The 72089-nt window shown below is 41.4% G+C and overlaps 3 protein-coding genes and 1 pseudogene across 6 annotated transcripts in view; 3 read left to right on the forward strand and 1 right to left on the reverse strand.

The window, feature by feature from the left end:
* The window catches only part of LOC120567949 (perforin-1-like), a 16406-nt gene extending 1143 nt beyond the window's left edge, over positions 1–15263 (forward strand). For 2 of the 4 annotated variants that reach the window (XM_039815086.1, XM_039815062.1), the window contains exons 2-10: positions 6021–6307; positions 6407–6486; positions 7711–7756; positions 8029–8171; positions 8266–8401; positions 9374–9454; positions 11547–12040; positions 12137–12230; positions 14361–15263. In XM_039815086.1, coding sequence (XP_039671020.1) covers positions 6038–6307; positions 6407–6486; positions 7711–7756; positions 8029–8171; positions 8266–8401; positions 9374–9454; positions 11547–12040; positions 12137–12230; positions 14361–14573 — 1557 coding nt within the window. In that variant the 5' untranslated portion in view covers positions 6021–6037 and the 3' untranslated portion in view covers positions 14574–15263. Of the gene's footprint in view, positions 1–5466; positions 5652–6020; positions 6308–6406; positions 6487–7710; positions 7757–8028; positions 8172–8265; positions 8402–9373; positions 9455–11546; positions 12041–12136; positions 12231–14360 lie in introns of those variants that run through there. The other 2 variants (XM_039815077.1, XM_039815071.1) reach the window with 2 other exon arrangements.
* A 2906-nt stretch (positions 15264–18169) lies between these two features.
* On the forward strand, positions 18170–35372 carry si:ch211-14k19.8 (flocculation protein FLO11). Its single transcript, XM_039815570.1, has 11 exons — positions 18170–18662; positions 19340–19726; positions 20128–22173; positions 22274–22362; positions 22510–22568; positions 23045–23208; positions 25030–25195; positions 25738–25929; positions 27440–27661; positions 34717–34876; positions 34982–35372. Exons 1-11 carry the CDS (start codon positions 18620–18622, stop codon positions 35054–35056), a joined length of 3603 nt encoding a protein of 1200 aa, XP_039671504.1. The 5' UTR covers positions 18170–18619; the 3' UTR covers positions 35057–35372.
* A 4762-nt stretch (positions 35373–40134) lies between these two features.
* Positions 40135–42413, forward strand: LOC120568226 (actin, muscle). The gene is made up of 5 exons (XM_039815595.1): positions 40135–40291; positions 40627–40873; positions 40975–41166; positions 41334–41515; positions 41762–42413. Exons 1-5 carry the CDS (start codon positions 40175–40177, stop codon positions 41903–41905), a joined length of 882 nt encoding a protein of 293 aa, XP_039671529.1. The 5' UTR covers positions 40135–40174; the 3' UTR covers positions 41906–42413.
* A 3035-nt stretch (positions 42414–45448) lies between these two features.
* LOC120568218 lies at positions 45449–49486 on the reverse strand (annotated as a pseudogene).
* Positions 49487–72089: the final 22603 nt, after the last annotated feature.

The raw sequence follows: 72089 nt of genomic DNA on the forward strand, positions 1-72089 counted from the left end.
GGAATGCAACACAGTAGGTAGGATTGTGAAGATCCAGGACTTAGCCAAAAAATTTGAACATCAACAACTTAGGTAGGTAGCTACAGACATGCATCACTGTGACTTGTAGTTACATTTTTCGAGAGGTGCACATCAGGCTAGCCGTAGGTATGCCGTCGATTTTACGCATGACTATAAAATGTCCTTAAGTTAGTGGGTAAAGCTCAAGAGGCCTGCTCCTCTTTGTCTGTGGAGGACGGACTCACTCATGATAAAGTTAAAGGTGCCATTTTGCAGGCGTATGAGTTATAGCGCCTGAGGCCTACAGACGGCGTTTCTGCGGTCTAAAGGCCCGGACACATAGAGCCGATAATCGGCCGTTGGACAGTCTGGCGAGGTCAGTGACTCGAGTCTGTTCAGTGTGTTCCGTGCCGTCGTCCGTCCGAGGGGCAGTCGGCCTTCATTTTGGCCGATTCAACATGTATAATCGGCGGGGCGGGCACTGCCGGCAGTCGGACTCAAATGACCCATCTGATTAGTAGAGTACTAATCCGGAAATGGGGAGCGGGATGAGGTGACTAGAGTCTCTCAAAGTCTGACAAAACTCTTTTAAACTGACTTTTGTTGAGCTGAAATGAAGACCGATTCAGCAACTGCACGGCCTATTTCTCGCTTAAAATGTTTTCAGAAACACGTTTCAGTGAACTATTTTAGTACAATATGAGATCGTATTCTGAACGGCCGCCATGAAAGTCTGTCTTTGAATTTCCGGAGAAAAAAGCCCCATGTGACATGTTCGTCCAATCAGCTGCAAAAATTTTTGGGCAACAATACAGATTAGCGCCGCTTGCTGTTATGGAGACGTATTACATCTCGTCTCTTCAGTGTGTTCTGAGGCATTTTTTTGACCAACTCGGCGAGACTGATCAGTCCAACTGCCTTTTCTGCCGACAGTTGGCTGTCTGGTTGGTGTGTACATTCATATATTGACTTTGCGCGGGAGAAAGGGATCCTTTTTGACAGGTGGTGTGCAGCGTGTAAGGCTGTCGATCTGTCTTCTTCGCGTGACCTGATGTTGTTGGAGGAGTTTAAAAACTGCGTACCTGAGCATACTGTGTATTTAAACGAGCAGTTTACACTCACACATAAGGCTGTTTTTAATAAACGTGATACTTCTCCACGGGAAGCTACCCAAAAATCAGATCTTCCGGTGCGTTACGACAGCGCTCCCTTACGTCCTAGGTCTGATAAACTATGCTTCTTCTGCCGTAAGTCCGGTCACTTGGTGGCTAATTGTGACGCTTGGAGGCGGAAGCAGCAGGGGTCGTTTCAGAAATCGCCTAAGGGTGTAGGATTGATTAAAACTTCTCCCAGAAGGACTTGCCTTCATACTTTTCTTATTAGATCTAAGTGCTGCTTTCAACACTATTGACCATACCATCCTGTTACAGAGATTAGAACATTTAGTTGGCATTAAAGGAATCACTGTTATCACTGTTTCACTGTTATGCGGATGATACACAATTATACCTATCAATCAAGCCAGACGAAACCAGTCAGTTAGCTAAACTTCAAGCAAGCATTAAAGATATAAAATCCTGGATGATCTACAATTTTCTGATGTTAAACTGAAACAAAACTGAAGTTATTGTGCTGGGCGCCAAACACATCCAGACTTCATTATCTAAAGATATAGCTACCCTGGATTGCATCTCCTTAAAGGTGCAGTAGGTAAGACTTATAAAACTAAATTTCTGTCATATTTGCTGCAACTGACCCTATGTTCCAGTAGAACTACATGAAGCAGGTAATAAAAAAAAAAAATCTGGCTCCTCTGGCACCATCCACCACCGCACCTGTAGTGCAATTTGCAAAAATCCCCAGCTCCCTGTTCAGATGCACCAATCAGGGCCAGGGGGGGGTGTCTAACTGCGTGTCAATCACTCATTCATGCACACGCATTCGTTCTCCCTTGTGGGGGGAGGGGCTTAGGAGACCGTTTTGGGCTTTAGCAGAAAGGAGGGAGGGACTGAGATGTTGTTGATGTTCAAATTTTTTGGCTAAATCCTGGATCTTCACAATCCTACCTACAGCACCTTTAACCTGTCTCTCTTAGTTATGCTGTTATAGTTCTAGACTGCCGGGGGACTTCCTTCCTTCCTTTGACACACTGAGCTGCTCTCTCCTCTCTCTTTCCATTTGTTTCCATTTGTATGCATCCTTGTCCCAGAAGTGCTTGTTACTAACTTAGCTCTGGGGAGTTTACTCCCCGGAGTCCTTATGTTTTTTTTTTCGCCCAGCATATTTCCTTGGATTAGGATGGCACCAAGATCTTGGTTGCAGCTGTCGCCGTGGTCCTGCTGTACTCCCTGCTACGCCCTGCTATGCTCTGCAGTGTCCCGCTGCGTCCTGCTGAACCCTGCTGAGTCCTGCTACGTCCAGCTATGCTCTGCCGTGCCACGCTACATCCTGTAACGCCCTGCAGTGCCCTGCTATGACATGAACTACTACAACTACCATTTGTAGTCACTGTTCCATTATCTTTATTGTGACTATTACGCCACTGTTCATCACACCCCAAACCGGCACTGTCAGACACCGCCTACCAAGAGTCTGGATCTGCCGAAGATTCTTCCTAAAAGGGAGTTTTTCCTCGCCACTAGATGCTAAATGCTTGCTCTTGGGGGAATTACTAGAATTGTTGGGGCTTTGTAAACTATAGAGTGTGGTCTAGACTGTAAAGCAGTGAATGTCAACTGGCGGCCCGCGGGCCACATGCGGCCCGCCAAAGCTTTTAGTCTGGCCCGCAGAATAATCATGAATTCACAAAATGTAAAGAGAAAAAAATGCGTTCTGTTATTTATCATTTCAAGCATTTAGAGCAAAAACCCAGCCCCCTGTATTTGCATCTCTATTCACATGCCGGGATTCTGTACAGCGATGCCCGAGCTCCACTCACACAGCTGAGCCGGGATGTGTTTGAGTTAAAACACGCAGCACCTGACTGGGAACGATACAGAGAGAGTTACCAACGCTGCTGGGGCAAATTAACTCACACTAGTCTCTTTTCTGTACCGTGAGTAAAAAGTCACTACTTGTGCACTCACCTGTGTAGACCTTCTGCATAAACATGTAGAAAGCGATATTTAAATCTGCTCTGTCTGCTCAGTCCACCGCGCTGTTTTACGCAAACACAGCTCTACTCTGCAAATATTGAATTTTTACAAACAAGCTAAAACAAAAGCTGTCGGTTTTTAGTCTAACTGTTTATCTTAGTTTGCCGGGAATCTGGAAATTTGGACAAAGTCTTGTGAACCTCACTGCTGGCTGAACAAACCAAACTCCGCTGGAGCAGTAAATCTATGGAGGTATTATAAGTGGCTACTTAATATGCATGTGAATGACGCGATATGTTAGAGTTCTTCATTCTTGATGATGATGATTCTGGTTGTATTATTTTGCAACAGCATCTTTCATTGCAAATGAGGCATACATGACGAGTACATAGCCTGCTTATCAGTCATTCATCATTAAAGCTGGGCTTTTGGCTTTTCCACATCAACTTTTCCCTTCAGCCTCTTTGACAGTGTTTACCTGACAACAGCCATTTCTTTCTGCAAGCATTTTCCACCAATCAGGACGCTGCATTCTACAATAATGTTTCCATAATCACAGACTTTAACCATCACTCCTCAGTGAACTGCCTCCTAGTCTGAGATCATTTTCTAGTTAAAGAGCCAGTTATCATTATGGAGTTTCCATGTTTTTTAGGAGTTTTCTCACACTAATACATGTACAAAATATAGCATTAATTCAGTAAGAAAGTGAACATTTCAAACAAGAATAGGCTTATTAGGTATAAATTAATTTTATTTCAAAGTCCGGCCCCCAGAGTGTCTGCTTAGAAAAATTCTGGCCCTTGAAAAAATGTAGTTGATGACCCCTGCTGTAAAGTGTCTCGAGATAACTCTTGTTATGATTTGATACTATAAATAAAATTGAATAAAATTTCAAAGCTTGATCTACTCAAAGGATACTGGCAGGTTCCTTTGACACAGCGAGCTTCTGAAATATCAGCCTTTGTCACGCCTGGTGCGTTTATGCAGTACACCGTGAACGCGCCTGCCACTTTTCAGTTCCTAATGCAGCGTATATTAGGAGATGTACCTAACTGCAGTGTGTACCTTGACGATGTGGTGGTCTACTCCAGTGAGTGGGGGAGTCACATGTCCAGTCTGGAAACTGTATTCCAGCGGCTGGCGGACGCTTCTCTTACCCTTAACTTGGCCATGTGTGAGTTTGGTAGGCTACTGTTACCTACCTTGGTAAGCAGGTTGGCCAGGGATCAATGCAATGCATCAGTGCAATCAGCGCTTGATGCGCTGGGCACTCCTGGCCCAGGGTTACAACCTCTGCATTAAACATAAGAAGGGAGCCGACAACATTGTGGCTGACGCGCTGTCCCGTGGGTGAGACTAGTTTGAGGAACAACGTGAGATTCTGGTTAGACTGGTGGGTCAGTAATAATGATGTGGAACTGATGAACCTTCTTAGAGATGTAATAATTTGTGATGACGTGCATATAGAGGAGGGGTTTCCTCTTATGGGAGGGGGTGTTACGTGCTGTGTTTTGTTTTGTTTTGCTGTGTTGTCTGCCTGTGTGTGTGATTCTCTTCAGGTGTGTGTGCTGGTGATGTTAGGGAAGGTGTTAACTTGTTGTGCCAAGCCAGAGTGAAAGTGAAGCTTCAGTGGAACATAAACTTTATGTTTGAGTCAGATGAGCTTTTAATAACATAAACCAACAAAACTACAGAGCAACACCATGTTCAACCAACATGTAACCAAATGCAAAGTCTGTTTATGCAGAATCCACAAAGGGCAGACACCTTTACCAGAGTCCCAGATCACATGGTTAAAAAGTGGGCGAGACAGCAAAAGAAATGCGAGGCGAAGAGTCAATGACGCCAAACAATTCTTGTTGCAAATTAGTCTGAGTCTTTGCCCTAGCACAGCCCTCTGGACCAATTAGATGTGAATGGGCAAAGATGAGGAAGTTGGTTGATCCAAAGCTGGCAGGGAGACAGGCTGAAGAAAGAACGCAGCTGTGCATTACAAGATAGAGTGTCATCATTGCTGCACAACAAACTCATAAGGCTGGAACTGATTTGGGCCAAGTTTAGACATTTTGCAGAATCAACTAGAAAGACAAATGATCATATTGTATCAGCCACTATAGAATAAGACTGAGGAGGTTGAGAAACTGGCTCTATCAATGTGACCACACGCTTTGACAAAGGTTCACAAGTTTGTACTCGTTTACCTTCTGTCGAAAGAGTAGCTCCTCTTTCGAGGTTCCTCTGCAAAGTTTGATGGGGTCTGGCAGCCCTTTTTATCTTATTTGAATCTTCATTGGCCAGTATAATATAATCAGTACTATTATTATGTTTATTATTCCCCCCCCCCTTTTTTTTGCTGTAGGGATGTGTATGTTATGTGTATAAATATGTAGATCTAGAATTAATGTTAAATGTGGTTCTGTGTAATGGTGATTGTTGCAAAAAGGGAAAAATCAATAAAAATATTTGTTTAAGAAAGAGTAGCTCCTCTGCCAACCAGCAGAACTATTTTCTGCTTTTTGCAGATCACAACATTGGTCATTGGATCGTGCCTTGGTGAGTTTGACAATTACATTTTAGTGGCTTGAATCACAGAGTAGTACTGTTTTCCTGTACAGTACAATTGCTGGTGACTCTACAATCGCTAGCCCATTGCCCCGTTGCACCTCATTTACAACATTTATCCTTTTGTCTCCGTGTGCGGTGGTTTGCGGCCTGATTAAACAAGGTTGTTTATTAAACTGCTTCTGTCGTGCCCCTCCCTAAATGGAGCCATTGTTAGAAGAGAAGTATTTTTTTCCTTTTGTCTGCAAATCAATACGACTGAGGTTAGAGACAGTTGCTATATGCCAATATATTGCTTTTTAAGCTCCCAAATATGTATTTGTCCTTATCCACTCTTTGTCTTTCTCTGAATTATTTCAGTCTCTTTGACTGCAGCCATGCTCACCTTTTCAACCCCATCCCTTCTCTACCTGAGTCTCCTGCTCTTTCTGTCGCACCACTCGCCTGTTCTCTCCTGTTGGATTGAGAACTCCAGCCAGTGTCAGTCCGCTCCCTTTGTACCAGGCCACGACCTGGTGGGGGAGGGCTTTGACATGGTCACCCTGCAGCGTAAAGCAGCCTACGTGGTTGACGTGAAGACTTTCCTCACCCCAGCTGGCACCTGTACTCTCTGCAGGAACCCTCTTCAAGACAACAGCCTGCAGAAAGTAATTAATTAATTGATTAATTAATTAAGTAAACAATACATCTACAGCAACTTTAACATTTGTGCATGTTAAACATGGTGTACCCACCTTCATTTTCAGCTTCCAGTCTCTGCAGTGGATTGGCGCGCATTCAGCCACTGCAATTTTCATCTCTACGACAGTATGCACGACTCTGTTAGGTAATATACCGCATTATACTGTATTACTGAATGCATCATATCCACCATGACAGGTCAGTCAATTCCTGTGAAATATGCACCAGACTTTACTAAAGCTAAAAGCAAAATAACTTCTTTCGTAATATCTTGAACGTCACAGACTTGGACACCAATTATCTCTTCCATTCGGGGTCTCTCCATAAAGTCTGACATAGATGTTAGGTTTAAGGTTGCTTTTACACCTAGGCCTACCTCGTTTGGTGCAAACCCTGGAGCGTTTGGTCGGATAGTCCGGTTAGTTTGTGGCGGTGTGAAAGCTCATCTGAACTCTGGTGCGGATCAAACAAACAATCTTTGGTCCACCTAAAAGCGGGGGTCTCGGTTCGCTTCCAAGCGAACTAGAGTTCGGTTTACTTTAGGTAAGAACGCAATCCGACCCAAGTACAGGAAGTGAACCAAGAACAGCGCATATACTAGCCTGCAATTTCAACCTTGCACACAATTTACGGACTTATATATGATTTAAGGGATGATAAGTTTTGGATCCATAAGCTGTTCTGACCACACATCGCTGGTCGTCTGTGTGACATCATCAGTCTGTGTGACATCATCTTCTCTCTCTCTCTCTCTCTCCTTCACCTGCTGTCTGTCAGCTGCTCACATTGTTCAACTACTTTTAAAATTTTAGAAACACTGAAGCAGAACCAGAAAACCCAAGACTTTGTTATAAATTTGGTGTTGCTCCATTATTTGTGAGACCAGGAAGTGTCGGCGAGTTTCGGAGATTCTGTCCAATAACGAAGTGACCGTTTCGACCATAGATATGGTTTCGACCATTTGACGTGTGTTTGGTGCATTTGACAAAGCAAACCGAACCAAATAAAATAAATGCAACAATGTTGCAACTTCACCCCCGATTCACAGTCCACCAAACTATAGGTGTGAAAGCCTCCTTATTTTGTACCTGTTATGTTTGTACCTGTTTGTACCAGTCATGCAAGAACATATGATTTCAGTATGATGTGACAGCTCAAATCTGTTTTTTTTGTTCACGAGTCACATCACAAGTCCAAAAGTTATCTGTCTCATTCGTAGCTTGTCTGTGTGTAGGAACACACACAATATTCTAAAACTGGGTGTCTATACCCTTAATAACATTTGAGCCTTAAAAAAAAAGAAGCTACAAATTAACTTAGAAATGAAAAAGTTTTAATGGTTATTCTTTCCTGTAAATTGTGTCCACAGCTCACTGATTAATGCTTACACATCCCAGGAAATTAACAACTGGAAGGTGGGAAACTTCTCACAGCTAATTGTTGACATTAAATTATCATTTCTGAATAGTATTATTATAACTAATAGATGTGTACTACAGAAGAGGATTAGGGTCACATGAAAAAATCTCAGAATTCTGACTTTAAACTCAGAACTCAAATACATTTTTCACGTGGCCCTAATCCTCTTCCGTATGTGTAGACATATGATTCTTTTTTTATTTTACCTCCTTTTTGGTGATTATGGGTAAACATCAAGCAGTTCATGAGCTTTTATTTTTTTTTTCAGGTTGGCCTAAATATAGATAGGTTTGTGAGTGCCGGCCTGGAGGTTGGGGGAACGCGCTCCGCTGCGTATGCCTTTGCTACAGCGAGGACCAGAGAGGACCGCTACTTCTTCAGCACTCACAGGGTCACCTGCAGCCATTATAGGTAGGGTGTGAAGACCATGCATCCCCACTGAAGTTTGGATTTTTCAGTTGTTTTAAGTTTTAGGATAATTTATTTTTTGTCTCTTTGTGTCTAGTTACCGTGTGTCCCGCAAACCGCCCCTCAGCTCCGAGTTCAGTAAGGATTTGGCCAGGCTGCCGGAGTTCGTCATCTTGTCCTTTCCTCAGTACATTGAGCTCATACAAACCTATGGCACACACTACATCCACCAGGTTAAAATTCATACACACAGACCATTTTAATTTCCATTAATAATGTCCTTAAAGTGATGGTTCACTTGTTTGTTTACTTAACACCCCCCCAGAAGCTTTTTTCACCTAGGTCGAACATTGGGAGAGTTAGCATAGAGTAGCGTCATCAGCTGAATAGCTTAGCGCAGGGCTAATGGACCCACATTTGTATCTCGTAAATGACCCCACTAATAATGCCCGAAATGATACCAAACGTCTACAAGTAGTACAAATAGGTTATGCTCTCATAAAACGATGGATTGGAAAGTTTGTAAGTACACCAGAAGTTTATGAACACTTGCCTGCTCTCTTCAGCTCTCTGTTGCTTGCTCTGAGTGCTTAGGGCCGTCTACAAATTACTACACCGAAAAGAGATACAAAAAAAATATGTATTAATTTAATGATTAAATAAGGTAATGTCTCCAAACTTACCTCAGTTATTACTTGTCTCCTGCTAGTTATACTACAGCACTTAGTTAAAAAAAAAAAAAAAGTTAAATAAAAAAATATTTTTGTTGCATCTCTTTTCGGTGTTGTAATTTGTAGACGGCCCTAAGCACTCGTCTTACAGCAGCAACAACAACAGCAGAGAGCAGAAGCCAGCAGGCAAGTGTTATTTACATAAACTTCTGGTGTACTTACAAACTTTCCAATCCATTGTTTTACCTATTTGTACTAGTGTAGACGTTTGGTATCATTTTGGGCATTATTAGTGGGGTCATTTACGAGATACAAACGTGGGTCCATTAGCCCCTGCGCTAAGCTATTCAGCTGATAACGCTACTCTACGCTAACTCGCCCAGTGTTAGACCCAGCTGAAAAAAGCTTCTGGGGGGGTGTTTGGCTCGAGGTCATGTTGCAAAGGTGAAATTACTCCGAACCATCACTTTAATTCACAAATAAAAAAAAGAATGCCATATTTCTTTGTCTTAACAACATTGTACTTCATTTCAGGTTTCCCTAGGGGGCCGACTCAGGCGAGTCACAGCTGTACGTACCTGTTTGTCCTCACTGAATGGGCTCTCCTCAAACCAGGTACATGTAGCAAACATACCTTTTACAGTGTACGCAGTAAGCAAAATGGATAGTTGTACAGACACTGCACATGCACACAAACACAAAGGTTTTTACACTGCCTTGAAAGACTCTCAGATTTATGCAACAATTATCATACAGTAATGTCAATCAATTGTATGCTAAATTCATAAATGTCACTGGGTTGAGGCGAAAAGGGAAGCACCCAAATGCAGACAGTTCAGGCAGACAGGAAGAGTTCAGGGATTAGAACATGTGTAGATAAGTCTCATTAGCATGAATAGAAACCAAATAGAAGTAAGTGAGAGTCCACAGGTAAACAGAAAAAAGGTGCAGCGAGACAGTCAGGCATGCAGGAAGGTAGTGATAGATACTGGTACAGGTTCCAAGTTCTAGGTTAAAGGATTATTAGAGGGTTGAATGCATAGGTGCAAAGCAACAATGGCAATCAGGTGACTGACTGTAAAAAGGGGCTCAGAGGGAACCTAAGAGGAACAGGGAACCACAGGCGGATGGCCAATTGATGTTCTGGCAGGGCTTTGGCAGCGATGGCCAGCTAAAAAAGCAGAGAAAGCTAATGGCCTTGTGTGCTGTAATGACCTTCTTGGGGTTCCAACACAGGGATGGAAAAAGGCAAGGTGAGTCCCAATTAATTATGGCTGCTGAACATCAGGGAGGCTCACCTAGTCCATTGAAGGCTCATATGGTCCAGGAAATACAGGATTTGGGCAGGCTAGATGCCGAGTCTAGCCGACTGAGAGGCAGGCCAACACTATTAGACAGGGGGGCTGGAGTGTTAAAAGTAAAATTATCTGCCAGTCCAGGTAGACATTTCATCAACAAAGATTTATGAGACACCGCCCAGAGGGCCAGTAACAGAGCTGCATCTTTTTGCTTAATACTGAAGGTGTTCACTGCAGTAGTTCAGAAGGCAATGAATGGTGTGAGTCACCCTATTAAGTTCATCCACAAAGAATGATTAATCTTCCGGGTCCATTTTTGCCCATATTGTTCTGTCACTGGGGCAAGTGCGAGGTGACAAGGGAAGCACCCATATGCAGACAATCCAGGAAGACAGCAAGAGTTCATGGATTTATTGAAGAGGTGTAGATACAAAGACTTACTGGCAGTACTGGCTGGTTGTGAGAGTCAGGTGACTGGGACAGGTGGAAAGGTCTAGGGGCATCTGGCTAAAGAATGGCAATGAAGGGCCTGGGGAGTGGAAATGTGGCAGGAGGGAGGGACACACAGGGAGAATGTGACAATTGCGCTCATAAAAGTTAAAACATTTAGAGACCGACAACCCCGTTAACATTCCCTGATGGGTATTTTTATGAAGTATATATATTTTAATGGGAGGAGAATTACATATCGGCTTCTTGAGCCGTGTGTCGCCAATGCGCACATCGGTTTGAATTATGTTTTTATATTTTTTATTTGCTCTCACGATCGCTTCCCACTGCCAGGGTTGCAACTGAAATAATGGGCTAAAGCAACGACGCACAAGTGTAATTATGCTCAGATCTTGGTCCTGACTGATGGGGAAGTGATAAGCGTTGATTTAAACATCTACAGCATCGGCTATTTTGTTTTTGCCAGCTTTCCTTCCTGTTTTAGGAAGCAGCGACTGTATTGCGTTTTCCCTGTAAAACCGAGTCTGTGTTCTTCATATTTATGTAGAATTATAATTTGCTCTTCTTATATAAAACATGCGGCTCTGGTAGATGTTTGCGATTGGTCGTGGTGCGCAAACACCGCCTCTTTTATGTGAACGCGCATGCTGCTGGATTGGGAAACCCTGAGTTGACTGAACTAGTTGATAACCAGCGTCGTGATACAGCTTATGCGGGACCGCGGTTGTTAGGTTAGGTGAAGCCGGATAACTGAAAGAGATCCAGGGCATGTTGATCTTGCTTCTTAGTACAGGCCTCTGGGCTCGTTGAACAACGAAACATACGGCTAACCTAGCTTGTAACATTAAAAATATTGTCTCTCCCTGAGTGTGTGCATTTAATGCGAGAGTCAGACCTAAGCTGGCCTGGATGAATATAAATAGTATAGTAAACAGTATTTTTTCCCTCCTGTCCTCTAGGTCCACTCCTGCCTATCACTGGGTGTTTCTCTAGGCCTGGGGAAGGTGAAATTACCCGGTAACAAACCGTATTGCACCAAGGTCCTACGGAACCAGGACGTCTCCACCTCGTACAGCTCTGGTCTCCACCAACACTACACAGAGGTGTCAGGAGGCAATGTTTGGTCGGGGGAGTTTTCTCTTACTCACGATGACTCCCTTGGCTACAGGAATTGGCTGAAAACCCTTAAGGACATCCCAACTGTTGTTTCGTACTCCCTCAGGCCAATGTATGAGCTGATGCCAACTGAGAATCATAAGGAAGGGATGAAGTTGGCCATAGAGCTGTACTTAAAAGGCAATGCCGTGAGCAGCTCACATAGCAAACCAAGTTGCTGGTACACTCCTAACCTGGCGTCCAACTGCTGTCCTCAAGAAGCCTGGAGAGGAACAGCGGTGGTGACCATTATCCGAGCATGGGATCTGTATGGAGATTATGCTGGCGAGACTGATAGGTGAATAAAATGAGGTCAGGAATTAAGATCTGAAGGTGGTATATCAAACAAAATTAATTCAAGAGTTGCTTTTTCCTTGTTTCCTCCTATTCACAGCTATGCTAAGATACAGTACGGATCCTTCTATCGCAGGACTGACATGATCCAGTCAAACAATCCCTGGTGGAATGCTCGTTACGATCTGGGCACGGTCAGTAAATCTTCTCATTACAGATCAGCTCAGTAGGTCTGATGTACTTTTAGATGAACTGTAGACTAGAGTTACTATTTCTATCATCTGTGTGAGCCTAGCATTGTAAAAAGATAAGTGTGTTACATGTTACACTAGAAATATACCTGTTCAGGGCAGGAACTGCATGAGTGACAATATTGGGCCTGTCCTGTTAGCTGATCAAATTAGCCAGCTGCAGCCAACAAAATGCATAGTCAACTAGAAATGAGAAGTCTGCTTTTGTTTACATCTGTTTAAAATTGAAGACCCATTTTCAAAAAAATACCATTATCATTGTAAACTGTATATGTGCAATGCGACCTTGAGAGGTGTAGCAACATTAACATAAGGGGGGTGGTGTTTAACAAAGAGTAAGTTGCAAATCATCTGACCAAAACCCCAGGGACAGCAGTGGGCTATGAGATGATTTTTGCATAGTGGCCACACATTTCAACTTCCTGGATCCTCATATGATGCACACTAACCCATTTTTGGATGAACAATCCATCTATCATGTCCACCATTATTGTTTTGAACAACCAGTTGCGGCCGGTGCCAGTAGCTCCTCACCGAACACTGAGTGGCTCGGTGAGCTGGTAGTTCAGACACAAACACATCAGGCTCGTTCGAGATGAACTGCGCCTCGCCTGTAAAGTGGACGAGAGCAGGCAGCAGCAGCCGGGGGTGGTGACCAAAGGCTGCGGTAAAGTCGGACAGTTTCCAGCCGTTTGCAGCAGCCTTCAGTCTGAACAGGAAGTCACAGAAACACTCACATCCTGTTAGGACCGATTCCAATTTAATAAATGTTATCAGACCCATATATCAGCTTGTACACAGTCTCCAGTTGTTGTTGTTATTATGACAGAGCAGCTGTTAAAATGCTCTAGGCTACATGCGATCTGTTGCTGATGTTTATAAACAACAGACTGTAGAATATCCGTAATCTGATTTAGTCTCTCTGACTTCTAAACGTCTGTATAGAATAAGCCTTTAAATCAGACAAAAACAATAAAAAGTAAAAAAATCAGCTGTTAGATCAGCTGAGAGCCAGGCGTTTGCCATCATGCCCTGGGTCCGCCTGGGTCTTGCCAAAGATCCTTAAAACTAAACTGTCTGCCTCCCAAAACTGAGGCCACCTAGATCTCGTGAGGTTATCGTTGCCAACGTGTTCATGACGTCAGAGCAATTCGGGATCAAGTCGGACACAAATCTAACAGACATGCATTAGGCGGCGATCACCGGTGATAGATTCTACGCAGGCCTGGCTCATCTCGAATGTTTAGATTTTCGTGTGATATGTGATCCTATGATACTCGCGAGAATCCAGCTGCCCTGCACACTAAAGTAACGAGAACAATGGGCCTAATTCATTAAATGTTTGTACACACAGATATGATCTTGTGCATTTTTTCGGATCATTAATACATTTGTATGGGTTAATGCATTGTTTCTGAAAAGCAGTGGACCAAGCAAATCAACGTTTTGTCAGGAGCTACTGGCAGCTACGGGTGTGGTTTTGGCGTGTGTAGTCTATATCCTTGACGTTCCACTTCTGAGATTGCGCCGGTGCCGCAGGAAATTCTGCCAGATGCATGTATTTTCGCAGATTTCCGTTTCATTCTGCTTTCTTTTTTGTTTGAATTTTAAACTCCAGTGGATTTATAAGGGACTATGGTTAACTGCTACTCAGATCTCTGCAAGGTAAATTGAGACAGCAAGCTAGACTATCTGTCCAATCTGAGTTTTCTCTCGCATGACTATTTTGCAGTGGCTCCGTCCGGCGTTTAGCACCGCCCATGACGATTGTGATTGGTTTAAAGAAATGCCCATGAACCAGAGCATGTTTTTCTCCCATCCCGTAATTCTGTGTGGACTAGCCAGACAGTCCTCCGCTCCGCAGAGTGTGGATGATCTGGCAAAGCGAGACTATGGTGTGTGTGACGGTAAGTTTGTTCAAAACAACAATGGCGGACGTGATAGACAGACGGTTCATCCAATCACCTGCCATGTATTGTTTAAAAGTGCCTGGCCTTTTCCAAACAGTTTCCAATGACAACTTCTCAGATGGTTCTGTGTTACTAGTTAATCAGGATGAGTTTTTTTATGAAGGTGTCCACATTCCCTGAATTGAAGATAGAGGTCTGGGACGAGGACTTGCATTACGATGACCTTCTGATATCATGTGAGACGGACATGAAAGAGGGATCATACAGAGTCACCTGTAAAAACCAGTTGGGCGGCTTGGAGTTCAAGTATACTCTGACCTGTGACCCTCATCTGACTGGAGACTGGTGTCACCGTTACAAACCATCCCCACAGTAAAAAAGATGCCTTTACTGCTGCTCGCTTTTCTAGTTCAACTGAAATCACATGTAGTGTTGAACGAGGTTCAGTTGAAAACCCCAAAACAGCTGAAACTATATTACTGCTTCTGAAATGTATTAACCCAAAAACAGCTGAAACTATATTACTGCTTCTGAAATGTATTAACCCAAAAACAGCTGAAACTATACTACTGCTTTTGAAATGTATTAACCCAAAAACAGCTGAAACTATATTACTGCTTTTGAAATGTATTAACCCAAAAACAGCTGAAACTATATTACTGCTTTTGAAATGTATTAACCCAAAAACAGCTGAAACTATATTACTGCATAGAGAGGAAACATCGTCACATTCAATGTTTCCTATACGTATGCTCTGCCTCTTATTTGCATTGAAGATTGTATTACCCTGTAAGGTAAGGTCATATAAAGTGGTTAAACACACCTCGCTGTGCCGGGGGGTGTAAACCTCATGAAATCATATATATGAGTGCTTCGCCAACAAGAAGCTCTCTCTTGCTTTTTGGGGCATCTTGTGCTTAAGAGCATTTTGAGTGATTGAACTCATTCTGTTAAGGACTAAGTTCATTTTTTCATTTTATTTCCATTTAGCTTATTTGCTTTTTTAACTTTTTGCTTCAACTAAAATAAAAATACCTGTGTTCTTGTTGAACAAGGGAACCAAAAAGCCTCGCAAATCTTTTGTGCCTTTTTAGAAGATTTTTTTCTTTTTTCCCTTTTTCCTCCACTCCGGCCGTGCGAGCGGGGGACACCCTTACGGGGGCAGTTTGGCCTCCTCTTTAACCGCCTGTGGTTAGTTGCAACCCGCGGAGACCGATCTTGACAAGCAGACTTCCTTTGACCTTCCAGCGGAGAGGAACCTTCTGAGACCCTGGCAGAAGTATCCGTCAATTGTGAGTAATCAATTAACATCATTTGGTTGTAGATCCCCAGTGTTTTTCACATACAGGGGACGTCTAGGATGTCAATCAAAGCCTCTTGTCTCGCCTCCGGGTTTCCTACCGAGGCGAGGGCCCTTTAATACGGGTGTGTGTGTCTCTCTAAAACAAACTAAAATATAGGGAAGTATCTGAAATAACTCCTTTAATATAGGCTAAACCATCCGCTCCACTGACAGTAACTGGTGTTGCTGTACGGCAGAATATGAATAATTGACACATTTACTATTTTAACCCCTTTTTTATTTTTTTTATTTTTTACTTTTAATGTAATTGTTTTTTAATGCTTAATGCTTATTTATCATGTATTTATCTATTGTACTTTGCAAGCTTTGGTTACTATTTATGTTACTATTTATTGGTAACTATTAACTATTTGTCTATATGGAACTGTGTGTGTGTGTGTGTGTGTGTGTGTGTGTGTGTGTGTGTGTGTGTGTGTGTGTGTGTGTGTGTGTGTGTGTGTGTGTGTGTGTTAGATTATGCTGTGTTCGTGGTATTGTACATGCACTGATGCTCAACACAAATGAAGTTCCTAACGGATAAATAAAGTTCTTTGAATTTGAATTGAAATTGAAGAGGGCATAACGGGTGAGGGTTATTGAGGGGAAGGCATAAGGGAGTTGGCTTTAAAAGAAAAAGTGATACGAAGCCTCGATAACTGTCACATCGCTCTTCAGTAGTCATCCCTTTTTGTAGTCAAAATTGTCAATGTGTTTGTTGTTAACTTTCTTAAAGGGGAACACAGGGAAAGGTATGTACAAAGCAAATATGTATGCTGTAGCAAACCAAAAAAGCATCTTGGTTTCAGTTGGACTCACTCAAGTGTGATATCAGATCTGTTAATGACTTGCTTTAAGTGCAATGAACCAGTAATGTAATAGGTGAAATGACTAAGGACCTTTTTTTTTTCTATTAAGACACCACAATATTCAGTTTTCTTTGTTAAAGCTTTAAACAAAACATATTTTGACCACTTAAATTATAGTTAAATTCACATACTTATATTCACTATAAAATGGAAAATAATCATTTTGTCTGGATTCAGCTGATTATAATTAAGAATATAGGCCTGTGAGCACAGGTATTTTAGCACTTAGCCTATGTAGCTGTTTATTTTCAAATTTCACTTGCATAAAATCTGTCATATCCTTACTTTTTTGTGTCACCTTCTCATGCAAATAAAGACCCAAGTCAAACATGTGCCTCATGTCCTTAAAATGACAGGAAATATGACTGAGAATAGTTTTTTTCTTCAAAGCTACATAGGTACACATGGGGCCTTGCTCACAAATTTGTACCTCCTTGACTCCTCTCTCCTCGAGTCTCTTCCTCGACTCGGATCTCCTTTGGGCGGGTGGAATCGAGGATGCACTAGTCTCGTATTGCCAGACCTTCCTTAACAGCGCTGCAAAGGAGGGTCTGGCTAGTCCACACAGCATTCTGGGATGGGAGAAAAATGTGCTCTGGTTTATTGCCATTTCTTTAAACCAATCACAATCGTCATGGGCGGCGCTAAGCTCCGCACGCAAGCAGCTGCTGCAAAAATAGCCTCGGGAAGGAACTTGTTTTGGTGGAACATGTACGGTCAAAAGTTGTTTTAGTCGTGTGAGAGAAAACTCAGATTGGACAGATAGTCTAGCTAGCTGTCTGGATTTACCCTGCAGAGATCTGAGGAGCAGTTAACATTAGTCCTCATAAATTGACCAGAGTTTAAAATTCCAACACAAACAGTGCTTGAAGTGGGAAAGAAAAGGTGCCTGTACTCTCCTGCATTGGCAAATCATTATGACATTTGAGATTTCGACAGTGAAAAACAAAACTTGGAGATATTGCTGATACAACAACAATTTGTTATTTATTAACAACATAAATGTAGGCTATGTATTTATTTAAACAAGTCTTGTGTGTGTGTGTGTGTGTGTGTGTGTGTGTGTGTGTGTGTGTGTGTGTGTGTGTGTGTGTGTGTGTGTGTGTGTGTGTGTGTGTGTATTAGAGAGACATTTCTATCTGACACTCATCCTTACATTTCTAAAGGTTATTTAGCCTACAACACAAAGAAAACAAAATTAGCTGAAACGCGTTTGTTTTAGACAGCTCATTAGAACCCTATCCTAGGCCTACTTATCTAAGAGTGCCAGTGTTTGGTTTTCTTCGAATCCTTTCAATGCAAGACTTTTACACAGGCATATAGTCTACTACAGAAGGCAATGTTTTACAGTGGATCGAAATATTTCCTTTGCAACTGGTACCAGGCAACTGCCTCGAGCTGTCTGTTTGGCAGCTTGTTTTGAAGTAGCGCAATTCCGCCCCAGTGTGGCCAAAAAACAATTAGCAAGAGAGTTGTAGACTAGTAATTCAATTACTAGCCTACAACTCTATTGCTTATCTGTTAGAAGCCCACGTGTGATGATGAGGCATAATGAAGCAAAACCCAAACGAGCCATTCTGTTCGGGTAGCTTACCGGATTTTGGTTTCCAACACTCTCTATCTGTCAGACAAACAAGACTGTATAAAAAGTAGGAGGTCTGACACACAGTGGGGTGTAAATGTAAAAGCGCTAATGAACTGGCCCGCCCTGTTATGTCTTCATGCCTCCTGTGGTAAAGGTTTCCTGTGTTGAGTTTAAGCATGTGTGTAAAAACCAGCCCCTGCCGCGACCGCTGGATTCCTTCCTCTCATCTTTGGAAATGCCAATTGATTCAAACGGCCAAACGGAACAGCCTGGAGGCGGTGTAAGAGCCTCTCTCCCTGCTGCCCCTCTGTCCATCCCACATTACAGGACATACCGTCTGACACACGTGTATCTCATTTAGGTGACTGTGCGGCGCTGAGAGCCCCTGACAGCACAGCGGTTTCCGTTAGAAGGAAATGATGGAGAAGGAAAGTTTCTGACCTGACGCCTCTCCGTTTTCGTTGGGACTGTAGCCTACGCAGGAAAACTAGAGATCAGTTTTTCGTTTTGCGCGGTTTGGTCGTAGCATAGGCTACTCCTCATAACGCACAGATAATTGTAAATCTGAACAATCTGTATGGATTTGGGATTAATAGGTTCTCCGACACTGAAATGTCTCAGGATTGGAAATGCAGCTCCACGTCTGCCTGTTGCTTTTTATTATCACAACAGGTAAGGAAATCTGCTAGTGCCTGGGAACTGTTATAGATCATATTGTTTACACTATTATACTATATCCTTTTGTTATCATAGGGCTTTGTAGCAACTGGATTTTTGGAAATTTTCAGTTTAGTTTAAATTCAGTCACAATAGTGCATGCTCTGTTGTCAATATGACATAGGTTGGTAGGTTTCTGTATAATAGATCCAGATCCAATTCTAAGGGGCCAATAGAAGATTTATGGATAAGAAAAAAGAGGAAAAGATCTGTGATCTGTTGCTGCAAAATTAAGTTTCGTTTTCAAAAATGTTCTCTTATTTTTGCTTTTACTTTTTCCTTTAAAAAAAAAAAAAAAAAAAAAAAAAAAAAAAGAGATTATCTGAGAATGAATAGCCCTTTGGTTAAACTACCCACAATTTATACTCTGACACTGACATCTCTCCACTAGTGTCGATAGCATGTATAGGTCTGAGCGTGTGTGTGTTTCAGGCCTGTGTGTAATGTGTGTGTGTGTGCAACTGTACTAAGTGAAAATGTAATTTCCCCTCATGGGATAAATAAAGGCATTTCTTCTTTCTTCTTCTTCTTCTTCTTCTTCTATCCATAATGAACTAGCTTTCACTGCAACATCACACAAAGGTTAGGAGAAATATGCCAGAGTTTACCAACATCTTTATTTCTTTCCTCAGATAAAACATTGGCCTTGTCGCACAACCACTGTGGTGGAAATGTCAGCCTGGACCAAAAGCCTGCTGGTCACATCAATCTCACTTTACCTGGACGTTTTACAGACACCAACAACAGACTCAACCCATTGAACCACCAGTCTGACAAAACCATAAGTGTTTCAACTTGCACTTGGACGATAGGTATTCCTTTGGGTCAGACGGTACTTTTAAAGTCAGTATGGTTGGAAAGTGGTTTGAGCGTATCAGTGCGCTGTGTTTTGAACGAGGAAGATCAGGTCCTGGAGAGTGGGGGGACGGCTCAGCTCTCCGGCTGTGATGGGAACAAAGCCACCTTCAGTTGGACAGGACCAGGACGCTCCTCGAATGAAATTCAGCTGTTCTATTATGGTGAGAAACCATAACTCAATTATCGAGTTTAATTTATTGAGTCAGGACGGCCCACTTTCCTTCACCCTGATCACGAGAGTTTGATCTAATTGTTGTAATAACATTTGGATTTGTTTTTGAGCTTCCTTTTTAGCTTTTTTTATCTTTTTTTTTTTTTACATTTTGTTGTGTCAATGAATACATGAAAAGCATTTTTTGGTTACAGTAGAAGAAAAGTATGGTTACCTCAGCTGTACGATGTGTAACTGTGGAAACATTCTGTGGAAATGTATTGTTCAAACTGTCCTGTGAGCTGTAAATCCATCGGAAAGTTCTTATCACATGTCGTGTTGTTGTGATTTCCACTCCGTCTCTCCTCACCCTCTCCCTCTCTGTTTTTGTGTTTGTTCCTGGTTATCCAGTCCAGGAAGATGAGAGGAATTCCTCAGAGGACCACACCAGCCCACATACAGACCAAGACCTCTTGCGTTGGTCTCCGACAGGAACCAGCTTTACAAGCACAGCTCCTGTTGGTCAAGAGGTGGTGAGAGGAACACGAGGGGGCAGAGGTCGCCTCTACGAAGGTCTGGAGTGGAGTTCTGGGCCTCAGTCTGCGTCTAGTCCCTCCTCTCAGGGACCGAGGCTGCTGCCCCCCACCTCACCCCTGCAGGGACTCACTGTGACTGGGAGAGCCGATAGGGAAACTCTCCCTCTTCCTGAGGAAGAACCAAACAATGGAGCGGATACATCTGGAGCTGCTCACCTCACTGATGGCAAAATGTCTGCCAGGCAGAGAACACACCCCTATTTTCTGCAAACACTCAGTACAGATACGCTGTTTCACACATCAGACACCGCATACACAGAGAAACAATCAGGCAACGAGCTCCCTCAAACCCAGATTGCACTGACACATGCAACAGCCAGTAGCTCCAACGCCTTGCGTGGCACAGATATACACAAATATACAGACACTCAGACATCTAAACCATCTATAACTGTACAAGCTCACCCCATCGTGTCCAGCTCCAGCGCCCCACCTCTCACCTCTTCTCCCCATTTGCTACCTTCCAGGACAACCTGGGAGAGTGGTACCATCCTAATCCCACATGGTGGAGCTGTTAGTGGGACACCTGGAGAAAAAAGACCCCATTCCTGGAGGAGCCAGCGAAGCACCGCCAGACTTAACTCTGATCTGACCTCCGCCATCACCTCTGATCCTTTAAAATCACCCACCGAACTTCAGCAGGATGACTCAAGCAGCGCTCACACTGATACTGAACCCACTGCGTCATCATCGTCATCCTCACACGGCTCCAGCTGGACTCCTTCGTCCGCCACCCACATCACAGGGCATGACACAACTTTTGATGCTGTCGAGGCTGCTTCATTTCATCCGAACATTAGTCGAACTGACTCATCTCTATCAGCCGCATCAGATGTTAACAGTCAAACTGCTGCGCTTGAGTCTTCTGATAAATTCGAAAACACGGAGATGCTTCACACTTTCACTTCTTCCACGCAGAGTCAAACAAACTCTCCACGAAGCACAGAGAGCCTCACACACTCGCCACTCCCTGACACGTCCTCCCCATTCACACAGATAAGCAACAAAGAGACACAAACAGCAACACAAAGTACACACAGAAATGTTGTTAATGCATACATGACTACTAACACTATCTCCTACTCGCCTGACATTACCAAAGTTGATGACCGGACTTCGAGTTTCCCCGGTCCTTCTTCTTCTACACCAGGAGCAGCTCTGACGCTGGGAGATGTAGTCCAGAACTCCGCCCCCACAGGAGCCACTACTGACACTGAAACATACACACTGCATCCCACTTACACACTCTTACATGACAGCTCGTCTACAGATTCATCGACTCCTGTTCCTCTTTTGTCATCCAGTTCATCCGTACACTCATCCACCCCTTCATACACGCTTCAAACACACACTACTTTTCCTGGTAGTTCACATTTAACGCACACACCCCCGCCGTTCCTCTCCACTACCACTGAATCCGCCGGGCACACAACCCTGAACAGCCATAAAAACACACCTAAACCATCACAAACTTCAACAATCAAATCTGTATCTTCACACACACCTCATACACAGAACCACCTGCCTTTGGCGTCTTCTACTGATGTCCCAGTTATGCATAAACCGACCCACAACTATATTACTACTACACATACTTCTCTGCTCTCACTCATAACTGCAAAATCAGATAATGGAGATAGAGAGGTAGAAGTAGTAAAAGAGGATGAGTCTTGGCAATGGTTTCCCAGCAGCACAACCACACAAACTCCCACCGCTGGATCTCCATCCGGGACAACCCAACACCCCAGCCAAGAGAACCATTTGGCACTCACACCTTCTGTTTTAACCTCCACTTGGAGCTCCACAACTAGTCAGACACCCAAGTTCTACATTGTGCCAAACCAACCTACAGCCATCAGAGGTATTGTACATATTTGTGTGTAATTAAACCATAGGTTGGGGTGTCCAGGCCTGTTGTAATGGAAGTATTTGTTCTGTCTGTCTGTATTTGTTGTGTCCAGTGGAGTCCATTGAGCTGCTGCTGCAGATCATTGTTGGAGAATCCAGGTCGTCTTTAACTTCAGGTTTGGAGGAAGACACCACTGCCTGGGTAAGAGATTATGTACACACACACACACACACACACACACACACATACTGGCATGCAAAAAAGCACATATAAGTAATGTTATTGTACAATAGCTTTAGAGTTTGATTTAGTAACTGCTACACAGTTCTAACTCCCTGTTTCCTTCAGGTGGAGCCGTACCTCCAGAAAGCTCCGGGGTTCAGCAGACTGCTGGGAGTCTGGAGCAGGTGAGGTCTTCCTCAGATATGTTCTGTAGCTACAGTAAGCTTCAGTCAGCTCAAGTTAGTGTCTCTCATATATTGCCATTAAATTCAAGTTACAAGTTTTAAACACAACATTGACAATTTAACACACTATAAAGTTGTTTATGCATCCAGCAGACCTATCTATTCATTTGAAGTCGTGTTTTTCCAATTGACAAATGTAAATACAATGTTCAGTCTCCTTTTAGCTCTCTTGTGGTCTCCTCTTATCTCCCGAGGAGGGAAATATTTGGCTGTTTAGCTGAATGCTGCACTATGTCCATCAGCTACAGTACTTGCTAACTATATTCCATTTGAATATACCTTCAGAGAGGCAAATAATTGTTGTTGAATAAATCGGATGCCAAGCTCTGTGACTTGAATATAATGGTAATACATGACAGGCACAGACTGGGGTTACATTGCATAAGTTGAATGTGCTGTTTTGTTTGTTGTCTTAGTGGCAATGCAGTGCAGAGTCTGGTGGAGTTTAAAACCAGCGGGGCTCTGCAGTGGCTCAGCATGACCGGACCCACATCACTGATGGAACGAACAGGACTAGCTCAGGCGGTTTGTGACGGGAGGAGCTTCAGATCATCCAAGATCACCAACATCACTCTGGGAGGTAAGGCTAGGTTGAGATGGCCACCTATAAGCTGACCCAAGATTCCTAACTTTTGGGCCACCCTTGTGGCCTAGTGGTTTAAGGCGAGTCCGGCCGAGGACCTTTTGTTGCATGTCGTTCTCTTCCTCTCTCCCCTGGTTTCCTGTCATCTCTACTTGGGCACAAAAAAATACTTTTAACAGCCAGTTTAGCAGTCAGCCACAGTGGCTACATTTACCAGGGAGGGAACATTAACCTGGTTACAGACAGACCCATGTAAACATTATAACTCAGTTAGATTGATTTAATTAAGCTCATAATCCAGTTATGAGAAATCTCATTAATCGTCTGGTTTACTCAGATATTAAACGTGTTACTGTGGCATGTAATCATCTTATTGTACTCCTTTTACTTTCGGTTGTTGTGCTGTGGCAGCATGTTTGTGAGGGGACAAATTAGGTTAGTGCATTCTGATTGTAGATCATTTGGTGCAATAAGGATACTTGTTTGCACTGTATTAAATAATACAGTATAAACAAAAGTTGACCAACTCTGCATGTAAACAGTCACTAAATTACGCCATATGGACTTCAAAACATATATATTTATTGTTTTATTTGTTAATTTTCTGGCACACATGTCCCGCTATCTGCAAGGTATTTTAGCTATTGTTTTAACATTGACAAGGACATTTAAAGGATAATGCTGGTAATATTCTATATTTGGTACAGTCAACAAACCCCTTGGGAGGGGAAAAAATGACCCTACTAACAAGTATTGTCTGTGTAGCCAATGCCTGACATATCTTATTCCTTTGTGCCAGAGAGCGCCATTGTTACCCAGAAACGATTATTTATTTTTTTTAAACCATAAATAAGTCGCACTGTTGCACTGGCCGGCATGTACTGTCAATATGATGAACATGGCCACTGCTGTTTAGTTTAAGTCAATTCCAATGTGCTGCTGTGAATACTCAGCACTGCACCAAATGTGTATTAATCCGCAGCGTAAAATAGTTCCCAACAAATGCACTATTTACTCCTGTTTGAGTAACGTTTGCTAAAAACTACGGTTCTCAGCTGATTTTAGACATTGCTTTTCTTCTCCTCCTTTTTTTAAAGGTCCCATGACATGAAAATGTCACTTTATGAGGTTTTTTAACATTAATATGCGTTCCCCCAGCCTGCCTATGGTCCCCCAGTGGCTAGAAATGGTGATAGGTATAAACCGAGCCCTGGGTATCCTGCTCTGCCTTTGAGAAAATGAAAGCTCAGATGGGCCGATCTGGAATCTTGCTCCTTATGAGGTCATAAGGAGCAAGGTTACCTCCCATTTCTCTGCTTTGCCCGCCCAGAGAATTTGGCCCACCCATGAAAGAGAGACATCATGGCTTTCAAACGAGCAAAGTGGCAGTTGGTCAAGGCCACACCCCCACCCTCCACCTTGCCCCCCCCCCCCTCCTCAATAGCTACAGACACAGAAATGGCACATCCTAAGGAAAGCTCATTGTGGGACTGGCTCTAGTGGCTGTAATTCTGCACCAAGGCTGAATTTCGGGAAAGAGACTTCAGATACAGTATTAGGGGACCACTAAGGTCTATATAAAAGCATCTAAAGAGCACAATGTCATGGGACCTTTAAATAAATGACCCAAACATATATGTGACCCATTTTTAAAGATGTACCTCTTTAGGAGGGAATGAGCATGGGAGTGCCAGAGACAGGGTAGGGAAGTACTGAGACTGACTAACACAACGTATTTGTTGTTTTATGGTATTTCTTGATAGTAATAAAACTGTAGAAATAATACCAGCCTCATCCTTCAACACATCTTGCCTCCAGGTCTGCAGGGTGATGTGTGTGACTGGTTACTGCAGTGTCCAGCAGGCTACAAGTGTGTGTTCCAGCCTGGCCCTTCAAACTACAGCTGTTCTTCTGTCTGCCACTTTGACTACTGCCACCACCATGGCATCTGTACTCACCACCCGGGCCAACGTCCAGTTTGCCAGTAAGAGCACAGAGGCACTAATACACACACTTAGGGCTGGCAAATAATTCAATATGATAATTTATCGTCTTTCAACGGAATCATATTGTGATGAAATCGTATATTGATTGTCTAAATTGATAATTACAAGCACATACTAACTCAATTTTCTCAGAAAATCTATTGTGAAACATTTTGAGGTAATATCCTTTGAAGAATTGCAGATATGTTTTAACATCACACTATTTTTGTGCATGCATGTAAACATAGTCAGTATATAGCTAGAATTTTTTTATAAAAAAAATGTTTCTCTATAATTTCACTTAAAACTGTATACCACATTATTGATGATTATTTATCTAAAATCTCATTGTAAAAAATATTTTGTGAAAGCACTAATTGTCAACCCTACAATATTGTCGCAATATCAATGTATTTGGTCAAGAATATCGTGATATCTGTTGTTCTCCATATCGCCCATCCCTACATACACACATTTTTTATCGCTCTTGTCCATCCAAGGACATTATGTGCATCAAAGCATCTTTTTGTTTGTTTCTCAGCTGCCTTGTTGGAGAGGACTTCTGGTACATGGGTCAGAGGTGTGACATGAGGATGACTCGAGTGCGGCTCGTGGGCGCATGTCTTGCCATCTTACTCATCATGGTGACAGTGATTGGTGTTTTGGCTTTTGTGGCAGTGCGACGTTACCGAGCCATTCTGATCCAGGCCAAAGTAGATCAGACTCGGAGCAGGTATGCACTGACTCACTGTCACTGATGTACACATAAAATTACAGCTCACAACATACAAACTGCAATACAAAGATTACTACACACAATTCACAGATATCACACAGATACCCTGTACATGACATGTTGTATAAACAATTAGATGTTTCGACGATGATCTAGTTAAAAGAAATATGTTGAAAATAAATGAAATAACAGTGGGTGTTGAACAGTCCTGTGGGCTTCTGGGTGGACCTTAAAATAACAGAGGAAACACACATTAACACACACACACACCTTTGGTAAACATAAAAATACAGTTGACTTAACGTGACTCCAAATGACTCCGATAAATGTGACATACATGGAACACAATGGACACCTTTGGGGAGATCATGTGTTGTGATCAGGGAAGGGAAAACTCAACACTGAGATGGGCATAACTACACAAACAGTAATTGTAATTAAAGTAATGTCCACTAGGTGTCACAGTCTGGCTGCCAAAACCACAAACTGAAGATGAATGCTGCACTGTAGACTTTTGGAAAATGTTGAGACAGTCAGACTGAATCCAAATGTCCACGGTCAACACAATCACATGTTCACTGTCATCACGTTAGTCTGTTAGGGTGCTGGGCCTCGAGGGGATAAAATGTGTTATAAGACAGGACTTCAGACCTCACTTTCATGTTGATGAATCAAAATTTCTGTTAGGCCCTACCCACACAGGCCTACTGTCATTTGCAATGTATGCAAGATAAACCTCACATACACCAAATAAGAATATTATGGCTTATAAATTATGTGTAGTTTACAGGATTGGACTGCTTTATTATTACCATCATCATCTTTAATTTCTTGTCACATTCATATTGCTATGAACTATGGGTAATCTTCCAAGCAAAGTCTGGAGAAATCTGTACCCCAAGTAGACTGTCTGGAAGTCTCCTTGAGGGCCTTGTGTGGACATGTTGAATAGTAGTTATATAGGTAAATATAAACTGCCTTCAACAAATGTGTTGAAGCGCGAACATTGGGATTCAGCCTCTTAAAGCTGCACTGACCAACATTTTTTATGTTAAAACCGTTGTCGTCTGAACCTAAGTCACAGAATGGGAGGGAAGAGTTTTATCCGCTGTAGTTTCATCCTATTGCTGAGATTAACTTCTAATATTGGGTATTGATACGGACAGAGAAAGTTCAGACAGGAGTCGGAAGTTAAGCCATAAATCAGTGTTTCATTAACAGTAGGGAGAGAAGTTCTGTCCAGAGAAAGTTGGGCTCTTAGATCAGTTTTACTTTCTCCAGCAGGACCACCCAACAAGAGAGCACAGTTTACTGTACTGAAGTCATTTGTACCTTTCCCCCCATTGTTTGCTTTTTGCATTTTTATTTTCAGCGAGACTCAAAACTGCCATTAAAATGACAAAAAAAAAAAAATTCTTACTCAAACCCATATCAAATTTGACCACATACAATACATATTGTACCCTGTGAATATTAATCCAAACATTAGGATTTGTTGTGTGTGCAGCTATCGCAGGTTCAACCATTTTGATGAGCTGTCAGGACGGTTCTGGTTGCGTTCGTGGGCAGGATCAGCAGACTCACTAGATAATCCCGCCTTTACACGCTCCGATGAGTTACTGCACCTGCGGGCGCTCGACCGCCCCTGCTGTTACCACGACGACACGCTGTCACTGGCCTCCACCTGCGCCAGCCACGGAACACGCATCAATACAATCTACCCCCACAGGTACACACACACACACACACACACACACACACACACACACACACACACACACACACACACACACACACACACACACACACACACACCACAAGTCCAATATTACACATGAATGGTTCATATGCTTAACAGTATGAGAATGTTATTGATCAGGGAGCAAATGTCTGTCTGTCCTCAATCTGTCTAAAATATGAAAAAATGCGACAGTATGCATAAGATATAACCTGCATGTGCCTGTACTCTACTGTCAAGTGTACACCATGTAAAGCAACATCAGATTTAAGTGAAAACTAAAAACTAAACAAAAAAATGCAGCCATCACTCTAAGGTGGATGAGAATTAGCCTACCCATGGTAACAGAAAAAAGATTTCTATCTAAACAGGCTGGTTTTAACAAAAGATCTGTCCAGCAACTGTCTACTTTTGCTTCCAATGAAATGTTAATTTGGGGGTCCAAACAGAAATTAGATCAGATCTACAAACCTGACTTAGACACACACAATCTGCAATAATCACAAAGACAAACTGATTATGCTTTTAAAATTGCATGCATTGAAGGTGGTGTGAGCAATCCTGGAGAAAGATTAAGATTCAACACCCAAAACAAATACACCCCTCGCATCAGTGCTCCTTTTTTTTTCTGTCACTCTCGCTCCCACTTCCTTTCTCTTTATAACCCATAGCCTTTCCTCTGTCTGAGAATTAACAGAATAGTGTTGTGTTCCTCCCTTTACAGAGCCAGGGCTGTGTATGAACACAAGATTTTCTTTCAGCGCGCAAACAGAATGGACAGCTAGCGGATCGTAAGGAGATATTCGCTGAATTTGACAAAAAGTGTATTGGATTAAAATCACCTTAAACCTTTTTCTTTAATAGAGCTCAACAGTCCTGCCCACAGTGGGTTCCGGAAGTAAAAATACAACCCATAAAATCGTAACCGTCGATGGTAGCCTTAAAAACAGCTAAGACATGACTAAGTGATTGTATATTCTCATATACTGTAGATGCCAAAAGTTCATGGGGCACCAACCTTGTTTAGAGAGAAATGTCTTTTATTCGCGATGTCTTGGATAAATACTCCATTACCCACAACCCAACAGTCCCGCAGTGATGCCTCTGATTGGTGGAACTCATGCTGGTGAGGAGGGGGGAGTTGCCCATAGACAGTATATAAGAAGGAGTTGCTGGGAGGCAAAATTACGAATCCCACTATGGCCACACCAATAGGATAGCCAATTGGTCAGGGGATAGGACCTGAACAAATGGGGTTACGTTACCTTGCGTTCTTATGGACGCCTGGCCAATAAATGCTATTGAAGGGCGGGTCTTGGCGTGGCCATAGTGGGATCATAGACAGTATATAAACTGGACCAACAGATCCCGTTGCTCTGGACGGAGATCAGTGAAGGATATTAGAAGCACTTTTTCGGTGAGCTCTGAGCGTTAATGCGCAGCCTCCAACTAAGAGAGACGACGTAAATGTGACGTGAGCAACGTGTCTGAAAGTTGTAAGTCTTCTGGTAGCTGTGCCAAGAGAAATCTCAATCATTCCGAATCTTACAGAGACGGAGAGTGTAGGTATATTTAAGGAGATAACATGGGCACAGGCTAATTATTGCTAACTAAAATGCTAGTTAACATCAGTAATTAAACCTAAACAGCTCATGTAAGTCAAAACTGCCTGCGAGCTTCTCCTGTACTATACGGTAATTCCTCTACTATATGACAGTAAGCTTGGTCGCTTGGTTATGACACAATCGTTAGCCTATTTTTACAGAAACGTCTGCTACAGAGCCATAACGTGAGGTACAAGGTAATGGAGCCTTTTATACATTGTTGTTTCTTTAGAAATAAACAATGGACAAATAGTCTTTAAAAGCTTCAGATGTAAAGTTATTCGCTGTCAAAGTGACTTCAAAATGAATGGCAGTCAATGGAAAGCTAACGGGAGGTGATCGTTTTGTATCCAAAAAAAATGGCGCCACAGGAGGTTCGAGTTCTGAATCGAAGCTTACCCCTTGAGTGGGATTCGTAATATCGCTGCTGGGAGCTGCCTGCACAATCTGTCATGCACATGCCCAAGATGATAATCCTGTTTTATGAGGATTTACAACAAATCACGATCTGTTCCACGCTTCTGCCGTTAGCCTCCACCGGGAAGCTAACGTTAGTTTAGCTAACAGCTAATTCGGCTAACCGCTAGCTGACAGCTTGATTCAATCTAAAATAACGTTAGCCTAACTCAAACTAAACACTGGGGAAAGCAGGCTACAGCTGATGTAACAGATGTTATATATTTTAACGGTTATTTTCAGGTTTTATTTTGAAGGTCTTGTAAAGTTATTACATGCTGTCTCAGCTAGCAGCTAGCCAAATTAGCTGTTAACTAAAGGCAAGGCAAGGCAAGGCAATTTTATTTATATAGCACATTTCAGCACAAGGCAACTCAAAGTGCTTTACACAAATCATCAATCATTAAAGAACAAATAGCAAAATAGGGAGTAAAATAAGAATAAAAATAGTAATGAATACAAATTTAAAACCATTTAAGATACATAAATAAAAATATAGTTCAGTATAATAATTAATATGAGAATAAAAATCCAAAAATAAAATTTACAATTCCGTATTAAAATTGTATACGAAATAAAATACAAGAATAAAATTCACTGTTCGATAAAAGAATTAACGAAAAGCATCATCAAAAAGAAACGTCTTCAGCCTTGATTTAAAAGAGCTGAGAGTTGGGGCAGACCTGCAGTTTTCTGGTATTTTGTTCCAAATATGCGGAGCATAAAAACTGAACGCTGCTTCTCCCTGTTTAGTTCTGACTCTGGGGAACACGAGCAAACCTGTTCCAGACGACCTGAGAAGTCTGGGTGGTTCATAAAGCACTAACAGATCTGGGATATATTTTGGTCCTAAGCCATTTAGGGATTTATAAACCAGCATAAGTATTTTGAAATCAATTCTTTGAGGCACAGGAAGCCAATGTAAAGTCTTTAGAACAGGAGTGATATGATCCACTTTTTTTTGTCCTTGTGAGAACTCTTGCTGCAGAATTCTGAATCAGCTGCAGCTGTCTAATTAGTTTTTTAGGCAGTCCTGTCAGGACGCCGTTACAGTAGTCAAGTCTACTAAAAATAAAAGCATGGACCAGTTTTTCCAAATTCTGCTGAGACATAAGTCCTCTAATTCTTGATATATTCTTAAGATGGTAATAGGCTGATTTTATTATTGTCTTAATATGACTGTTAAAAGTCAAGTCAGAGTCCATGACAACACCAAGATCTTTGTCTATTTTTAACATTTTTAACAACAGGGCCATTTGAAGCTGTGCACTGACTTTCAGTTTCTCTTCTTTTGCTCCAAAAACAACCACCTCAGTTTTTTCTTCATTTAAGTTAAGAACATTTTGGCACATCCAATTGTTGATTTGTTCAATGCAATTAGTCAGTTTTCTTATTGGACTATAGTCCCCTGGCGTTAAAGTTATATAAAGTTGTGTGTCGTCAGCATAGTTATGGTGATTTATCTTGTTGTTTTCCATAATCTGAGCTAGTGGAAGCATGTAGATGTTGAACAAGAGAGGTCCCAGAATTGAGCCTTGGGGAACTCCACATGTCATCATTTTACGCTCAGATACATAATCGCCTATAGACACAAAGTAGTCTCTGTTCTTTAGATATGATTCAAACCAGTTAAGAACTGATCCTGAAAGGCCAACCCAGTTTTTCAGTCGATCTAGTAGTATGTCATGGTCGACCATGTCAAATGCCGCACTAAGATCAAGTAACACCAAGACTGAGGTTTTGCCACTATCTGTGTTAGAGTGGATGTCATTAAAAACTTTTACAAGAGCCGTCTCAGTGCTATGGTGTGGTCGGAAACCTGATTGGAAAGCATCAAAACTGTTGTTTACAGACAAAAAAGGGTGAGTTGTTGAAAAACCACTTTTTCAATGATTTTACTTAAAAATGGTAGGTTTGATATTGGCCTGTAATTGCTCAGTAGTGATGTATCTAGATTGTTCTTTTTTAAAAGAGGCTTGATGACTGCAGTTGTTAGGGCCTCTGGGAAAGTACCTGTAAAAAGAGATGTGTTTATAATATGTAGGAGATCTGAAGCCAAACAGTTTAAAACATTTTTAAAAACATTTGTTGGTAAAATATCGAGGCAACAGGAGGAGGTTTTTAATTGTTGTATGATGTCCTCCAGGTTATTGTGGTTGATCATATGAAATTGTGTCATAATGGAATTTATATTGCTTGGTCTCTGTGACAACACCGGACCTGTGCTTGATACGGACGCATTAACTGTCTGTCTAATTTTCTCAATTTTAGCTGTGAAGAAGGAGCAAAATCGTTACAGGCTTTAACTGATACAAATTCAGATTTTACTGGTACTGGAGGGTTTGTTAGTCTATCGACTGTAGCAAATAAAGTACGTGAGTTATTATTGTTTCTAGCAATAATGTCAGTGAAGAAGGACTCCCTTGCATTCCTTAGTTCAAAGTTTGAAGTTTGAAGTCTCTCTTTATAGGACTCATAATGGACCTGGAGATTACTTTTTCGCCATCTATGTTCGGCTTTTCGACACTCCCTTTTTTCTGCTCTTACCAATGTGGCATTTCTCCATGGGGATTTATTTTTAAAAGAGACAGTTTTATCCTTAATAGGGGCAATGCCATCAATAATGTTTGTAATTTACAATTAAAATTATCTACAAGCTCGGTCACTGAGACCCCTGAAAGAGCAGGTGTGGAAGAGAAAATCTGAACAAATGACTCACTGGTGTTCTCAGTGATATACCGTTTTTTAAACTAACATAGCTGCCTTTATTCAGTGGTGGTTTATGGGATGAGTAGTTCCTTCGCTCAATAATGAAAATATGTACACATGTACATATTTTAAAAGGTATAAGACTGCAATCTTTTTTTTGGTTTTCTGTTCATTTTCTCACTCTAAATGATATGTTGTATGCTTATGAGTCACGTCGTAGATGGTTAGCCTAAGGCATGGTCTAAAACTCTTTATGTATGGATTTCTCCAGACATCAATGGGAGAAATGAATGGGAAATTTACTTCCGGAACCCAAGGTCTCTCGGAGGAGGGGCGGGACTGTTGAGCTCTATGTACAGTACAGGTCAAAGTTTGGACACACCTTCTCATTCAATGTGTTTCCTTTAGTTTCATGACTATTTACATTGTAGATTCTCACTGAAGGCATCAAAACTATGAATGAACACATGTGGAATTATGTACTTAACAAAAAAGTGTGAAATAACTGAAAACATGTCTTATATTCTAGTTTCTTCAAAGTAGCCACCCTTTGCTCTGATTACTGCTTTGCACACTCTTGGCATTCTCTTGATGAGCTTCAAGAGGTAGTCACCTGAAATGGTTTTCCAACAGTCTTGAAGGAGTTCCCAGAGATGCTTAGCACTTGTTGGCCCTTTTGCCTTCACTCTGCGGTCCAGCTCACCCCAAACCATCTCGATTGGGTTCAGGTCCGGTGACTGTGGAGGCCAGGTCATCTGGCGCAGCACTCCATCACTCTCCTTCTTGGTCAAATAGCCCTTACACAGCCTGGAGGTGTGTTTGGGGTCATTGTCCTGTTGAAAAATAAATGATGGTCCAACTAAACGCAAACCGGATGGGATGGCATGTCACTGCAGGATGCTGTGGTAGCCATGCTGGTTCAGTATGCCTTCAATTTTGAATAAATCCCCAACAGTGTCACCAGCAAAGCACCCCCACACCATCACACCTCCTCCTCCATGCTTCACGGTGGGAACCAGGCATGTAGAATCTGTTCACCTTTTCTGCGTCGCACAAAGACACAGCGGTTGGAACCAAAGATCTCAAATTTGGACTCATCAGACCAAAGCACAGATTTCCACTGGTCTAATGTCCATTCCTTGTGTTTCTTGGCCCAAACAAATCTCTTCTGCTTATTGCCTCTCCTTAGCAGTGGTTTTCTAGCAGCTACTTGACCATGAAGGCCTGATTCACGCAGTCTCCTCTTAACAGTTGTTCTAGAGATGTGTCTGCTGCTAGAACTGTGTGTGGCATTCATCTGGTCTCTAATCGGAGCTGCTGTTAACTTGCAATTTCTGAGGCTGGTGACTCGGATGAACTTATCCTCAGCAGCAGAGGGGACTCTTGGTCTTCCTTTCCTGGGGCGGTCCTCATGTGAGCCAGTTTCGTTGTAGCGCTTGATGGTTTTTGCGACTGCACTTGGGGACACATTCAAAGTTTTTGCAATTTTCCAGACTGACTGACCTAACTCTTTACTTAGCTGATTGGTTCTTGCCATAATATGAATTCTAGCAGTTGTCCAATAGGGCTGTCGGCTGTGTATCGACCTGACTTCTGCACAACACAACTGATGGTCCCAACCCCATTAATAAGGGAAAAAATTCCACTAATTAACCCTGACAAGACACACCTGTGAAGTGAAAACCATTTCAGGTGACTATACCTCATGAAGCTCATTGAGAGAACACCAAGGGTTTGCAGCGCTATCAAAGAAGCAAAGGGTGGCTACTTTGAGGAATCTAAAATATAAGACATGTTTTTAGTTATTTCACACTTTTTTGTTAAGTACATAATTCCATATGTGTTCATTCATAGCTTTGATGCCTTCAGTGAGAATCTACAATGTAAATAGTCATGAAAATAAAGAAAACGCATTGAATGAGGTGTGTCCAAACTTTTGGCCTGTACTATATCTATCTATCTATCTATCTATCTATCTATCTATCTATCTATCTATCTATCTATCTATCTATCTATCTATCTATCTATCTATCTATAGACCATTAATAAATGTGTAAAATACAATAAAATTTCAAACGATGTGAATGAATCATTAAAACCCAATATCCATGAATAAAATAAAACATTCCTGGCACTTTCCTTTTTATTACTTATATTTCCCCTAAGTTTTTCTTGACAAAAAACTATGTAAGTATTGGCACTCATTCACTCAAACACATAAGCACATATAGACAATGTCTGTGTAAATAATCCCTAGGCTCTCTGTGTTCCCTGTAGCTCTCAGTATGGTTGGAGGGGAAGCGAGATGAGCATGGGGGATGGTGTGTTGGACTCAGGTAAGGCCAGTGACCTTTCTGTCTGTAGCTGGCCTGTGGAACCCATTCAGTGGACTCCCTTCCCACTTCTGCAGCAACTGGCTTCCCACAGGACACCCGCAGTGAGTATTTGACTGTGTGATTGTGTGAGAGACAGAAAACGAGAGTGACAGAGAGAAAGACTTGTATATCTGGTTTCATTATGTGTTGTTTCCCTGTGAAACCAGGTGAGGGTGTCGAGGCCACGGTCCTACTGTGAAGGCATGGAGCTGGTAGACCTGGGGAAGAGCTGGACTGCTTGACACTCATAAAGAATAATCAATCCAATGTTGACACTGGTATTTGCAGCTCATTTGTTCATTGTAGACCTCAAATGTTCTTGTTTTGTTGATAAAAACTTTAAAAAATAAGTGTAAATGTGTATATAAGTGTATATTTTGTGTTATGTTGTTGCTACGTCATCCAGTTTGAATATCCAATCTGTTTCTTATATGCTCACTCAGATAAGATGTAGGATATACTGTAAAGTATGAAAAACAAAGATGCAATCTAAATGTCTGTGGCACCGAATCTTATATAACGCTTTAATAAATAAATCTTACTCAGGGCAAGAATAAATGTATTCTGTTTTTTGCTTTTGGCAGTTAATAAATGTAAGTCCAAAAAAAAAAAAAAAAAAAAAAAAAAAGGGGAAGGATAAAGAGGGAAGGTTGTAGTTTTTTTTTTTATTTAATATAAATTAAAAAATAAAAAAAAAAAAAAAAAAAAAAAAAAAAAAAAAAAAAAAAAAAAAAAAAAAAAAAAAAAAAAAAAAAAAAAAAAAAAAAAAAAAAAATAATATAATTTATTTTTGGGAGGGGAAGGGGGGAGAGGGGGGGGGGGGGGGGAGGGGGAAGGAAAAAAAAAACGGAGGTTGGGGTTGTTTGTGTTTTTAAAAAAAAAAAAAAAAAAAAAAAAAAAAAAAAAAAAAAAAAAAAAAAAAAAAAAAAAAAGAGGGGGGGGAATAGTAATACGGAAAAAAATGTGGGGGTGGGGGGGAGGGGGGGGGGGGGGGTGTAAAAAAAAGAAAACCAAAGAGAAAAATGGGGTGTAGGCCCCCCCCCCGGGTGGGGGGGGGGGGGTGTTTTTTATTTAATATTTTTTTTTTGGGTTTTTTGTTGAGTTTGTTTAACAGCTTCACAACAGATTACATAAGAGGCAGAGAGAGGGCTCATATGGGTAAAGATGGTGAGAGGTGTATTTTGACCTCAAGTAATATAAAATAGAATAGAAAAATAGTAAATTTACCTCTATTCAATGACACACTCAACTCCAGTGCAAAGACAGAATTGGTGTGATGTGTTCACTAGACTGGAGTTTTTAGGGGAATTTCTCTCTTTAAATTAGTATCTTCTAATATTACATTTCAAAGAGTATTTCACATACCTTCTTCCTCTCTCGGTCTTACTTGAGCACACACAAGCCACACCTCCTCTCAATGCTGTGTATGAACCTTAGCTGGAATGTGATGCCATAAATGACTGGGAAAGACTGTTACAGAGTGCAATAGGCTAATATTTACACTGTATTGCACTCCTATAATTGTCCCTGTCCTGGGAAAAGGAATAAGGGAGTGATTGATTCAGAGAGAGGGGAAATGTGGCGAATAAAGGAAGAGAGTGAATGTGTGTTCAAGGGAGAGAGAGAGAGCGCTAGACTCTAGAGATGGGGATGAGTGAAAAGTGGACAAAAGCTACCTGCTAGCTTCTTCCAAATACGGTCTTAGAGCCAAGAGCCAGGCCTGTGAACTTCTCTGACTGTGTGAGTGAGCAATGCAGGGAGTGTGTACATATCCGTGCATGTTGTAATGCATGCATGAGTCACGCACGGTACCTAGTAATGAAGTGAGTGTCAGGAAACGTTGAGAAATGTCTGTAAGTGAGGAGTTTGAGTATAAAATTCGGTGATACTTATTCTGTGGGTACTAGTGAAGGATATAACATCCACACGCACACATACACACAGGGCACGCGCAGCCTTAAAAAGGGAGATTCATTCATTTCCTCAGACTGGTCACATGACATGAGCAGTGCATTCTTCCCTCCCATGTGACTAGCTCCAACATCTCCTTATATGGACGTCATCCAAAGGAACTCTTAAAGGGATGGTTGTCCTGCCTTGTGTCTATTTGGTGTGTGTGTGTGTGTGTGTGTGTGTGTTTAGTGTCTGTCTAGAGCAGGATAATGCCACTCTGAAAAGCTAATTCCCTGATCAGCTCATTCACCCCCCCTTCTATCCTTAGTGTCTCTGTGTGGTCACTTCCCGTGTGCATCTGCAGAAGTGAAGCACTGTGAAACCTACTTCCTGTCTCGTTTGGTGAGCCAGCTCCCATATATCCTTATTAGGAACACATAGAGCCAGTGTGAATTCCTACTGCAAGTTTATGAGTCTTTGTCTGGTGCCCTTATTGAGTTAAAACAGCACCTCCAACTTAAGTTTATAAAATGAGCTTTGCATAAAGACTTCGAAGTGTGCTATCGTGAAAATAGATTGTCTAAAACAGTATTTCAGGTTGGACCTCAAGCCTTGCGTTACATATTTGTGTGTGTCAATGAGTGTGTGTCAATGAGCAGGTGTGTCTATGCATATCAAAGTGAGTCAGATTACTCAATACTAATTTCACAGTATGCCTCACAGTTCAATTTGACACCAAATATAGGTATGTTCTGGAAATGAGACACCTGTCAAGCAAGGTTAATCTGCCCCCTCCACTCACATAAACATTACAAGTGATGAGAGATAAGAGATTCACTGTCGCTCTGCGTGTGTGTGTGTGTGTGTGTGTGTGTGTGTGTGTGTGTGTGTGTGTGTGTGTGAGAGTGAGAGAGAGAGAAACTGGTATGCCAGGGCCGATGTGTTAATCAGGGTGTTAACAGTGCTGTCAGTGACCCTGAGATTGTAACCACCCCATGTCCTGGCACAACTAACCACAAGTATCTGCCTTGAATTTCCACGAGTATCTGCCTTGACTTTGCAAATGCATTAGCACAGTGCAATTCAGTTCTGTTGTTTTTGTGCTTCACTTTAAATTTATCGTGGACCTTTTTGTCTGTGTCCCGCACTTTTCCTCCTATGCACAAATAAAGAACATAAGACAATAGCATGGGTATGTTAATCAAATGTGGTTAAAAGTTTGTGTAATCACTGAGAAAATGGGGGGCCCTTGCCAATGTGGATGATGTCAGGGATTAAATCAACAATAGGATTGACTGATTTGCATCAAAATGTGCACATTAGCTCAATGTAGCAATATTAAAATTACAAAAAAAGCTCATAGCCTATTTCAACTTGTTTCGTACTCAAGAAGACTGTGATTTGCAGCCAGAGTTCTGAGATTTATTGTGTAGCCCATCACACTTGTGTATCACCCCCATTGTGATCATCATACAGATGATACAGATGATGAATGATATAAAAAAGTGTTTAATTGAACACTGAACAACCCCATATTGACAGTATTGATAGTAGCCTATATAGGTTATTTGTTGTGTTGCCTGTCCCCTCCGACTTGACAGAGCGCAGGACTGTATCTGCATGCGCCACACCCAGTGGATGCGACTGGACCAATCAGAGGACGCCGTGCAGAAAGTTTTCCTTATATGGAGAGGGGATGCAGCGCGAGCTGTGATAAAACCCTGCAATTTATTGGCCTCCATTGCAGTCAAGCTCAGACATCCTACCGGAGTGTAGCGCTCAGTCACAGCCCTCCTAAGCCGATAACCCTCCCTCAAACAGGTAAGACAACTGCTGAAAAAAGATGAAAGTTTTGGGGTTTTTTTTGGTTACAGTTTAAATGCATTTCTTTAACAAAATGTGAACGTAATGTTTAGCCACCAAACTGAATTTATTCGGGATGTTAACGTAACGTTAAGTTATGATGTGAGGTTTTCTGTGTGACTTCCATCAAGTTGAAGCAACCTTTGGAGCTGCTAATTTAAATTTCCTCGATCACGTAACGTTAGCCTGCCATTCATTCGGTTTCTGACTAGCACCGTTACAGTTTAAAGGGCTGCTTCCAGTAACAATAACGTAATAGATGTGTCGCCATGCTGTCATTTATATTTAACACATGGTGTGAAATAACCACTGTGATCCGTGCTGTCATCACTTCATCAGTTTAACAAATCAGACTGCGTTCAAAAAGCTTGACCTTCTCGTTTACATGTAAGCATCTGCTTTGGCTCGTCCCCGGGTTCGGTGTCTCCGATTTCACAGGCACATGATTGCAGATTAGACGGATTGAATTTAAAATACTTGGTGTTAACTCAAATTGCAAGTCGGTGGCTGTGACATTAGGCTACAGCTACGAAGTCATTTGACCACCGTTAACGTGACATCTAACAAATGTCAGGTAACGTTAGAAGTTGGTTTTCACATAGCCTAACCTTGTAACTATGGTGGTCACGACTCACGACAACGGTACACCTGATGACTGACATGACAGCGGATGGAAGTTCATCCATCTCAACTGTTAAACTGCTGTATTAAAGCGGGTGTTAGAGATGTGTGGATGCTTAATTCAGTTATGACTCCGGTGAAGGGAGTGGCCGGTATCGGTGTAATTTGAGGTTTAACGACACATTGGGCGGCTTCACGGGCCAGGCTGCCGCCGTCTCCTAAGCTGCTCTCACTTTTGCCTTATATGGCCATGGCCAGACAGTGGGAGAAACCGCCTTTGTTTCTCAGCTCTGGAATTGGACTGGGACCTGCGCCACTGCGACATCCAGCGTCCGGTCTTCAGAATGACAAGGCTCTAACCTAGTGGATGTTTGCCAGATGTAACGCACAACTGTCACAGAGCATCAGTTTTAAACAGTTCTCCCCCTTTTTCATCCCTCCTCTTCTCTGTCCAGAAAATGGATGACGAAATCGCCGCCCTCGTTGTTGACAACGGATCCGGTATGTGCAAAGCTGGCTTTGCAGGAGATGATGCTCCGCGTGCTGTGTTCCCCTCCATTGTTGGACGTCCCAGACATCAGGTAAAATTTCTTCATAATTTATATAAATTGATAAACTATGAATAACAAAGCTTGTAGAAACTGTCCTACATTTCTGTTCACTTTTGTCTTGATTTTAACTTGTTTTCCTGTTTTCTTTCAAAGGGTGTGATGGTTGGTATGGGCCAGAAAGATAGCTATGTTGGTGATGAGGCACAGAGCAAAAGGGGGGTATCCTGACCCTGAAGTACCCCATCCAGCATGTGTCATCTTATCGTCACACGCGGGGGGGGGGGGGCGCCGGCCCCCGCCCTGCTCACAGTGGTCTAACCCTAGTCCAACAAAGGAAAAAAGATGACCCAGGTAACGAGGGCTTGACACACTGACCTTTCCTCTCAATCAGGAAACCCACTCCGCTCACCTGTAGGGCTCCGCAACGGGAAAATGTGTTGCCGCTCAGGCATCTCTTCTTCTGCTCAATCTGTCCATTTCCTCCTGCTCCTTCAATCTCCAGGTTTCTTCTATCCTGTGCTGATCTTTTCGTCTCTGCGGATGCTTCAGGTGTCTATCTCGCTTCACTGTGATTCATCAGGAATGACTTGTTGCAGCATGGTTACTGCTGATTTCAAATTAGGCTTGTTTCAGACCGACAAGCATCTAACTTCACTGGTGTTTCTGCATGATGCAACCAATGACAGTAGAGCAGGTAGCTGCACTCATGTACAGTCAACGTGACCAAACTATAAAGTATAGGTCATTGTATTGATTGGTTTTCGTATGGTATTAATACTTAAAACAGGCCTGTGTGCTGTGCTTTTCTCGAATCTGACTGTACTAACCCCGTTACTAGCTTACTTTGACTCACTGACTCATCTCTCGTCTTCTCTGTCCTCCAGATCATGTTCGAGACCTTCAACACCCCTGCCATGTATGTGGCCATCCAGGCTGTGCTGTCCCTGTATGCCTCTGGTCGTACCACTGGTATTGTCATGGACTCTGGTGATGGTGTGACCCACACAGTGCCCATCTATGAAGGCTACGCCCTGCCCCATGCCATCCTCAGGTTGGACCTGGCTGGCAGAGACCTCACAGACTACCTCATGAAGATCCTGACTGAGAGGGGTTACAGCTTCACCACCACAGGTTGGCACACAAAAAAAACATGCTGATAATTGAAGCAACGGAAAACTGACGGAAAAAAAACAAAACTGTATCTGACTATAAAATGTCTTTTTGTTTTACAGCTGAGCGTGAGATTGTGCGTGACATTAAGGAGAAGCTGTGTTATGTTGCACTGGACTTTGAGCAAGAAATGGGCACTGCTGCCTCCTCTTCATCCCTGGAGAAGAGCTACGAGCTGCCTGACGGACAGGTCATCACCATTGGAAATGAGAGGTTCCGTTGCCCCGAGGCCCTCTTCCAGCCTTCTTTCCTTGGTAAGAAATATATTTCAATCAGTGCACTAGTTGAAATATACTTATGGACTGAGTTTGATAACAAACACATAGAGGGAGTTAACAGTTAGGAAGCATACGGTAAGACGTGAGTAGTTTTTAAAGCATGTGGAACACAAACTTACAGTCTACTTTACACCCTCTCACAGGTATGGAGTCTTGCGGTATTCATGAAACTACCTTCAACAGCATCATGAAGTGTGACGTGGACATCCGTAAGGACCTGTACGCCAACACTGTGCTCTCTGGAGGTACCACCATGTACCCTGGCATCGCTGACCGTATGCAGAAGGAAATTACTGCCCTGGCACCCACCACCATGAAGATCAAGGTATATCTCATTCTCATTACTGTGACTCCCATCCTCCCTGGGGCAGTGATTCAAAAAATGTTTCCAGAAAGCTCTTTACCTCTACTGCCACTCAGTGGCCAAACATGCAATATAGCGGCTCTCTGCTCATCTTCTAGCTTCTCCTACATTTAACTGTAGACTTGAAATATCTGCAGGATTTCAGTGCATTTGCCAATAGATGTTGATTTGACATATTTTAACTGTTTATTTTATGTTTTTCTGCAGATCATTGCTCCCCCAGAGAGGAAGTACTCTGTATGGATCGGTGGCTCCATCCTGGCTTCCCTGTCCACCTTCCAGCAGATGTGGATCAGCAAGCAGGAGTACGATGAATCCGGCCCCAGCATTGTCCACAGGAAGTGCTTCTAAAAGACTTGTCAGTCCGCTTCCCCAAAACACACACTGCTACAAACCCAAACGACTGGCTCTGCATACATGCCTACACCAACACACTGGTGTATGCTGAGCCCACAACACTTCCCATTTTCCCTCATCACTATGGCTATAGCACCATGCCCCCTGATGGGGAGAAACTCTGCAGGAAGTACAGAGCGTCCCAGGCGGTGTGAATGTGTGAGGAATATGTCCATTGTCGTGTTTGTGTAGGTCATTTCAGATGTGTTTGTTCACCACCTTATTTGCCTCTATGAAGGTTTATTCTCTGGTTGGGCCCACTGCCCAACAGACGTGTAGTATTGCTTATGTAAATTATGTAATCTTTTGTTTTTGTACTTTCAGCCTTAAATGATACTTGGTCCAGTTTGTTTTTGTCATTATGCAAAAGACAAAACTTCTACCTTGTATGAAGGTTTGTGCATGGGGCTTCAAGCCTCTGGTGTACACAACAACTTAATAAAGCGCACATGTCTAAAATTCTGGTCTGTGTACTTGGTGTTTATTCAGCTTGGCTCACAAATATTAAAAGAAATTCATATTGATCATCCCAGGATTTTTATTGTATCACACATTTTAATCTTTGTTAAAAAATAATTCATTTTATTGTCTTTATTTTATTTAAAGGTTTTTTTTTTTGGGGGGGGTGGGGATCATTTTTTTATTTATAGATGGCGAGAGAGAGAGATGGGTGCCTGCTCTACCAGGTGAGCTACCCATGCACCCTACATCGTGCTCTTTTCTTTACAACACATGACACTTTACAATAATAAATGCACACACAAAAGAAGTTGGACACATGTCTCACACAAGATTCAATTTCATACATTTTGACATTTCTCACCAGAAAAAGCACAAGTGTAAATAAAATGGCTGAATTGACTGCTTCAGTTTCAGGGCCCTGGTATTGTCACACGTCATGGCTCACTAGGACACTTGAGCAGAACAAAAGCATCATTAGTGTTAATAAAACCTGTGCTTTTACTACAATAGGAAGTCAAGTCTTCCACACATCAATGTCTCTTCAGTTAACTGTTGGCTGAATGTCACGCAGGAGTTGATAAGTTTCTAAGGAAATTGAAATACTTTTGGTCCATTGAGAGAACATGAGGAAACCATTATCCCAGTCCACCATCATCCTAGTCCCCAAAAAACCCTCCATCATAGGATTAAATGACTACAGGTCTGTCATCATGAAATCCTTTGAAAGACTGGTGTTGAGCCACCTGAAGGACATAACCGGACCCCTGCTGGACTCCCTGCAGTTTGCCTACAGGGCAAACAGGTCGGCAGATGATGCTGTCAATATGGGACTGCAATACATCCTGCACCACCTCGACTCCCCAGGGATGTATGCCAGGATCCTGTTAGTGGACTTCAGCTCAGGGTTCAACACCATCATCCCTGAACTCCTAAAAGTTCACCCAGTTCTCAGTGCCTGCCACCACCCGTCAATGGATCATCAGCTTCCTGATTGACAGGCAGCAGCATGTCAGACTGGGGAGCATCTCATCCAAAACCCGGTCCATAAGCACTGGCGCACCACAGGGGTGTGTCCTCTCCCCGCTGCTCTTCTCCCTCTCCACTAATGACTGCACCTCAAAGAACCCGTCTGTAAAACTCCTGAAGTTTGCTATGGAAGTTTAATCTGCCCAAGGAGCTGCTGACCACTTTCTACTCAGCCATCATTCATTCAGTCGGTCATCTGCACCTCCATCACTGCCTGGTTTGGGTCAGCCACCAAAAGGGACAGGGCCAGACTGCAACGGACAATTAGGGCTGCAGAGAGGATCATGGGAGCTGACCTTCGCTCCATCCAGGACCTGTACCGGTCCAGGGTCAGGAAAAGGGAAGCAAAAGATTTCTGCAGACCCCTCACATCCTGGTCACAAACTGTTCAACCTCCTTCCCTCTGGTAGGCGATACAGGGCACTGTTCGCCAAAACCAGCCGACACAAAGACAGTTTCTTCCCCCAAGCAGTCACTCTGTTGAACACTCAGAAATAGCCCCCACCCCACAGTCAATCCTCACTGTTCTGCTCATCTACCTCATGTATATTTCAATCTTCAAATTCCAATACTGTTATTAATATATTACCATTGCACTGAACTGCCTTGCACTAGATTTATATTTAAATCTTAAATCTCAGACATTGCACTATTCCTTCCCTCTCTTTGTTATTGTTATTATATTGTTATTATCTTTTGTAAATTTGTAGATTCTATTGTTATACTGTATACTTAACAGTATTTTTTTTAATATTTCTTACTGATTAAGTGACCTGTGAGTGTAAAGATAAGAATTTAGGTAGAGTATCACTTCATTGTGAAACTTTTTGCCATAGTACCATCCTGTGGACAACTAAATAGGATAAGTAATCATAAATCAGATCTTATCAATGACTTTGTAGAAGGGACTACTAAGAAGTCATAACTGCTGCAGGATAATATTTTCACTGTGTCATTTCCCAGTAATAAATATTCATCACAGGTTTTGTGAAAATTTGACAAGAGCGGGACTTGTTTTGTCACCATACTTACACACCGTTCTTTGTTTCAAAAGCAGACAACCTTGCTTAACATATGTCCCCACATATTGGCTCCATATTTACTTCCTTTTTTAACAGCGGAATTAACATTTTAATCAAAGGGGCCAATTCACTTTGGATAGTAATCTTGTATAACAGTATTGCAAAACTACAGAACTAGTTTATAGTTTGGTCATGTGTTATATTGAAAAATGAATAAACCAGCATTTAGAAATAAATAAAGCTCTCTGTGTCTGCATATGCTTGTTGGTTTATTTTTCCGTGAAATTTAAGAACCCAAACAGTAAATATATATCTACAAAATATAACAAAAATATTTGCTAAATTTGATTTATGCCAAGTTTGGCCAAAAGTATGTATATCTGTTTTTCATAAAGAATCTGAAAAGTATATTAAAACCAGTAGTGAAAGTAGCCAATTACATTTAATCAAGTACTGTACTTAAGTATAATACAGACACCTGTACTTTACTTTTACTCCACTACATTTCAGAGGCAAATACTGTCATTTGTACTTCACTACATTTATCTAACAGCGACAGTTAGTAGTTAAGTAGTAGGTTCAAGATTCATGTTATACAAAAACAAAATATATGCTGTTTATTAAGTATGATGCATTATAGATTGTTATAGTTTAAACTATCAGTTGGATAAAAAACTGTTAATTAGCTAAATGTATGACCAGATACTACAACATAAAATGCTGCTTACACAGTAATGCATACATAATAATAATAATAATTATTATTATAATAATAATAATAATAATCATCATCCAATAATGTAATATCACGCTGACGGGTCATTCTGCTGCCTAATGAGTACTTTTACTTTTGAAGCTTTTCACAAATGTAGCTGCTGAGAGCAGAAATACTTCTGTATTTCTACATATATACATATTTCCACATTCTAATACTTTTACTTTAAGTTTCCTTGAGGTCTATCTATAGAGATATTTATTTTACGCAAGTAAACTTGCAAGTTGTTTAAAAGCACTTTCTACAAACAATGCTGGGGCCGGATTCATCGTACTCCTGCTTGCTGATCCACATCTGCTGGAAGGTGGACAGGGAAGCCAGGATGGAGCCACCGATCCATACAGAGTACTTCCTCTCTGGGGGAGCAATGATCTGCAGAAAAACATAAAATAAACAGTTAAAATATGTCAAATCAACATCTATTGGCAAATGCACTGAAATCCTGCAGATATTTCAAGTCTACAGTTAAATGTAGGAGAAGCTAGAAGATGAGCAGAGAGCTGCTATATTGCATGTTTGGCCACTGAGTGGCAGTAGAGGTAAAGAGCTTTCTTGAAACATTTTTGAATCACTGCCCCAGGGAGGATGGGAGTCACAGTAATGAGAATGAGATATACCTTGATCTTCATGGTGGTGGGTGCCAGGGCAGTAATTTCCTTCTGCATACGGTCAGCGATGCCAGGGTACATGGTGGTACCTCCAGAGAGCACAGTGTTGGCGTACAGGTCCTTACGGATGTCCACGTCACACTTCATGATGCTGTTGAAGGTAGTTTCATGAATACCGCAAGACTCCATACCTGTGAGAGGGTGTAAAGTAGACTGTAAGTTTGTGTTCCACATGCTTTAAAAACTACTCACGTCTTACCGTATGCTTCCTAACTGTTAACTCCCTCTATGTGTTTGTTATCAAACTCAGTCCATAAGTATATTTCAACTAGTGCACTGATTGAAATATATTTCTTACCAAGGAAAGAAGGCTGGAAGAGGGCCTCGGGGCAACGGAACCTCTCATTTCCAATGGTGATGACCTGTCCGTCAGGCAGCTCGTAGCTCTTCTCCAGGGATGAAGAGGAGGCAGCAGTGCCCATTTCTTGCTCAAAGTCCAGTGCAACATAACACAGCTTCTCCTTAATGTCACGCACAATCTCACGCTCAGCTGTAAAACAAAAAGACATTTTATAGTCAGATCCAGTTTGTTTCCCCCCCCCCCGTCAGTTTTCCCTTGCTTCAATTATCAGCATGTTTTTTTTGTGTGCCAACCTGTGGTGGTGAAGCTAAGCCTCTTCAGTGAGGATAGTCTGGTAGTCAGAGGTCTCTGCCAGCCAGGTCCAACCTGAGGATGGCATGGGGCAGGGCGTAGCCTTCATAGATGGGCACTGTGTGGGTCACACCATCACCAGAGTCCATGACAATACCAGTGGTACGACCAGAGGCATACAGGGACAGCACAGCCTGGATGGCCACATACATGGCAGGGGTGTTGAAGGTCTCGAACATGATCTGGAGGACAGAGAAGACGAGAGATGAGTCAGTGAGTCAAAGTAAGCTAGTACGGGTTAGTACAGTCAGATTCGAGAAAAGCACAGCACACAGTCCTGTTTTAAGTATTAATACCATACGAAAACCAATCAATACAATGACCTATACTTTATAGTTTGGTCACGTTGACTGTACATGAGTGCAGCTACCTGCTCTACTGTCATTGGTTGCATCATGCAGAAACACCAGTGAAGTTAGATGCTTGTCGGTCTGAAACAAGCCTAATTTGAAATCAGCAGTAACCATGCTGCAACAAGTCATTCCTGATGCATCACAGTGAAGCGAGATAGACACCTGAAGCATCCGCAGAGATGAAAAGATCAGCACAGGATAGAAGAAACCTGGAGATTGAAGGAGCAGGAGGAAATGGACAGATTGAGCAGAAGAAGAGATGCCTGAGCGGCAACACATTTTCCCGTTGCGGAGCCCTACAGGTGAGCGGAGTGGGTTTCCTGATTGAGAGGAAAGGTCAGTGTGTCAAGCCCTCGTTACCTGGGTCATCTTTTCCCTGTTGGCCTTGGGGTTCAGGGGAGCCTCTGTGAGCAGGACGGGGTGCTCCTCGGGGGCAACTCTCAGCTCGTTGTAGAAGGTGTGATGCCAGATCTTCTCCATGTCGTCCCAGTTGGTGACGATACCATGCTCAATGGGGTACTTCAGGGTCAGGATACCCCTTTTGCTCTGTGCCTCATCACCAACATAACTATCTTTCTGGCCCATACCAACCATCACACCCTTTGAAAGAAAACAGGAAAACAAGTTAAAATCAAGACAAAAGTGAACAGAAATGTAGGACAGTTTCTACAAGCTTTGTTATTCATAGTTTATCAATTTATATCATTTATGAAGAAACTGTACCTGATGTCTGGGACGTCCAACAATGGAGGGGAAAACAGCACGCGGAGCATCATCTCCTGCAAAGCCAGCTTTGCACATACCGGATCCGTTGTCAACAACGAGGGCGGCGATTTCGTCATCCATTTTCTGGACAGAGAAGAGGAGGGATGAATGATGATGAAGTGATGACAGCATGGATCACACTGGTTATTTCACACGTGTTAAATATAAATGACAGCATGCCGACACATCTATTAAGTTATTGTTACTGGAAGCATTTCAGACAGAGTGAGATTGAATGTCTTCAGTCCTCCCAGCAGCACGCAGTCTCGCAGGTGGTTCCAGAAGTTGCTCCTCTTGTGGCTGTTGCAGTGACACACACCTGTCTGACTCCACATTAAACACTGAAAACACACACACAGGACAACATGAATGCAGCTGTGAGGTTTCTTTTCTATCTTAACAAATACAAAACTTGAAATTATCTTTATCTACAAATAAATGTGTTAATTTTGTCCAGAGCACAGCTACTAATAATGCTCTTTTCCTGAATTTGTGTCCTCATGTGTGGTCATACATTGAACAATACAGATATATAAATAAATTCCATCTATTTTTTATCCTTTTCAAAATAAAGTTATATGGAAATGAAAGTGAACGGGAAAAAAATTATTTTGTTTAGGCTCCAAAATGTCAAATATATGACAATAAATACATTTCAATACAGAAGACCTGCAATACATATTTAGAAATATCACCCTTGTGAAGCTTACAATGTTCACATTTGTGTTGAAAACAAACAGATATGGCTGGAATTGGAAAATTTGATTACATTTTCTTTACTCATAAAACAACAATGCATACTCAACATTTCTGTATGTGTTAGTCAGCTGGCTAAGTGGCTGTTCTAAAACCAAACAATGTTTGCAGTAAAGGAAGGAAACACCTGCTTCAGTATTAGAGAACAGAGTATGTTCCTTTAGAGATAACTCGACTGAAAGGTTAGTATAAACCTCCATGAGTGTCAACATCAACAAAAGAAGTTGTACAAAAGCCACTGTATTGTATATGTTTTACTGTTATAGTTATAACATTTCACCTCTTTAACTTTAAAGACGACAAGTGATGAAAGCAATCGATCTTGTAAAATGCCTGTGTGTGTTTTGGTGGCTTTTGGTGACGGTGCACAGTTCACACAGGAGAGTTCACACTACACTGCAAAATGAAAGCTGAACATTGTTTTGTGAATCTGACAACACTCATACAATATGGGAAAAGGAAGGACGCCAGGATGGCTCAGTTGGTGGAGCGGGCGCCCATATAGAGGTTTACTACTCGAAGCAGCGGTCGTGGGTTCGACTCCGACCTGGGGCCCTTTGCTGCATGTCATTCCCCTCTCTCTCCCCTTTTATGTCTTCAGCTGTCCTGTCAAATAAAGGCCTGAAATATCTTTAAAAAAAACAATATGGGAAAAGGAGAATAATCAACCCACTTTGTTTTAATGTTTAGTGAGTTTTGATGTGTGCGTTTACACTGTGTATCATTCCCCACGGTAAGCTAATCAGGCCGTGTATACGGTTTATAAACCACGCCATCACATACCGATGACGCCAGCTTGTCGCAGATGTAGCAGAAACACTGATCGCACATGAGCTGGTTACCGGCCACAGGAGTGTCGATCATACAATCTGTAGCCCTGAGCAGGACAGAGGAGAAGTGATTACTTTTTATGGAGGGGCAACAAGCACGGAGTAATATTTTACAAAGTATGCGTGGCAATTTACTCACGTAAAAGTATGTATGGGACAGTCGTAGCGCGCATGAGGCAGCACCTCAGCGTGGCGGGAGAAGGTGACCACCAGGTCTTCATCCAGAGCAGCGGGAGATAAAACACAGTCTGAAACACAGAAGAAGAGCAGCTGGTGACTACTTATAACATAAACCGGAGGTTCCTAAACTTCTCATGGAGGAAGGACCCCTAAACTGACACAAATTAGACCACAGACCCCCAAATTGATAAGATGTTGTCCCAGGGTCCACCATCTGATAGAATTTTTGCTTTTAGAGGTTTTATTACAGAAAGTGTATGAAATCTATGATGAAAATAGTCATACATTGTGTCATTGTGTTACTTATGGATGGAATTATAGTGATCTGTTTTGTAGGACTAGATGTAAATATCCCTTATTTGCAAACTTGAGACAAACTGCTAAAAGACTCTGTGGGATGGTCAAGTAAGAGATGGCATCCTCTGGGTTATCAAGTGGCCATGCCTCTTTCACTGATGTTTCGCTGATAGGCCCACAACGCCACTGAATGAGTGTTCAGCAGTGAAACCTGGCGTCCCAGGCTCAGCCCCTAGATGCCATCTGCTCACTTGAGGGCCCAGGTGGCAGACTGATCTCAGGAAGTGACATATGTATGACACACCAATTCGTAGGCCATTATTGGCGTGTTATCAAGATGCATACTCGCTTTTTTATCAACGCCGTTTGGCCTCCATTGACCTACATTACCTTGTGATTGCGTGTGAATTTACGCTGTAGTGAGTTGTATGAAAGGGCGAAAATCCGCATAGGGAGGTTGGTCGGGGTGGCGGATGAGTCAAACAACACAGAACTTTCACCCATGAGACCGGGGATAGTGTCCCGTGTGTAACGTTTCCTAAACCCAACCGTCATTTTCTTCTGTTACTAAACCCAACCGGTTGTTCTTTCCTAAACCCAACCCGTCTACTGTATACGGCGCTCAAAATGCATACAGATAACACGCCACTTGTAGAAAGTGGTGTAGGTTTACTTCCGCTGTATACAGCGTAGACATGCACGCAGAAAGCTCAAAATGCTGGCTGTCGCGTCACTTTATGGAGCTTCTCAATTCCGAAAACTTTGAAGCAAATTGTCAATTCGGCAACGATTTACGCAAGACTGCCTATATTCAAAATCTAAAGAGTTAATTTCTCGCCTAAAACGTATTCAGAAGTGAATTTAGTGATGAATAAAATTGCCAAAATTGTTAAAATTGTCCTGTTGCTGCTCTGTCTATGTACCGGAAAGCCAATGGTTGAGGCACGTGTGCATCACTTAAAAGTGTCCCCTGGAAACACTTCCGTTGTGGTGTGGGCTATTTGCATGTGTTGTCTTATTAGTGCGTGCTGTGGTTTAGTCGCATGTGTTGTCTTATTGTTGCGTGCTGTGGTTTATTTGCATGTGTTGTCTTATTAGTGCTTGCTGTGGTTTATTTGCATGTGTTGTCTTATTAGTGCTTGCTGTGGTTTATTTGCATGTGTTGTCTTATTGTTGTGTGCTGTGGTTTAGTCGCATGTGTTGTCTTATTAGTGCTTGCTGTGGTTTATTTGCATGTGTTGTCTTATTAGTGCGTGCTGTGGTTTAGTCGCATGTGTTGTCTTATTAGTGCGTGCTGTGGTTTATTTGCATGTGTTGTCTTATTGTTGCGTGCTGTGGTTTATTTGCATGTGTTGTCTTATTAGTGCGTGCTGTGGTTTAGTCGCATGTGTTGTCTTATTAGTGCGTGCTGTGGTTTATTTGCATGTGTTGTTATGTCTTATTGTTGCGTGCTGTGGTTTGGTTGCATGTGTTGTCTTATTGTTGCGTGCTGTGGCCTCTCAGGGCCACCGTAGTAATCTGCACCAAATTACATAATGAAATGCAGTTTTCCTTTTTCCCATAAGAATAGAGAGGCTCTGGAGAGATGTTTACACCAGAGTGCTTGATCTCTTCTACAGCATCTTTAACTACCTTGAGAGAGAGGGGCTTCTAAATCCTGACGAGAAGTTCATGTGTTTGCTCTACATTGGTGCTTTCTGCCTCACGTTCAGAAGCACCTTGAGGTTTTCCAGCGTGGCTGGAACTGCCACCGACTGAGCACTGAGGGAAATCAGTCCCCACTTCAGCTGTGGTCTCGCCATGAACATAAGGCACAGCAGGACCCCATGCAGGTTTGAATTTATTATTTTTCTATGTCCTACATAGTATGTCTACATTCTAACCACCTCATCTGATATTGTACAACTACAGTGTTTAATTGTTAATCCAGGTACAGACCATTCAAAAGTCCTGTACTGCACACCTCCATCAGTAGAATATTGTAAGTTAGATTGATATCCAGGAACTAAATGGAGAATTTTTTTTTTTTTCTTGCTATAATGTTGGGATTAAACAAGGAGCAGTAATTTGTGGTAAATAAACATTATAGCTCTCTCATCCACAAACTAATTTGATAATTACCACAATGACTTAATCAGTTTCTGCATTAAAAGGTTGTCATGGAGTATGGAGTTGACTGGACTGGACCAAATGGTTATCATCAGCCTGATGTTGTGGTCCTTGAAGTTCAGCTACAGCGCTCGCTGACAAAGCAGGAAATACAAAGACTACCAAAACCTGATGCCCCTCTGACCAATGTGTTGGATGTCTACATTCAAACTGTGAGCCAGTTATCAGAAATGCTCCTGTAAATTCCAGATTCAAAAGCTGTAAGATGCAGAAGGTTTAACCTAAATAAGAATAATAATAATAGTAATAATATTTATGAAAAGTTTCAGTCCGGCTTTAGATCCCGTCATAGCACTGAAACTGCATTGTTGAGAGTTTTTAACGATTTTATTTTAACTGCCGATTCAGGAGCCTCTGCTGTCTTAGTGCTTTTAGACCTTACAGCGGCCTTTGACACTATGGACCACTCAATTCTCCTGGCACGTTTGGAGAGTTGTGTGGGAATCAAAGGTACTGCACTAAGGTGGTTTCAATCTTATCTAACTGACAGGAGCTTCTCTGTCCAACTCGGTGATTTTTTATCTGAAGCGGCTCCATTTACCTGTGGTGTCCCCCAAGGTTCCGTCTTAGGCCCCATTTTATTTTCTTTGTATATGCTGCCCCTGGCCTCCATTTTTGAAAGGCACGAGGTCTCCTTTCACTGTTATGCAGACGACATTCAAATTTATTTGCCCCTGAACGTAAAAAATCTGCAGCCCCTGTTTGATTGTATGAAAGACATTAAAACATGGATGAATTTAAACTTTCTAAATTTAAATGGAGACAAGACAGAGATCATAGTATTTGGAAACCCTAAACCTCTTGATTTAAATTATCTTGGCCCCTTGGCTACAAACAGTTGTTCAACTGTGAGGAGTCTTGGTGTTGTGTTAGATAGTGCATTTAAGCTTGATAAACAAATATCCGCCATTGTCAGATCATGTTTTTTCCAGTTGAGAACTATAGCCAAGGTAAAGGCGTATCTCCATCCTAAAGATCTGGAAAGGGTGATAAATGCCCTTATAACCTCTCGCCTTGACTACTGTAACTCGTTGTACGTGGGCTTAGATAAGTCCTCGCTTCAGCGTCTGCAGTTAGTCCAAAATGCGGCTGCACGTCTCTTGACAGGAAAGAGGAAGAGGGACCATATCACACCTGTGTTGCGTCACCTCTACTGGCTCCCTGTTCATTATAGGATCGATTTTAAAATTTTACTACTGACTTTTAAATGCTTAAATGGCCTGGCTCCATTATATTTAACATAGCTTCTGCACGCTCATATCCCGGCTAGAGTGCTAAGATCCGCTAATCTCCTCCTCTTGGATGTACCGAGAAGCAGACTAAAAACCAGAGGTGATCGAGCCTTCAGTGTAGCTGCCCCTAACTTGTGGAACAACTTGCCAGTCCATATCAGAACCTGCCAAACTCTGGAATGCTTTAAATCATTGTTAAAAACTCATTACTTTTCTTTGGCTTTTCCTTTGAGTTAGGTTTGTTACTTTCCTGGTAATTTTTATTTTATTTTAATTTCACTATACCTCGTATACTGTATATTACACATGTTTTATTGTTGTATAAAATGTATGAGCAGTAATTTGTTGTGTTTTAACCTGTGAAGCACCTTGGTCAACCATGGTTGTTTTTAAGCGTGCTATATATAAATAAATTGATTGATTGATTGATTGATTGATTGATTGATAACTGCTTGCAGTTCTAGTTACGGTTTGAATTTCGTCATGCCACTTATATAACATCTACCCCAATGTCTTATAAAGCTAACCGTTGTGTCCAATTTGATTTAAAGGCATTTTTTGATACTTAGATTTTTAAGGTCTTTAGGTAGGGCCAGCTAGCTATACGCGTCCCATTCAATACAATGTGAAACGTTGCCGCTAGCTACACTTTCGCATAACTATAATTATATTTACAGTTTGAATTTCGCCACCTCACTTATATAACATTCAACCCAATGTCTTATAAAGCTTACGCTACACATTTTGTGAATTTCAGAGGTCTAGTGAGGAGGCTTAGGTAGCTACTCAATTGATGGACTCCAGCTCACCGCGTTCTCTATCAATGTCGGCTGTCGAGATGAAGTGCGCCTGTAAAGGTAGCAAGGGTAGGAGGGCAGCAGCGGGTGCTTGACAAAAATCCGGTCGGCTCTCCAGTAAAGCCGACAGTTTCCGCCGATTCCAGCAGCCTTCAGGCTGAACAGGAAGTGACAGAAACACTTTGGTCCGATTCCGATTTAATAAAATGTTATCAGACCCATAAATCAGCTCCTACACAGTCTCCAGTTGTTTTTATTATGACAGAGTAGCTGTCAAAATTCTCTACATGCGATCTGTTGCTGATTTGAATTAACAACACACTGTAGATATTCCGTAATCTGAACAGATTTAGTCTCTCTGACTATTAAACATAGGCTAACTATCAGCCCCACAACATGTGTTCGGTACAGAATAAGCTTTTAAATCAGACAAATCGCAGTTAAAATCCCTCCGATTCAAAGTCAATAAAAAGTTTATATAAAACGTCATCATGTTGAGTCGATTCTGAACCAATCAGCTGTTCGCAGCTGAGAGGCTGGCGTTTCCCAGCATGCACTGGGTCCGCATGCGTCCGCCTGGCTCTTGCAGTTGGTGAAAAGCAACTGCGCTACCTGCGTCTCAGAACTGCGGCCGCCTTGGTCTCGTGAGATTATCGTTGAAGTGAATTTTGTAATGGAATAGCAGAGATCTGCATGACCTAGCTAGATTCAGAAGACTACCTGATCTCAGGTCAGTTGTGTAGCCTATGTAAATGTTGGGGCGTGACCGTTCTCTTAATACACCCATGGGCTGACAAAGGTTCCGGTTTTTGGGAGGTTGACGTCAACTTCAAGCTTTGTTGAGATTCGACCGTTTTCAGCGGCAGTTTCAAAATATGAGATTTTCATAATAAAGAGGTGTTAATGGGATTTTTAGCTTATATGTATGTCCTATTTACCCACAGAACTGTCGTTATTCAACTGAATGACAGGGTAAAATCGGTTTTGCATTCAATCACCCCTTTAAAGCAGGTTGGTTTTGTTTGACATTAGCTAACATCAGCTAGCTAGAGCTCACAACATCGCTAGCTAGCTAATGTTACATATTTTAAAGAGCAATGTGCCTGGTTGCTTACATGGGATGGTGGGGCCTTCCGTACCCGTAGGACGGGGTGCGTCAAATGCGCTGCCGGCATCTGCCTTGCTCCACGGATTCTGTCATCTAACATCAAGCCAAAAAAAGAAAATACATTTTTTTTTTTATTTGTTTTTTTTTTTAATAAGAATAAAAAAATGAAAGCTGCGAGCAGCGATGGACAGGCCCTCGCGCCTCTGCGCGCGTCGGGGTAAGGTAGAGTCTTGTGTGAGATATCATTGAACTCAGCAGAGTTCCTTTTTAATTGGTGGTGGTTTGACCCGCCCCCTATGCTTTAACCACGCCCCCTTTCACAGCTAATGAACGGTATGACGTAGAGTCTTGTGTGAGGTATCGTTGAACTCAGCGGGGAGTTCCCTTTTCATTGGTGACTATTTGCGGTGTCTGAGTGCTGCGCAAATGCACGGTCGCAAGGAGCGGCATCCGCAAGTAACCCCGATGCGCGCAGAGGCACGAGGGCCCGTCCATCGCTGCTCGCAGCTTTAATTTAAAAATAAACTGTTTAATATTTTTAATTTGGACATATTGCCCATCCGTACAGTGTGACTGCACTGCGTCTTTCTGCCTTTGAGATCGGAGGATGTCTTCCGTACTTCTGAAAAAGAATCACATTTCCATAGTGTGTTAATATAGTTGATATGTAATATAAAAGGTAGATTTTACTGTTTTTTGTCACATATGTTTGAAAAAATTGCATTTTCACAAATAATAGACAGAACATAGAATGAACCTTTCACAAATCTGAAAAGTTTTTTTTTTAAGACTCCTTAGACCAATGTTTCTCAACGGGGGCGTTCAGAAGATGATGGGGGCGTTGGAAGCAATATTTTGGAAAGGGGGGCGTTGAGGTGCCCTTGGGGGGGCGTTTGTTTGAAAGCTAGTTTAAACCAAAGATTCACAATAACACATGTTTACACTTAAACTATTAAAAAATCCTTGGTCTGCAACATTAAAAGCTGCCAGTTTACAGCACTGAAACTGGACGAGATGGGTATCCTAACTTCTCTGTGCTTCTGTCAGCTTTGTTTGGCGCAGCTCCATGCTGCCTTCACGGGAACGGGACGTAAGAGCATAATCTTAAATGAGCTCTGTAGCTACTACGTGAAGATGCGTTCAGATAAGAAAAAAAAGCAATCGCCGCGACGTCCTGTTGTGTTCTTTAACCCCCCCAATGTAGCACAAGTAGACTTTATATTTCACAGTAACAGTTTTTCGTCAGATGGTTTATAGAACACAACGTTTCCTACTGTACCTGAATGCAGCTTCATTTCACGGAGAAAGAGAGAAAGAAAAGAGACGTGCGAGAGATATCGACTGTGCGTTGTTGTTTGGCAAACCGTCAGCTGTTCCCCAAACTCCCGGGGTCCGTTCCAGGTAGAAGGTTTAACAAACTCTGAGTCTGACCCTGATGTCTGAGTTGATTTAACCTGAGATGGGAAACTCAGAGTTTTCGGTTCCAGAACAGCTGATATGAGTTGGTTCAATCAACTCGGAGTATGTTCGCTCAGGGTTACGCGCGTGCACAAAAGGCAGTATGACCATGGTAACAACTAGGGGTGGTACGGTTCACAAAACCCACGGTTCGGTTTGTATCACGGTTTTAGGGTCACGGTTTTCGGTTCAGTACGGTTCTTATTTTTTCTTTATCACTCCAGAATATACTTCAGCATATAGCTAAAATTAGCATATTGAATGCATGTTGCACAAAACGTGCACACAGTGGCAGTTCTATATTATTTTATTTCATCATAGGTAACGTGAAATCCAAAATGTTCCCACACACCAGACTATAAACGACGCTGGCGCATCCTCCAGCTCTGGGCAGCCTCTCTCCCACTTGACATTTCTGCAGGTGACGTGACGTGACCTGCAGCGGCACCCCACTCCACTTGAGGAGCGGTCGGCTCGGTGTCTCTCAAAATCTGATGAAAATCTTTTAAACTGACCTTTGTCGATCTGAAATGAAGACAGATTCAGCAACTGCATGGCCTATTTCTCGCTTAAAATGTTTTCAGAAACACGTTTCGGTGAACTATTTTAGTACAATATGAGATCGTATTCTGAACGAGCCGCCATGACAGTCTGGCTTTGAAATTTGGGACCATGTGACGCAATCGTCCAATCAGCTGCCATGGGTTGCGTTTGTCACGCCCATCCCGCTCGTCATTTCCAGTAACTGTTTTAACATAGGTGTATAAAGTGGGCACTACGGCAGTAAGAGGTTAGTGCACATTAACAGTGTACTGACGAACCGTGCGGTACACACATGCTCCGAACCGAGACTAGCGAACCGAGCGGTTCGGGTGTTTTTTCATGAACCGTACCACCCCTAGTAACAACCACAAACAAACGGGTCGGCGGAAATACTCATGCGCACAAACAGCGAGTTTGAACCTGGTTTGAACATGCATTTCGTTAAAAAAGCAAGACAGCGGCTATGTCAATGGGCTGATGCTGCAAAAGAGAATTAGTGTGGGAGAAAATTGCTGCTTGAGTCAATGCGTACGCATTAACAGTGTATTAATTTCATATTTAATCACAGTAAACTTATAATATTACTGGTGAAAACTGGAATTGTATTATAATTTCATTCAGGTGCAATCCTGTGGGCGAAACAGTAAACTATACTAATCCCATTCTGAGGCTACAGCACCATGATCATTAACAGAACTATAATGTATAATCATTTATTTCTTTTTTATGGCTCTCACTGGTTTGTTTCCAGGGAACACTACAAAGACGTTTCAGAGCGAGTCACACTTTTCTGACGGCTCTACAGTGGCTTATTTAGCCTACTATTAGGCTACAGTATGATCCGCTACACTGTTATAAAGAAAACTGCCGTTTGCAAAAAACGTAATGGACACAAAGAATCTGCTGTTAATACCTGTCGACGATGGTGGATGTTAGTGATATGAGTTAGTGATATGAGGACGGATAAGGTATCTACATATCTAATGGACTGTGATAAAAAAAATACCTCTCAAATTGGTTATGGAAATGAAAATACATCTATAGTCGGGAATCAATACCGACGTAAACTCTCTGTGAATTAATACAGCTTTTTCATCAACGGGATCGTCAACAAAAGGACATGACACGTTTTATAGTCTGCCTAACATAAACCAAATTGTCTTTTTATTCATGCAGATAACAAACTGCATTAAAATGCGCCTGATACAGACTGAATGAATGAGGAAATGAATTCCTCTGAGAGGGAGGAGACTGAGAGAAACTCGAGGTTTCTTGAAGAAAACCTGCTCCCGACCAGGTTAGGTTCACAGGCTCAGTTACCATAGTAACTGACTCTGAGGTTAAGTTACCTCTCTTTCTGGAACGGAAAACTCAGAGTTTCCCTCGATCATCTCAGGGTTAACCAACTCAGAGTTTTCACTAAACCTGCTTTCTGGAACGGGCCTCCGGCCAGTTCAGAGCTTGTGTTTGGGGTTTTTAAACTTTCTTATGGAAGCGATAGAGGCAGTGATGTCACTGTTTACTCTACGGGACTCTCACACCTCGTCAAAATGCAGCGCGATGTGGGGTTGCGTTTTCTCCAAATGTTTTTTTTTGCTATTTACTCGCAAGACAGGCGATGGCAAACATCTACTCTTCTAACCAAGACTATTCTAACATATACTCTTCTAACCAAGACTCTTCTAACATATATTCTTCTAACCTAGACTCTTCTAAGCATTAAAAAACGTCTCTCACTAACTTTCAAAGGTTGTAAACTTATTTCCATTCGGCAGTAGGTGTCTTCACGTCGTTTGTCATCACCAAAATACTGTGTGTGTGTGTGTGTGTGTGTGTGTCCTTCTGCTTTTACCCCTTGTTATACCATGGTCTGGGTGAATACTCGATTCTGATTGGCTGCAGGGTGTCCATTAAGTCAGTCCAGAGGGCCAGTAGAACTTACTTCTTGCAGCCTGTGTGTTTTAGCGCCATCCTGTGGTGTTCAGAGGACGAGTTGGAAATAATAAATCCACATTTCCTTATTGATTTAATGTAGCGCATTAATTTAGAACAGTAAACAGTCAGTTTCACCGAACTCCTTTACTAGGTGTCCTACATCACTTTTTAATGGACACCCTGCAGCCAATCAGAATCGAGTATTCACCCAGACCATGGTATAAGTAAGGGTTAATGCCATTGACATATATGAAAGGTGTACATTGTCAGGTATTATACCATGGTCTGGGTGAATATTCAGTTCTAGTAGGAAAAAAGTAGGCTTCCCATATGTCAATATTTTGATGATTAAATAAAAAAAATTAAAACAGCGCCATCTAATGGCCGATGCAGCCAACTTTGGCACAGTTGCTAAACCGGCCAGGAGGAACATCCTTGTCAAGTTTCGGGGCAATCGGAATAATTGTTGTCAAGATAACGCAACTTCCTGTTTAGACAGTAAGTTGCTATAACTTCCGCATTTTTTCAACTATCAAAATTCTCTGGATAACTTTTCATTATGAGGGTCAACAGATACTTCCTACAAAGATTCAAAAAGATTGAAGTCACGGCCTAGGACGAGTTCGAAAGAATGTAAAACACCTGAAAAATGCATAATTAAAAATGGCCGCCTTCCGGTTGGGCGGAGCTAATGAATGTAAATGGGAAATATGTCTGCAATGATTAGAGCAATATGGGTATTAAATCTGGTGAAGATCGGAGCAACTATGTCCAAGTTAAGGAGTAAGCCCTGACTGCAGTACGCAGATCGAGGAGTGGCTCAATGTGGGTGGAGCTAAACGTTTGACTCCGCCCACTTGCCAAATAGCAATTGGCAGAGCCATTTCTCTATCACTCTGGCAATTGGTGTGAGGGGAAAACGCAGGACTTTCAAGCTGACCGGAGATCTTTTCCTGCGTTTGAAGTTTGCTTTTCCCGTTGTTGTTTTTCTTAACCCAACCGTCCGTTGTTGGCGTCCCCCAGAGACATGGGCTCGTTTCCCGCGAATTACGTTTGCTTTCCCCGTTATCCTTTCCTTAACCCAGCGGCGGAGTGGAACCAAAACATCTACCGGGAAATTATGTAGGCCACCGGCCGGCAGGCAGTGTCCGTCCGCGGGCAGATAGCGTCTGTCCGCGTCTCAATTCGTTAAAATTGACCTCTTTTACCTTCGGGAGAAGAGGAAATGAGATATAACTTTTCCTTATTTTCTTAACCTCTCCATCACCAAATTCTTTCATCATATATTGTCTTTTAACTGGATTGGGATAATATTCTTTCAATAAAATATTTCTAATAACTTTGTTGGTACATTTATAATCACAGAAATCAATACCTTGGATGCAGAGCTGCCTCAAACCAGGAGAAACCTTGGAGTACCTAATATCTTCTCTCACCATTGATTTCAGAGACATTGGTATAGTTTTCAACCATCTATCATAACGCTTGACAATGCATTGAAGTTGATATTTCTCACAAAACTCCTCGTGCTGTAACAAGAGACCATTACTATCCATAAAATGAGCAATTGCCCAGATTCCCTTGGATTTCCATTCCTCCATGTACACAGATTTTCTGCTTATTAATATGTATCTATTATTCCAAACTGGAGTATTATGAGGTGTAAAATTATGTTTGTAGATCAACTTCCAATAGAGAAGTACCTGCTGATGGAAAGCAGAGAGTTTGACTGGTAACGAATTGCATTCAAAATCGCATCGCAGCAGAAAATCTATACCACCCATTTTTGAAAATATTAAATTGGGGACAGTAAACCAAAATGACTGCCTGTTATTAATAAAAGATTTTAACCATTTCAATTTCAAGACACCATTCATTATATCAATATCAATGGCCTTCGCACCTCCATCTTCATAGTTTTTAACCATGTCGATTTTCCTTATGTACTGACATTTGTTTCTCCATATGAAATTAAAATTGATTTTGTTTATGGCCTTGATCATGTTTGTAGAGATGGGTAAGGAAAAAGCCGGGTAGATAAGTCTGGATAAGCTGTCCATTTTAGATAACAAAACTCTCCCAAAAATAGTGATATCTCTTTGCAGCCACCTATTTAAGATTAATTTACATTTTTCTATATTGTTCCATATATTCATTTTGTCTGACGTTGTCTTATCCTTGGAAATAACAATCCCCAAGTATTTAACTTCTGACTTGACCTTTATGTTATATAGAGGTTGCAAGGGATAATCATGAAGTGCTAAAATTTCACATTTATCTAAATTAAATTGTAAACCAGAAGCTCTTGAGAAATGGTCGATAATTTGTAATGCTAAAGGGATTTGGTTTTCATTTTTTAGAAACAAAGTTGTGTCGTCAGCCAATTGACTTATGATAATTTGTCTGTCATTTACGACTAACCCTTCAATACGACTATTCTGAATCAAAATGGACAACATTTCTGCTACCATAATAAATAAAAGTGGAGAGCTGCTACAACCCTGACGAATTCCCTTCTTAATCGCAAATCGAGGACAGGTGCCATGCCCTAGAGCTACCGAGCTATTGATTCCATTATATAGCATCCATAAAGCGTTCATAAATTTCTCCTCAAATCCAAAGTGATGTAAAGATTTCAAAATAAAAGGATGTTCAACAGAATCAAACGCTTTATAAAAATCTAAGAATAAAATAAACCCTCTATCATGAATAATACTGCTGTACTCAAGTAAATCTAAAACAAGTCTAATGTTGTTGTGAATCGACCTTCCTCTTAAAAAGCCTGATTGTGTCTCACCAATGATGGACGACATACCTCCCTTTAGCCTAGTAGCAACATCTCCAGAAAGTAGCTTGTAGTCAGTATTCAAAAGTGTAATTGGTCTCAAATTATCTAAGATTCTCTTGTCTTTACCAGCTTTAGGAATCAAAGTAATTAAACATTGTTTCATAGATGACATCAGTTCTTTCTTCTCTATACATTCCTGTAACGCTTTAAATAGTAAATTTCTCACATCATTCCAAAAGAATTGATAGAAATTTGTTGTGAGCCCGTCCGTCCCCGGAGATTTGTTCAACTTCATCTTGAGAATAACTGAATCCAACTCCTCGATTGTCAAATCTGACTCACAGGTATCTTTAAAGGGATCTTCAATACATGGGATAGCATTCTTGATTTTATCAAACAAATAATCAGCCTCTACACCAGAATAATTTGAGGAGTATAAGTTGGAGTAAAATGAGAACACTTCCTTATCTATACTTCTAAAATCTTTACATTCTACTCCATTTATTATTAAACTAGAAATTGAGTTTCGCTGTTGTCTATTTTTTTCTAAACTACTAAAATATGAAGAATTTTTTTCCCCTGCCTCGATCCATTTCGCCCTTGACCTAATAAAGGCCCCCTGTGCCCTTTCAAGGTAAAGCTCATCTAACCGGACCTGTAACTCCAACTTGTTTTTCCCTTGATCATTTGGGTCCAAATTACTGCAACACTGATTAATTTCTTTCATACTGTCTTTTTTCCCTATTTAATTCCTTGCAAAATTTTATTGTGAATTCTCTAATCTTAAATTTAGTAAATTCCCACCTACCAGTATAACCTGCAATTGAATCATCATTTTCATTAGCTCTTATGATTTCCCTAACCTTAATGCAATAATCCTCATTTTGTAACATCTTAGAATTGAACTTCCAATAACCGTCAAATAATGTCCCTCTCCATCGGATCGATGAGTCAATATTTCTCCAGGGAACTTGTTGAAGCAAATCGCCAACCCTCCAGATCGGTTAGAGCCATGACTAAATAAGATTTTGTCTCCCCATTGATTAGTCCAAAAAGCTGCATCAGCTTCAGAAGAATGAGTCTCTTGTAAAAACAAACAATGAGATTTTTGCCCTTTACAAAACAAAAAAAGTGCTTTTCGTTTAACGTCTTTCAAGCCCCTAACATTCAAAGAACCAAAACAAATTCTCTCATTTACCATGACCACCAGAAATAGAAAACTAAAAAAGCTAGTTTAATAGCATTTAGCTTAAGTCACTCAGACCAATAAAGAGAAGAAGAAGAAAAAGGGGAAAGTTTCATCCCTCCAAAAGTTTCCACTACTTTAAAGATCGTAAACAGACAGTGTTCCTTCAGCTTCATCTGTCCTCACCAATCCGCCGTCCGTCGATGTAAAAAAGCAAGTTTCCCGGACCGCCTTGCTTTTTCAATTAATGGCCACAACCTCCGTCTTTCTTCCCAATCCTCCCGTGGAAGCACCTCGCCAAAACGGATGCCCTGCTCTTTACAGACCGAAGAGTTTTTGGTCCGACGCCAAATTTCTTCCTTCACCCATCTTTTAGAGAACAGAACGATGATATGCCTGATCTTGTTATCTATCTTCTTTCCAACTCTGTGGACAATGTCCACCGCTTCTTCCAGCTTCGACCCCAAATCCGGAGCAATCATAACCAGGATTTGGATGACCTGCGTACGGATATCTTCATCTTTTTTCTCTTCCAAACCTTTTATCCGGAGGCACCACCTCATCCTATACCTTTTTTGTTCTTTGACTCTTTCCTTAAGCTCAATATTCTCTTTGCAAAGATGGTCGTTTTGTTTCTCCAGATCTTCTACTTTCTTTTTACATTCTGTCAGCACCTCCGTGTTGAACTGGACGGTCTTCGCTAAGCTAGCAATCATGGCGCTACTTTGTTTTGTTCGCTCACTTAAGTCAGCTAGCTTTACATCCACTCTCTTTTCCAGGGCCAGTATTGCCTCTAAAATGGTCTTATTAGAGACCTCATCACTCTCACCAACTTCAGCTGACTTGGCCTTCTTTTCCACGGCGTGTGGCGTGTCGGCGGCGCAGAATCATTAGCAGAGCGGTCCCTTTTATTTAGCAGAGATACATCCATAGCATAGGCATGCTCCTCTTCACATACGTTTTCTATTCTTTCGACGTTAGGCGAGGATTTCTTTCCTTTTGTATCCATTTTAAGTGTAGCTGGTTTAATGACACGTTTTGGATCCATTTCCACACTTCAGAGTGGACATTCAACAACTTCTAACTAAACTTTGGGACTACTTGTGAAGAGCTCAGAAAAACACGCCTGCTCAACCCGCCATTTTGCCGGAACCCCCCGGTTGTTGCATTCTTTTTGTCAGACAATACTACGAGTCGGAGAAAAGATGGATTTTTGTAACATTTTTTGTAACATTTAGGATTCTATTCACCCAGTTATTGACATATTACACAAATATATTTCACAGTTTGATACATGAAAATTACGTTTTGATTAACGTTAACGTTAGGCTACTGCTCTGCTTTCTGCTCAAGACTCGGCTTAAAGCCATTGTCATATAGCAACCGGGCGTCTCTAGCCAATTTCAGCTGCACAAGCTACAAAATAACTAATTAGGCGGTATTTAACTCCTAATAAGACTGTAGCGACATGCCTATAGGTAGCACTATACAGCGCTATGTGTACTACTTCTTCATTTGGTTACAACAAAGAGAAAAGTGCTTAAAATTGTAGAAAACCACAATGTTTACTATGTGTGATGCACGACGTAGCTATCTTTGAAAGTGAGCTCGGGGTCCTCTGAGTTCAGACCATGGATGTATTATTATAGTAGCTCGACTTGACGAGTCGTAAATACGACCTCGGGGGCGTTCTTTTTGCAACTTCCGGGTCGTAACTCCGGAAAACGACTCGAAGATCGCCTTTTTTTTTGTTTTTGTTTTTTTTAATACTATGCAGATTTTTTATTATGAAATCAGTGTTTGCACGCGTCATTTACACACAGTGTACAGGAAGTCAGTAATGTCTAGCCTACTCTCTTAATACATCCACGTGTCTACTCGTTATAATTATACATCCGTGTGTCTACTTCATAATTGTCTATGTTACCGTTTAAAGCAGCAACCCAGGGAGAACAGGGCAAAAAGGTTTAAGAAAAACATATGCGCTTAATTTAAGTGTCTGGGATTGATTGTGTCAAAGAAGGTGCAGCTTGAAATGAACAGTTCAGTGCAGGGAACATTGTGTTCACTTAGGCTACTGTTCGAGAAGCCCCTGACTGCAGGCCCTCCAATGTGGGCGGAGTTAAACGTTTAACCCCGCCCACATTGGCCCACATTGAGGTCTGCGGGTGTCAGTACCCGATCCGTTCCACCGTCACAATCCGTTCTGCGCATGCGCAAGATGTTCACGCATGCGCTGTGGTACGAGGATTTACGACACTACCCAATCTGTTCCCACGCTAGCTAACGTTAGTTTAGCTAATAGCTAATTCGGCGGACCGCTAGGTGATTATAGCGGTCTGCCGTTAGCCTCCACAGTTAAGCTAACGTTAGTTTAGCTAACAGCTAATTCGGCTAACCGCTAGCTGAGACAGCATGTAAACTTTAAAAGACCCTCAAAATAAAACTTGAAAATAAACGTTAACATATATAACAGCTGTTACGTCAGTTCTACTTGTGCTCATTTAAAATACAATCACTCAATACTTGTCTTTATTGTTATAATTGTAAAGTCTTAATTTAGCTGTAGCCTGCTTTTCCCATTATGTTTGACCTAATGTTATTTTAGACTGAATCTAGCGGTCCGTTCTGCCTGCACGATCTGTTCTGCGCATGCGTTATTTTAGACTGAAGGCTGTCGGCTAGCGGTTAGCCGAATTAGCCGTTAGCTATCCCGGTGGAGGCTAGCGTGGAACAGATTGGGCAGGTCGTAAAACGGTATTATCATCTGCGCATACGTCATGGCATACGTGTCATCTTGCACATGCGCAGAACGGATCGTGCCGGTGGAACGGATCGGGTACTGACAGCGGGTCTGCAGTCAGTGGTATATGTACTGTTCAGCCTCCAGGATTTTGTAGCCTGAAGCCCTGCAGTAACTAAAAACGGACAGCAGAGAGAACTGGAGACCCGCAGTTAAGTTTTCTGAAAATCTGCGCCTCCTGGGGTTAGTTTTTCCTACACTGACCTTGTGCCGAACCCCCCACCAACGACTTGATGCATAGACAGTGAAATTAATGAGACCAGAGAAGTCTATTAGAAGCACTTTTCCGGTGATGGCTGAGCGTTGCTGCGCAGCCTCAAACTGAGCTCGAAGACGTAGATGAAACGTGAGCAACGTGTCTGAAAGTTGTAAGTCTTCTGGTAGCTGTGCCAAGAGAAATCTCAATCATTCCCAATCTTGTAGAGATGGAAAGCGTAGGTACAGTGCCCTCCACTATTATTGGCACCCCTGTTTAAGATGGCGTCATGGACTTCTAAAAATTCTCCTTTTTTTTTAAACAACATAGAACTCAAATGCAAAAAAAGAGAAAAATCCAACCTTTTATTTAAGTACATTACTTTGGTGGTAAAAAAAAAAAAATCACACATTTAGAAAAGAAAATTTGAAATCATGTGTCCCACAATTATTGGCACCCCTGGAGTGCTTATGCACAACCCCCCTTTTTCCAACAAGACAGCACTTAATCTCCTTCTAATAACATTTCACAAGATTGGAGCACACAGAGAGAGGGATCTTTGACCATTCTTCTTTACACAATCTTTCTAGATCATCCTCTCTCATGCACTCTCCTCTTTAGCTCACCCCACAGGTTTTCGATTGGGTTGAGGTCTGGGGACTGAGATGGCCATGGGAGGACCTTGAGTTTGTGACTGCTGAACCATTTTTGTGTAGATTTTGCCACATGTTTAGGATCATTATCCTGCTGAAAGACCCAGTGACGACCCATCTTCAGCTTTCTGGCAGAGGCCATCAGGTTTTTATTTAAAATGTCTTGGTAGTTCAAAGCATTCATAATGCCATGCACCCTAACAAGGTTCCCAGGGCCTTTGGAAGAGAAACAGCCCCAAAGCATCACAGATCCTCCACCATACTTCACGGTGGTGAAGGTGCTTTTCGGCATACTCATCTTTTGTTTTACGCCAGACCCACTTAGAGTGTTTGTTGCCAAAAAACTCAATCTTAGTCTCATCTGACCAAAGCACACAATCCCAGTTGAAGTCCCAGTGCCGCTTAGCAAACTCCAGACGTTTACGTTTGTGAGTGTTAGTGAGAAAAGGCTTTTTCCTTGCATGCCTCCCAAACAGCTTGTTGGCATGTAGAGAGCGTCTGATGGTTGTTTTTGAGACTTCGTGACCCCAAGATGCCACTCTTTGATGCAATTCTGTGACAGTGAGCTTAGGACTTTTTTTTACTTCTCTTACCATCCTCCTCACTGTGCGTTGTGGCAAGATAAACTTGGGACCTCTTCCAGCCTTGTTTGTCACTGTTCCAGTTGTTTTAAACTTCTTAATGATTCCTCTGACTGTAGATACGGGCAAGTTAAGGCGAGTGGCTATTTTCTTGTAGCCATTGCCTGACTTATGAAGGTCGACACACATCTGCCTTACTTGAATTGTGTGTTCTCTTGTCTTTGCCATGTTGACAAATGGGTAAGAGAATTAGGACTCTGTGTCACGTCATATTTATACCCCAGGGAAACAGGAAGTCATGAATTACTATTTAAAAGTTCCTAGATACCCTGACCAACTTTAGCAACTACAGAAAAATATATTTAAAAAAAAATCTATTAAATTTTTCAGCGGAATTGTTAGGGGTGCCAATAATTGTGGGACACATGATTTCAAGTTTTCTTTTTCTAAATGCATTTTTTTTATTTTTACCACCAAAGTAATGTACTTAAATAAAAGGTTGGATTTTTCTCTTTTTTTTTAATTTGAGTTCTGTTGTTTAACAAAAAAGGAGAATTTTTAGAAGTCCATAAACCCATCTTAAACAGGGGTGCCAATAATTGTGGAGGGCACTGTATATGTAAGGAGATAACATAGGCACAGCTTCTCCTGTACTGTACGGTAATTTCTCTACTGTGCTACAGTAAGTCGCGTGGTTATGACACAATCGTTAGCCTGTTTTTACAAAAATGTCTGCTACTGTCGGTACCGATCGGTACCGATCCGTTCCACCTGCACAATGTTAGATGCTTTTTTTTATTGCAAATAAAGGGTACAGATCAGATGTGAACAGCCCAAAATATGCATAACATACAACAATAAAAAGAAAAACAAAATATAAAACAAGATTGCCAGGGGAAGCTTATAGGCCATTATAAAAAGAAAGAGGACCATATGTTGACAGTTATAGCAGCCTTTTTGTTATTTGAGCCAGAAATCACATTAATATAATGTTCAACTTTATGGAGAAAAAGTAGAAAACTAGGTTTTTTAGTGCTGAATTTACACTTATGAATGTGAAATTTTGCCAAAAGAATTAATACATTTATAATGAAGTACATCTTATCTTTACTATGACTTTTATAAAAGCAAAAAATAACATCCTTCCATAATAAGGAAAAGTCTTTATAAATATGGTAAATGATGAACCTGCTGAGGTTTTGCCAAAATGTTCTGGTGTGCAGGCAATGCCAAAAGAGGTGCAAGACAGTTTCTGGGTGGTCTTCACAAAAAGAACAGTATGTGTTGATGTCTCTTTTAAATTTAATCATGTAATGATTAGCAGGATAATATCTGTGATTTATTCTGAAAGATACTTCTTTCACCTTGTTTACTATCAGGTATCTGTGAGGAATCATCCAAACCTTATAAAATGTAACATTTGGAATAGAAACAAACAATCTCTTTCTGAAATAATGCACAAATGTTCTTATTATTTTAAGGAAGTTGGGAAAAACAGATTCTTCCAACTAGTGAGTCAGCCACATCGGGGAGGGAGACAGAAGTAGGTGGAAGTCTGCCAGTATACTTAAAAAGCATGATTGTGCCTGATGGAATGGCGTCAAATACAATTGCGAATTCTTTCGGCATAACTGGAATGTTAAATGTTGATAAAAACTCTCTATAGGAGAAAAGTCACCCCTCTACATTAAATAGCTGGTCCACCAGCAGAATCTGATTGCGTACCCAATTCTCAAAATATAAAGACTTGTTCTTATATAAAATATCTCTGTTATTCCAAATTAGATACCTGTGAGGTGAGAAATTATGCTTGTAAATAAGGGACCAAGCTAAGAGGACCTGCTTGTGAAAAGTGGACAGTTTTACAGGGAGTTTGTCTGCATTGTAGTTACAATTTAAAATAAAGCCCAGACCACCAAAACGAGAGAATATATAATGAGGAATAAAATTCCAAAATCGAGACAGGGTTTTTAAGAAAATGCTTAGTCCAATTAATCTTAAAAGGTATTATGTAGAGTATTGAAGTCCAAAAAATGTAGCCCACCAGATTCATATTTATTCATAACAACACTTTTTTTGATATAATGGATAAGATTTTTCCAGATGAAGTCAAAAAGCATTCTATCAATGTCTTTACAGATTTTACTATCTAAGTGTAAAGAGAGAGCTGCGTATGTAAGCCTGGATATCCCTTCGGCCTTGGTAAGCAACACTCTGCCTTTTAGAGATAAGTCCCTTTGTAACCACTGGTTCAGTTTGTTCTGAGTTTTTTTTAATGATTGGAGAGAAATTTAACGGACATCTCATTTTCTGATCTTTAGAGATAATAATACCTAAGTACGTAACTTCTTTCTTGATCGGAGTGTTGCCAATAGTTTGTTTATTACAGTTTTTAAAGGCAACAGCTCACATTTATTAATATTTAGGCATAAACCAGAGGCCTCTGAAAATTGGTTAATTACTTGAATGGTAACCGGTATCAGGCTTGCATTTTTTTAAAAGATTGTGGTATCATCAGCAAGCTGACTGATGATGATATCCCTACCCGCAATAGAGATGCCTTGTATAGCACTATTACATACATAAGTTGTGAGAATTTGTGTACAAAGTAAAAACAAATAAGGGGAAATCGGGCATCCCTGACGAATACCCCGTTCCAGATTAAATCTAGGGGAAGTTCCACTTTTCAGTTTTATAGAGCTATTGCCATTAACGTATAAGGTTTTAATTGCTTTGCGGAAAAAGTACCCAAAACCAAATTTCTCTAAAGATAGAAAAATAAATTGGTGTTCTATTGTATCAAAGGCCTTATAGAAGTCTAAGAAGAGGATGAAGCTATCTTCAGATATTAAGTCAGAGTAGTCAAGAATATCTAATACTAGTCTAATATTATTAGAGATATGCCTGTTTCTCATAAAGCCTGATTGTGTCTCATCTATAATTGTGTCAAGAGTTTCTTTAATTCTTCTGACAAATATTGATGCCATGATTTTGTAATCATTGTTAAGCAGACAAATGGGTCTCCAGCTGTCAATAAAGAGCGGATCTTTTTTAGGTTTGGGAATCATCATGACCAGCCCTTGAGTGTGGCTAAGAGGAAGGGAATCATTCTCTATACTCTCCATAAAAACCTGTAGTAAAAATGGGGCTAAATGCTCTGAGAACACTTTATAGAGTTCTGCAGTTAACCTGTCAGTGCCGGGGGATTTATTGTTTTTAAGTCGAGCAATCGAATCAGTGACCTCTGCCAATGTAATCGGCGTGTCACAATAATCTTTGTCTGCCACATCAATCTTTCTTACAGTATTTATGGAGTTAAGAAAATGAGACGTAACTTCTTTATTATATTTTGAGCTGTATAAATTGCTATAGAATTTTGAACAAAATTTAAATTATGGATGGAATTGATTTTAGATCGGTATCTTTCAAGACGGAAAAAGTAAGCAGAATTTTGCTCCCCCTCCTCCAGCCATCTTTTCCTAGACCTTACAAAGGCTCCCTCTGCTTTTTGTCGATATAATTTGTCTAATTTGTTTTGGAGTTGTAAAAGAAGTAGTCTATCCTCCTCTGAAACTTCCTCAGGTGGTCGTTGATAGAATGAGGAAATTGTATTTATGACTTCATCTTCTTCTGCTCTTTTAGCTTTGGCAATAGAGGTTCCATACTGTCTGAAGAATTTTCCTGACTCGAACTTAAGCAGTTCCCAGTTAGTGTTGTAGGATTTTTCCTTTTTAGCCTTGTTGTAGTAATGAGTAATAAACCTAATAATTTCAGCCTTAACCTTGTCATGTTTTAACAGGGAATTGCTTAATTTCCAGTAGCAAGATCTATGGAATGTATTAGAAGCACTAAATTGGATGTTTATATGAATTGCTCTATGGTCAATAAGGGGTGTGGCATGGATATTAACTGTAACTCTCTCTTTTTCAATGTTACTGGATAATAGCCAAAAATCTATGCGAGACTGGCTGGATCCTGACCTGTTGCTCCAAGTAAAGGATCTTCCATCAGGAAATTTCTCTCTCTATACATCTAAAATGTTAAATTGTCCCATAAGTCTTTTAAGGTTTGTGCTTATGGAGGAGGGCCGCCGAGGGGGCCACCTGTCAATAGCATTATCTAGAGCAATATTAAAGTCTCCACCAATTAAAGGAAGAGAGTTTGGGTATCTGGTGAGCCAAAATTTAATTCTTTCCTCTATTGAATCAAGTAGTTTATCATTCTCAAATTTGTTATTTTAACCATAAATATTAATAACAATGCTAGAAATCTTGTCAACTCTAATTATAAGACATACGTAGTGTCCTAGGGAGTCACAGTCTGAGTGTAAGACATCACCTGAGAAAGTATTTTTAAGCGTGGTTACTCCAGCAGATCTCTCTGAGCCCTGAGAGAACCAAATATCGTTACCCCATTGAGATTTCCAAAAATTGACATCAGCAGATGTGGAATGACTTTCTTGAAAAAAACAAAAATCTGTACGAAGTTGTTTGGCAAATAAAAATAAGGCTTTCCTTTTACAAATCTGTCTTAGTCCCCTAGCATTTAAAGAAATAATAGATAACGACAAAGTTATTAACGAACGTGAACAAGGAATAAGCTAGAAAGTGATCAATAACCAATTGGTTAGAAGGGTAATACTGGATAAGGGGACCGAGTACTGCTTCATATAAAAAATTTTAAAAACGGTAAAGAGAAAAGAATATAGTTCCGGCCAACTAAAAGGCACAGCGTTCCTAATCAGCTGCCTCGTTCATTAAACGGTCTAAAAATAGACAGCAACAAAAAAGAACATATAATAGAAATGGCAGCAATTTTGTAAATTAAAGTGCCTTTGTAAAGTCCTACTAACAGTCCAACAAAAACTATAACATTACAATTTCAACTCTGAATGTAGTGCAAAT

The sequence above is a fragment of the Perca fluviatilis genome, chromosome 1, assembly GCF_010015445.1.
Source record: "Perca fluviatilis chromosome 1, GENO_Pfluv_1.0, whole genome shotgun sequence".
NCBI lineage: Eukaryota > Metazoa > Chordata > Actinopteri > Perciformes > Percidae > Perca > Perca fluviatilis.

Coding starts and splice junctions, on each gene's coding strand:
- si:ch211-14k19.8 (XM_039815570.1), top strand. CDS start 18,620: ATGCAGCTCCACGTCTGCCTGTTGCTTTTTATTATCACAACAG. Junction 18,663..19,339: donor GCTTTTTATTATCACAACAG/GTAAGGAAATCT, acceptor TTCTTTCCTCAG/ATAAAACATTGGCCTTGTCG. Junction 23,209..25,029: donor CACCAACATCACTCTGGGAG/GTAAGGCTAGGT, acceptor TCTTGCCTCCAG/GTCTGCAGGGTGATGTGTGT.
- LOC120568226 (XM_039815595.1), top strand. CDS start 40,175: ATGTGTTGCCGCTCAGGCATCTCTTCTTCTGCTCAATCTGTCCATTTC. Junction 40,292..40,626: donor CGTCTCTGCGGATGCTTCAG/GTGTCTATCTCG, acceptor TCTGTCCTCCAG/ATCATGTTCGAGACCTTCAA. Junction 41,516..41,761: donor CCACCACCATGAAGATCAAG/GTATATCTCATT, acceptor GTTTTTCTGCAG/ATCATTGCTCCCCCAGAGAG.